The 72,089-nt window shown below is 44.5% G+C and overlaps 1 protein-coding gene across 1 annotated transcript; it reads left to right on the top strand.

The window, feature by feature from the left end:
• Nucleotides 1–44,106: 44,106 nt before the first annotated feature.
• LOC135055579 (keratin, type I cytoskeletal 47 kDa-like) lies at nt 44,107–50,081 on the top strand. The gene is made up of 8 exons (XM_063959811.1): nt 44,107–44,475; nt 45,143–45,225; nt 45,479–45,635; nt 47,644–47,805; nt 47,928–48,053; nt 48,886–49,103; nt 49,492–49,577; nt 49,981–50,081. Exons 1-8 carry the CDS (start codon nt 44,293–44,295, stop codon nt 50,079–50,081), a joined length of 1,116 nt encoding a protein of 371 aa, XP_063815881.1. The 5' UTR covers nt 44,107–44,292.
• Nucleotides 50,082–72,089: the final 22,008 nt, after the last annotated feature.

Here is a 72,089-nt window from a genome sequence, read left to right as displayed (position 1 = left end):
GGGAGCCAGACCAGGCTGAGGAGGAGTGCTGTAATTGAAGCGAGTGCCATCAGGGGTGTTTGTTTGGTGCACACCACAACATCTGACAATGCATCTGCATTATTAGGATTGGTAAATGGCGGATATTTTATATTGCGTTGACCGTCAATAGATGGTGCTAGACACACACAAAAGGCAGTGCTAGACACACCCATCCAACAGTGCACCCCCTAATAAAAATGTGCTACGCACGCCTATGCTCATGGCCCCTCAGAACTTTGCACCCCCATGTTGCCGGGTCTGCTGACACACACACACACTAACACACACTGTCAAATACTAGAGATGAGCGCCTGAAATTTTTTGGGTTTTGTGTTTTGGTTTTGGGTTCGGTTCCGCGGCCGTGTTTTGGGTTCGAACGCGTTTTGGCAAAACCTCACCGAATTTTTTTTGTCGGATTCGGGTGTGTTTTGGATTCGGGTGTTTTTTTCAAAAAACACTAAAAAACAGCTTAAATCATAGAATTTGGGGGTCATTTTGATCCCAAAGTATTATTAACCTCAAAAACCATAATTTACACTCATTTTCAGTCTATTCTGAATACCTCACACCTCACAATATTATTTTTAGTCCTAAAATTTGCACCGAGGTCGCTGTGTGAGTAAGATAAGCGACCCTAGTGGCCGACACAAACACCGGGCCCATCTAGGAGTGGCACTGCAGTGTCACGCAGGATGTCCCTTCCAAAAAACCCTCCCCAAACAGCACATGACGCAAAGAAAAAAAGAGGCGCAATGAGGTAGCTGTGTGAGTAAGATTAGCGACCCTAGTGGCCGACACAAACACCGGGCCCATCTAGGAGTGGCACTGCAGTGTCACGCAGGATGGCCCTTCCAAAAAACCTTCCCCAAACAGCACATGACGCAAAGAAAAAAAGAGGCGCAATGAGGTAGCTGTGTGAGTAAGATTAGCGACCCTAGTGGCCGACACAAACACCGGGCCCATCTAGGAGTGGCACTGCAGTGTCACGCAGGATGGCCCTTCCAAAAAACCCTCCCCAAACAGCACATGACGCAAAGAAAAAAAGAGGCGCAATGAGGTAGCTGTGTGAGTAAGATTAGCGACCCTAGTGGCCGACACAAACACCGGGCCCATCTAGGAGTGGCACTGCAGTGTCACGCAGGATGTCCCTTCCAAAAAACCCTCCCCAAACAGCACATGACGCAAAGAAAAAAAAGGCGCAATGAGGTAGCTGACTGTGTGAGTAAGATTAGCGACCCTAGTGGCCGACACAAACACCGGGCCCATCTAGGAGTGGCACTGCAGTGTCACGCAGGATGTCCCTTCCAAAAAACCCTCCCCAAACAGCACATGATGCAAAGAAAAAAAGAGGCGCAATGAGGTAGCTGACTGTGTGAGTAAGATTAGCGACCCTAGTGGCCGACACAAACACCGGGCCCATCTAGGAGTGGCACTGCAGTGTCACGCAGGATGTCCCTTCCAAAAAACCCTCCCCAAACAGCACATGACGCAAAGAAAAAAAGAGGCGCAATGAGGTAGCTGACTGTGTGAGTAAGATTAGCGACCCTAGTGGCCGACACAAACACCGGGCCCATCTAGGAGTGGCACTGCAGTGTCACGCAGGATGTCCCTTCCAAAAAACCCTCCCCAAACAGCACATGACGCAAAGAAAAAAAGAGGCGCAATGAGGTAGCTGACTGTGTGAGTAAGATTAGCGACCCTAGTGGCCGACACAAACACCGGGCCCATCTAGGAGTGGCACTGCAGTGTCACGCAGGATGTCCCTTCCAAAAAACCCTCCCCAAACAGCACATGACGCAAAGAAAAAAAGAGGCGCAATGAGGTTGCTGACTGTGTGAGTAAGATTAGCGACCCTAGTGGCCGACACAAACACCGGGCCCATCTAGGAGTGGCACTGCAGTGTCACGCAGGATGTCCCTTCCAAAAAACCCTCCCCAATCTGCACATGATGCAAAGAAAAAGAAAAGAAAAAAGAGGTGCAAGATGGAATTGTCCTTGGGCCCTCCCACCCACCCTTATGTTGTATAAACAAAACAGGACATGCACACTTTAACCAACCCATCATTTCAGTGACAGGGTCTGCCACACGACTGTGACTGATATGACGGGTTGGTTTGGACCCCCCCCAAAAAGAAGCAATTAATCTCTCCTTGCACAAACTGGCTCTACAGAGGCAAGATGTCCACCTCATCTTCACCCTCCGATATATCACCGTGTACATCCCCCTCCTCACAGATTATCAATTCGTCCCCACTGGAATCCACCATCTCAGCTCCCTGTGTACTTTGTGGAGGCAATTGCTGCTGGTCAATGTCTCCGCGGAGTAATTGATTATAATTCATTTTAATGAACATCATCTTCTCCACATTTTCTGGATGTAACCTCGTACGCCGATTGCTGACAAGGTGAGCGGCGGCACTAAACACTCTTTCGGAGTACACACTTGTGGGAGGGCAACTTAGGTAGAATAAAGCCAGTTTGTGCAAGGGCCTCCAAATTGCCTCTTTTTCCTGCCAGTATAAGTACGGACTGTGTGACGTGCCTACTTGGATGCGGTCACTCATATAATCCTCCACCATTCTATCAATGTTGAGAGAATCATATGCAGTGACAGTAGACGACATGTCCGTAATCGTTGTCAGGTCCTTCAGTCCGGACCAGATGTCAGCATCAGCAGTCGCTCCAGACTGCCCTGCATCACCGCCAGCGGGTGGGCTCGGAATTCTGAGCCTTTTCCTCGCACCCCCAGTTGCGGGAGAATGTGAAGGAGGAGATGTTGACAGGTCGCGTTCCGCTTGACTTGACAATTTTGTCACCAGCAGGTCTTTCAACCCCAGCAGACCTGTGTCTGCCGGAAAGAGAGATCCAAGGTAGGCTTTAAATCTAGGATCGAGCACGGTGGCCAAAATGTAGTGCTCTGATTTCAACAGATTGACCACCCGTGAATCCTTGTTAAGCGAATTAAGGGCTGCATCCACAAGTCCCACATGCCTAGCGGAATCGCTCCCTTTTAGCTCCTTCTTCAATGCCTCCAGCTTCTTCTGCAAAAGCCTGATGAGGGGAATGACCTGACTCAGGCTGGCAGTGTCTGAACTGACTTCACGTGTGGCAAGTTCAAAGGGCATCAGAACCTTGCACAACGTTGAAATCATTCTCCACTGCACTTGAGACAGGTGCATTCCACCTACTATATCGTGCTCAATTGTATAGGCTTGAATGGCCTTTTGCTGCTCCTCCAACCTCTGAAGCATATAGAGGGTTGAATTCCACCTCGTTACCACTTCTTGCTTCAGATGATGGCAGGGCAGGTTCAGTAGTTTTTGGTGGTGCTCCAGTCTTCTGTACGTGGTGCCTGTACGCCGAAAGTGTCCCGCAATTTTTCTTGCCACCGACAGCATCTCTTGCACGCCCCTGTCGTTTTTTAAAAAATTCTGCACCACCAAATTCAAGGTATGTGCAAAACATGGGACGTGCTGGAATTTGCCCATATTTAATGCACACACAATATTGCTGGCGTTGTCCGATGCCACAAATCCACAGGAGAGTCCAATTGGGGTAAGCCATTCCGCGATGATCTTCCTCAGTTGCCGTAAGAGGTTTTCAGCTGTGTGCGTATTCTGGAAAGCGGTGATACAAAGCGTAGCCTGCCTAGGAAAGAGTTGGCGTTTGCGAGATGCTGCTACTGGTGCCGCCGCTGCTGTTCTTGCGGCGGGAGTCCATACATCTACCCAGTGGGCTGTCACAGTCATATAGTCCTGACCCTGCCCTGCTCCACTTGTCCACATGTCCGTGGTTAAGTGGACATTGGGTACAACTGCATTTTTTAGGACACTGGTGAGTCTTTTTCTGACGTCCGTGTACATTCTCGGTATCGCCTGCCTAGAGAAGTGGAACCTAGATGGTATTTGGTAACGGGGGCACACTGCCTCAATAAATTGTCTAGTTCCCTGTGAACTAACGGCGGATACCGGACGCACGTCTAACACCAACATAGTTGTCAAGGACTCAGTTATCCGCTTTGCAGTAGGATGACTGCTGTGATATTTCATCTTCCTCGCAAAGGACTGTTGAACAGTCAATTGCTTACTGGAAGTAGTACAAGTGGGCTTACGACTTCCCCTCTGGGATGACCATCGACTCCCAGCGGCAACAACAGCAGCGCCAGCAGCAGTAGGCGTTACACGCAAGGATGCATCGGAGGAATCCCAGGCAGGAGAGGACTCGTCAGAATTGCCAGTGACATGGCCTGCAGGACTATTGGCATTCCTGGGGAAGGAGGAAATTGACACTGAGGGAGTTGGTGGGGTGGTTTGCGTGAGCTTGGTTACAAGAGGAAGGGATTTACTGGTCAGTGGACTGCTTCCGCTGTCACCCAAAGTTTTTGAACTTGTCACTGACTTATTATGAATGCGCTGCAGGTGACGTATAAGGGAGGATGTTCCGAGGTGGTTAACGTCCTTACCCCTACTTATTACAGCTTGACAAAGGGAACACACGGCTTGACACCTGTTGTCCGCATTTCTGGTGAAATACCTCCACACCGAAGAGCTGATTTTTTTGGTATTTTCACCTGGCATGTCAACGGCCATATTCCTCCCACGGACAACAGGTGTCTCCCCGGGTGCCTGACTTAAACAAACCACCTCACCATCAGAATCCTCCTGGTCAATTTCCTCCCCAGCGCCAGCAACACCCATATCCTCCTCATCCTGGTGTACTTCAACACTGACATCTTCAATCTGACTATCAGGAACTGGACTGCGGGTGCTCCTTCCAGCACTTGCAGGGGGCGTGCAAATGGTGGAAGGCGCATGCTCTTCACGTCCAGTGTTGGGAAGGTCAGGCATCGCAACCGACACAATTGGACTCTCCTTGTGGATTTGGGATTTCAAAGAACGCACAGTTCTTTGCGGTGCTTTTGCCAGCTTGAGTCTTTTCAGTTTTCTAGCGAGAGGCTGAGTGCTTCCATCCTCATGTGAAGCTGAACCACTAGCCATGAACATAGGCCAGGGCCTCAGCCGTTCCTTGCCACTCCGTGTGGTAAATGGCATATTGGCAAGTTTACGCTTCTCCTCCGACAATTTTATTTTAGGTTTTGGAGTCCTTTTTTTACTGATATTTGGTGTTTTGGTTTTGACATGCTCTGTACTATGCCATTGGGCATCGGCCTTGGCAGACGACGTTGCTGGCATTTCATCGTCTCGGCCATGACTAGTGGCAGCAGCTTCAGCACGAGGTGGAAGTGGATCTTGATCTTTCCCTAATTTTGGAACCTCAACATTTTTGTTCTCCATATTTTAATAGGCACAACTAAAAGGCACCTCAGGTAAACAATGGAGATGGATGGATTGGATACTAGTATACAATTATGGACGGGCTGCCGAGTGCCGACACAGAGGTAGCCACAGCCGTGAACTACCGCACTGTACTGTGTCTGCTGCTAATATATAGACTGGTTGATAAAGAGATAGTATACTCGTAACTAGTATGTATGTATAAAGAAAGAAAAAAAAACCACGGTTAGGTGGTATATACAATTATGGACGGGCTGCCGAGTGCCGACACAGAGGTAGCCACAGCCGTGAACTACCGCACTGTACTATGTCTGCTGCTAATATATAGACTGGTTGATAAAGAGATAGTATACTCGTAACTAGTATGTATGTATAAAGAAAGAAAAAAAAACCACGGTTAGGTGGTATATACAATTATGGACGGGCTGCCGAGTGCCGACACAGAGGTAGCCACAGCCGTGAACTACCGCACTGTACTGTGTCTGCTGCTAATATAGACTGGTTGATAAAGAGATAGTATACTACTAATATTATATATACTGGTGGTCAGGTCACTGGTCACTAGTCACACTGGCAGTGGCACTCCTGCAGCAAAAGTGTGCACTGTTTAATTTTAATATAATATTATGTACTCCTGGCTCCTGCTATAACCTATAACTGGCACTGCAGTAGTGCTCCCCAGTCTCCCCCACAATTATAAGCTGTGTGAGCTGAGCAGTCAGACAGATATATAATATATATAGATGATGCAGCACACTGGCCTGAGCCTGAGCAGTGCACACAGATATGGTATGTGACTGACTGAGTCACTGTGTGTATCGCTTTTTTCAGGCAGAGAACGGATATATTAAATAAACTGCACTGTGTGTCTGGTGGTCACTCACTATATAATATATTATGTACTCCTGGCTCCTGCTATAACCTATAACTGGCACTGCAGTAGTGCTCCCCAGTCTCCCCCACAATTATAAGCTGTGTGAGCTGAGCAGTCAGACAGATATATATAATATTATATATATAGATGATGCAGCACACTGGCCTGAGCCTGAGCAGTGCACACAGATATGGTATGTGACTGAGTCACTGTGTGCTGTGTATCGCTTTTTTCAGGCAGAGAACGGATTATAAATAAAACTGGTGGTCACTGGTCACTATCAGCAAAACTCTGCACTGTACTGAGTAGTGAGTACTCCTAATGCTCCCCAAAATTAGTAAATCAAGTGTCTCTCTAATCTATTCTAAACGGAGAGGACGCCAGCCACGTCCTCTCCCTATCAATCTCAATGCACGTGTGAAAATGGCGGCGACGCGCGGCTCCTTATATAGAATCCGAGTCTCGCGATAGAATCCGAGCCTCGCGAGAATCCGACAGCGTCATGATGACGTTCGGGCGCGCTCGGGTTAACCGAGCAAGGCGGGAAGATCCGAGTCGCTCGGACCCGTGAAAAAAAACATGAAGTTCTGGCGGGTTCGGATTCAGAGAAACCGAACCCGCTCATCTCTATCAAATACATTGACACACAAATTGACACAAACCTTACCTTCTCCTTCCTGGCTGGGCTCCATGGGATGGCTGCTGTTAGAGATCCACGTGCACCAGCAAGAGAACAAGAGAAGGCAGGGCTGCACACAGATCGCCGGGCCCAGGGAAAGGTGGGGGTGTTGCCTATTCGTGGACCTCCCTGGCCACGCCTACTTTTAGAAAAAAAACTCCAAATCAGCAGGAACTGTCCGGCCAGGAGAGGAGGCGCCTGGGAACTCAGTCAGTGCAGAAAACCGCCGTTGTCCCAACTAAGCTGAGCCACCCCAGGGGCATAGCCAGAACTTTGTAGGCCCCATAGCAACTTTTTGAAGGGGCCCCTGTCCCAATGCTTCTAGAAAGACACCTCTCCACATCAGTTGTTCATTTTATGCCCCATATAGTGCCCTAGTTAATAGTAGTGACTATGTTGATGTTATGCCCCATAGTAGTGCCCTAGTTCACATTATGTTACACTGTGAGGCTGCCAGTACACATTATGCAACACAGTATCCCCAATTCACATTATGACAGTGTCCCCAGTTCATATTATTCACACTATACTGCCAACACTTCATATTGTGCAACATTACAGTGCCCCAGTTCATATTATGTAACATTATAATGCCCTCCAGTTCATTTTATTCCATATTACAATGAGCAGGTCCAGGGTTGTACCTAAATATGTTGTAGGCAAAAGTTTGTGGGATACCCCATTAGTGTAATAATCTGTAATGATATATATGGGACATTACTGTGCATATATGAACATTTAAAAAACAAAACTGTTAGTACACTTAAGTTCCTGGATATGTACAGGTATCCCTCACAGAGGGGAGATTGAGGGGTGGAGTTATACAGTACAGGGTATGATCTGTCTCTGAGGAGAGGAGCGGAGTGATTTGGTTGGAGGGTGATTCATCCTGTCAGAACTCCTGAGGGAGCAGGCAAGTGTGGGAGCTGCGCTGGGAAGTACTGCAGCACTGACAGACTGCATCAGTGCTGTGAGGTGCATCTCTCCCTATGAAGGACAGTCCTGAGGCAGCTCCTAACTTCAAATAAGGCTAGTAGTGGGCAGCAGCTGAGGGAAAAGCCCATAAGAGAAGACATAGGATCCCACTTTGAGAGTAAATGACAGCCCAAAGATTCATACAGACTACCGGAAAGGTATCATATACTGTATGTACACCCTGACACCACATATCAGCTGCAGGTTATAACAGCAAATAGAGACTTGTCATATACAAGTGCAGACTATTCCCAAAAACTGTTTACAAGTGGATCTGTTTCACTGCAACACCCCCTTCTCATTTATTGACAGCCACAATTATAGGCCAGCTGGACTTATATCTGAGTCAGGTCTGGAATGAACCACCCAGCACAGCCCTGACTAAGCACTAGTACTCAGAGTGTATTAAAACTGTACAGACCCTAATGGTAGGGGGTCCTTATTGTCCTACTCACTGAAAGGAACATATATCCCAGAGTCAGCTGCAGCATCCGTTACATCAGCTACAACAGGGCTGGCCAAACCGGTCCTCGAGATCTACCAACAGTTCATGTTTTCCAAGCCTCCTGGAGATCTGTAGAATTGTCAGTTAGGAATGAATGCAGCAAATCTTAATTAGTAATGACTACAACTGTGCTCTTGCAAGGTGGTCTGGAAAATGTGAACCGTTGGTAGATCTCGAGGACTGGTTTGGCCAGCGCTGAGCAACAAGGATTGACAGCGGAGCAGATGTTGAGAGCTTAGCATTGCAGGAGAAAGCATTCCACTAGGATACAGACATAAAATGGATCTCTACTATAGCTTGAAGAAAAAAAAGTAATTTTGCAGGATGCAAGATAGTAAAAACATTCACCTTTTATTTCACCCGGTCAACCATTTACTTGAGAGGTCATATCAGCAAATTTCTTCCCGAGTTTCCAGTATAATAAAACTGTACTTTTTGTTTGGCATGTGCTACTGTTATAAGATTGGACAGTAATACAGTGTATTCATCGTAACATGGTTAGTTTGTAATCAAGCTCATTCTTCAAAGGACATCCAGTGATTTATCTCATTCAATAAACTGAATTTCATTTCAAATATCATGTTTTTCATTCCCTGATATTGGGCTCCTCCCTTTACCTCTCGAACTTCCTTCATGCAACCTAAGTCAGGACAGCAAGTTCTTCCAAGCCTGGTAAAAGGGAAAGGTATTCTGTTGTACATCTTTATACCTACCTGGGTGTCATATTTCTAAGGAGTAAAAAGTATGTAACACATGTACTGTAACTGGGCCCCATAGCAGCAACACTCCCTGCACCTATGGTAGCTACGCCTTTGGTCGGCCCAATGCTAGGAAATGGCATGCATGCCCCTAGGCATCCCAAATGCCCTAACGCTTAGCATACTGTATATTGTCCCGCCCTGGTTGCGGCCGCTGCAGTGAAGTGGGGAGTCACACAGCCAGGAATGAGCAGCAAGCTGGTCTCAGCAGTGGGCCACGGTGATCACCACTGTCCTGCAGCATGCACGGTGTGTGCTGGACATTAGGGGGTGCTTGTGCACACCAGGCACCCCCCCCATGCCCCCCCCGTGCGCACGCCTATGACCAGATGTGCTTAAAGCCTAGTAAGTGCCGCAGAGTACCCTGTTACTAGATGTATATACACCTGTTAGGGGCAGGCTGCACCATGCAGTGAGGGTACTTTTCTCCTCCAGTGAGTCAGTCTTACAGGTACCATGCAGGTTCTTTTCCCCGGGAGCCACAGTTGCCACCACTGCCCTCCGTCGGGAGCCGCGGCCTTCAGTCCCCTAGGACCCGCCGCCTCTGCCCTCCGCTGGAAGCCGCTGCATCTGTCCCCTGGGACCCACCACCTCTGCCGTCTGCTGGAAGCCGCTGCATCTGTCCCCTGGGACGCGCCGCCTATGCCCTCCGCCGGGAGCCGCAGCATCTGTGCCCTTGGATCCGCCGCCTCTGCCGGAAGCCGCTACATCTGTCCCTGGGACCCACTACCTCTGCCCTCCGCCGGGAGCCACAAACTTTGTACCCTGGGACCCGCCGCCTCTGCCCTCCACTGGAAGCTGCTGCATCTGTCCCCTGGGACCCGCCGCCTCTGCATAAGTGAATAATGAGAACAGATCAAGAAGGGGGACCCAGGTGAACAGCAGGCTACATGCGGAACAGGGGACAATGGAGGAAATGCCCCTTCAGGGCTGACGCCCGGCGGCGTACGACTCCATTGTCTCCGGCAGTTCCGCCTGTGCATGTAAGCCTTCAGGCATCTCCCCACTTGCTTTCTCTGCTCCTTACAGCACTGCACTACAGAAATAAAGATGTCACTCAGGGCGGCCTCATTAGCATGTTCTCCAGCTCTAAAAGTATTTTGCAGCTTTTCACTATAATATAACGCTATACCTACTGTACTATTATGCCTACAATGCACAGGTAACTGCAATAACCCCATCTGTATTAATCCTGAATGTACTAAATCTAAACTACCTGCAATGTAACTTATTATTCCTGCAATACTTCTATTCATTGTCCACTTACCAACTATTATATCCTTTACTAATGGCAATCTGAACCTTCCTGCAACCACTACTAATCCTTACTTTGCCAGAACTATATACTATACAGATTAACCCTAACTTTGCCTGAACTACTGTATGACCAATTATATATTAAATATAAGTACTTGCCTGGACTGAACAGGAACTCGTATACTGCATTCAATATTTACTCTGCAACAATACAATGTCAATCCTGACACTGTGTGTAATACAGCCCTATCCATCCTACAGGATGCAGACAATATCACAGTTACAGAGCTCCCACCCAACTTCCCCCCATCGCAGGACACTGGGGCCCATCGGTGGGACAGTCCCAAAAAATTGGGACTGTCCTGATAAAAGTGGGACAGTTGGGAGGTATGAAATTGGGATATCATATTTTTCTGTCATGGATCACTAACAGGTTGTATGTGTTATGGATTTCTATAATCCTGGACGCAGAGGAAGAACTACCATTGGTGCAGCAGGTGCATCACACTGGGACTCCAGAGGACTAAGGAGCGTACCGTTGTCCAGACCAGCATTAAGTTATCCACTTACTACCCCCCCAACAGACCTCTTGGAGCAATGTCAGATGAATGGCCCAGTTCAGAGTCCCAACTGGCTGAGGGATCTGTACCTTACCTTAGGGAGGAAAGGCTTGTGTGTGCCAGACTTATAAAGGATTCCTGCCACCTATCAGCACTGATGATCACAGCTATTTTCTGTCTCTTATTAATAGACAGCTGTACATTTTTTTCTGATTCACTGCGGTCTGAAATAAAAGCAGCCATGACTGGTGCAACTGGCACTGTCACAGTCTGCGTGACCGAGTGGCAAACGGAGGAAAGCACAAGGAGCAGGGGCAGGGCCATTTCTAGACAATTTGGCTTACAGTGCGAACAGTAAAATAAATGTGCCCTCCACCACCTGTAAACATTCTAACATGTAATCTTTTACATGTGCCTCCGGCGCACACGCCCTCAAAGAAGGGAGGTGGACTTGTAAAATGGGTATGTCCTTGCTAAAAAGAGGTGTGGACTCACAAAAAATGTGGCATTGCTTGAAAAGACTACCTTACACCCCTGGTTTTGATCCTACATCACCAGACCTCGAACACCACAGCTGGACCTCTTGCGTCTGTCTCCTCTAAGGTGGTGGCCATTTTTGGTGGGATATTTTAAGCAGTATTCTATGGGGGCTTCTAGACCGCATAGAATACTGCTGTAGACAATTGCATGGCTCACCCAGCCCTAGAAATGGCCCTGAGTGGGGGTCCCTGACACAGACAGAGCAGAGGCTACTTTATTCCTGCTCTACCAAGGTAAATGACCACTGTTCTCCACAACATGCAGTATATTGTGCTTGTACCCAGGGATTAAAGTGGTCCTCTAGAGGTGGTGGAACTCATTTCCCACACCACCTACCACCCCCTCCCTTTGAGTGGAGCCAGGGCTAGGGTTTTCGGCACCCTGTTGGCTGCAAAAAATGAGTGTGGTCTCACATGGAAGGGTGTGGTCACACAATAGTACACCCAGTTCAAATTATGTCACACAGTAGAACAATCTTATTCAAATTACACTGCATGTAATGCTCCTGATTCATATTATACCACATAGTAGGTGTACACTTATTCACGTTAAGACACACAATAGTGCCCCTTATTCACATTGCATCATTCAGTGGTGTTCCTTATATACAATGGCCACAGTAGTTACCTACACATAATGCTTACAATAGTAGTGCTCCTTACACATAATGCCCACAGAAGGGCAGCTTATGCACATAATGCCTGCGGTAGTGCCAGTTATACACATAATACCCACAGTAGTAGTGCCCCTTATACAAATAATAGACCAAAAAACAGAAGGGGGTTATCTTAGAGATGTGCGCAAGAAGAAAACAGCTTTAACGTATATAATCCCCCTCGAGGGTGTCACCACACCCAGACAGAACAAATACAACAATTTTAACGGGAGAAAATTCTCGTATAAGCGCTTAAGAATAGGAAAATTAATAATACATTCCTTGTAAATCCACAATGACGTTCCTTATTTCTCCGGCTTCAATATTGTGGTAACAATTGATTCCACTCCAGTCCCAATGTATAAAAAACAGAAAGAAAACACAAAATGTGTACAATTGCTTAAAGTCAATCCCAATGTATATAGCCTACTGGACCCACGGAGAGAGAAATTCTTAGAATCTGGAGTTCGTACCATGACTCACAATGGAGTATCATACACTGTACACGTAGCAGTTTCTTTATCCCAGACCTTGTATACCCTTCACAAAAGGATCCCAGACTCACAATAGTATCTCCCAAAATATATATTTGATGATAATCTCACATGGGACATCTACCCAACGTATTTATGAAAGAATGCGTACCCAACTCACTTAAGAGAGGGGTGGAGACAAGCCTCAAAAGGTTTCTTTGCTCGGGCCCAATGGTGGCTCCACCAGTACTTCCTGCTTTTCAATCACTCCTTTTATTCTTCCCAAAATTCTTAGTTCTCATAAGTATGTGGAAAAAGAATGACATACAATGTGTAGCGTTGTTTTATGGGCGTATATTAATCAGCCCTCAAAAAAATCCTTGTTTGGGAGAGTATAGGCCCTTTAAAAGACAAGTTGGGAGTCTTAAGCAAAAATGATAATGACATAGCGGACACACTAAATGAGTTTTTTTCAACAGTATTCACTAGAGAGGACCCAATTCAGGGACTGACACACAATCTCAATAATGAGAATATCACACTGATAGGTACTTATTAAAGCGAGGAAGTAGTCTGTGACCGATTAAAACATTTAAAGATAAATAAATCACCAGGGCCCGATGGTATATTCATCCAAGGGTTCTAATGGAGCTTCACTCTGAACTGGCAAAACCACTATCTTTGATCTTTAAGGATTCAGTTATATCAGGTATGGTTCCCAAAGACTGGCGTATAGCGGAAGTAGTGCCTATATTCAAAAAGGGAAGTAAAGCTGAACCAGGTAATTATAGACCAGTTAGTCTTACATCTATAGTGGGGAAAGTATTGGAAGGTATTCTAAGAGATATTATTCAGAAGTTCCTTGAAACCAATAAGGTCATTAAAAGGAATCAACATGGGTTTATGAAGGACAGATCCTGTCAAACCAACTTGCTTGGCTTTTATGAAACAGTAAGCTCAAACCTAGATCAGGGTAAAGACGTGGATGTCATCTTTTTAGACTTTGCCAAAGTGTTCGATACTGTACCACACATGAGACTTATCTACAAGCTACAAGAATCAGGGCTAGGAAGCACAATATGCACTTGGGTCAAAAACTGGTTAGATAATAGGGAGCAGCGCGTTGTGGTTAATGGATCTTTTTCAACTTGGACTGAAGTGCTAAGTGGTGTGCCGCAAGGCTCAGTATTAGGACCGCTATTGTTCAATATTTTCATTAACGACTTAACAGAAGGTCTAGAGAGCATGGTGTCAATTTTTGCAGATGATACCAAATTGTGTAAGGCTATAAATACAGAGGAGGATGCAGAGTCTCTGCAGAACGACTTAGTTAAATTAGAAGCATGGGCATCCAAATGGAGAATGCGCTTCAACACAGACAAATGTAAGGTAATGCCATACTTGCCTACCTGACCCTCTCCATGAGGGAGAAAATGCTCTGTTCCTGGACTTTCCTGGTAATGTATGATTGCCATCACCTGTGGTGAGCTAGGTAATTGATAAGAAAGGTGTTTCACCACAGGTGATGGCAATCATACATTACCAGGAAAGTCCAGGAACAGAGCATTTTCTCCCTCATGGAGAGGGTCAGGTAGGCAAGTATGGGTAATGCACTGTGGTAACAAGAACAAAAATTACACCTACCTACTAAATGGGGTAAAATTAGGGGATTCTGTACTGGAAAAGGACTTAGATGTCCTCATAGATAGCAAGCTAAGCAGTAGTACCCAAAGTAGGACTGCAGCAAAGAAGGCTAATAAGATATTAGCATACATAAAACGGGGTATTGATGCTAGGGACGAGAGTATTATACTCCCGTTATATAAATCACTAGCGAGGGCACACCTTGAATACTGCGTACAATTCTGGGCACCGTACTACAAAAAGGATATCCTGGAGCTTGAAAAGGTACAGAGGAGGGCGACCAAACTAATTAAGGGCATGGAGACGATGGAATACAAGGAAAGGCTTGAAAGACTAGGCATGTTTACATTGGAAAAGCGGAGACTAAGAGGGGATATGATCAACATCTACAAATATATAAGGGGACAATACACAGACCTTGCGCGGGACCTGTTTTTGGTTAGATCAACACAGATGACTCGTGGACACTCGCTCAGGTTAGAGGAGAGGAGATTCCGCACAATACAGCGTAAAGGCTTTTTCACGGTAAGGACAATACGAATGGGTTAGATAAATTCCTAATGGATAAGTATATCCAGGGGTATGGTGCATAGTCATGCATTATAGTTACTATAAATAGGGATAAAATGCAACGGCTGACAGCAGCATCAGTCAGAAATTTTAGTCAAATCATCATGCATAGGAGACCACAAATAGGTTGAACTCGATGGACAATTGTCTTTTTTCAACCTCAGATACTATGTTACAAGGAATGTATTATTCATTTTCCTATTCTTAAGCGCTTATACGAGTATTTTCTCCCGTTACTATTGTTGCCTTATACAAATAATGCCCACAGTAGGGCCCCTTATACACATCTCTGCCTCTATCACTCCAGTAGCTCACTGATCATGTCACTCCAGCAGCTCCATGCCCTGTGTTCCTCCAGGCAGATTCCCTGCCTCTCTGTGTCCCTCCAGCCCCCTTTCACCTTGTCTTCAGCATTCACAGAGCCTGCTCCTCTTTATGGTTTATTACACAAAATATGAGTGAAGTCACCAAATACATAGGATGGTTGATCGAAAGAACAATAAACACTTATTGTGCAAACTTCTTATAGTAAACATTATTTCTAACATTGCAAAACGTGGTATGAAATGAGTGGACAAGTTATTATCTTTCAGTAGTTTGTATCTACAAGCTTGTAAGGGGTAATGTACACTGACCATACTGTACACCAGGGGAGTGCAGTAAGCAACCCTCCAGTTGCTGCTGAAGAACACATCCCAGCATGCCCAGCTACAGTTTTAGTATGGTCAGCATGCTGGCCCACCCCTGCTATACAATGAACTCTAATCATTCCAGTCCTTCTGATGGACAATAGTTCTGAACAATTATTGCTCAGTCTTTATACATGAATAATAACTGTTCAACACATGAAGATGGCAGGAAAATAGATGGGACCATTTGATTATCAAAAATGTCTGATCTTCCCAGTCGTTGTTCTGCCGATTCCATGCTGTGAATTATACATCATGCCCAAAGATCATTAAAAGTATGGAAGCGCAGGGAAATCCTTAAATCGCTCAACCTCTCATTTTTTTGGCGTGCTTAATCTTGTAGTATATGGCTACTAATACTCAAGTACTTGATTTTATGTTGTCAAAACTGTAGATCCTTCTTTCAAAAGTCTACCTACTGTATGCTTCCTATTTAACTATTATAATTTTCCAAGTTATCTTCAAGCCTTTTACAAAAAGCTGTTTAAAAATGTGAAATTAATCCTATAACAATTCTATAACAATAGCTGAACCCTAGACACAAGCTATTGGCAGCAATGCTAACCATTATACCACTTTCTAACAAGTATTTTGCCTTAAGAGTGCCACATTTTTCTAATTCACTGCACAACATGCATTTTAAAAATGGCAATATATATGTATACTGTAATTTTCTTCCTGCTCCTTTTATATATTATAGTATAGAAATGTCAGCAGTTAAATGTATATTGTAAGTGAAAATATACCCACTGGCATTTTCATTAACCCTGCGCTTGAATGTGTGGCTAACCTATCTTGCAATGGGATGTGTGGTTAACTCAAGAACATATGATTGCTTTATATAATCATTGATGAAAAGGGTGTAGTATGGCTGACTGGCAGTCAGGAGACCGCCGGTCAGCTTACCGACGCCGGGATCCCGGCAGCATACTGACGCGGTCGCCACGGGTTCTATTCCCACTCTATGGGTGTCGTGGACAACCATGAGTGGAAATAGTCCCTGTTGGTCGGCATGCCGACCATCGGGATAGTGACCCGTCGGGCTGGTAGAGGAGGTCATGTTACTGTCGGTCAGCTGACCGGCGGTAACATGAATACCACCCGATGAAAAGCAGCAGTGAAATGGATTAATTGTATATGAATACTATTAAATAAGGAGCTTTTTAGCATTTGTTTATATTGTATGGTATATATAAGGTTTTTTATATTATATATTTGATTCTGGCCGGTATCTGTTGTGTATTAATGTAATTTTATAAAATCATAAATATAGAGATTAAATCCACAAACAGATTGAATAAGCGCTGTCTCGTTGTGTTTTTATGTGTTCGGTTATATACTTAAGGGGTTAGTACCAATTACCCTTGTACTTTCATCAGCAAATTAGTAGACTTAAAGATTTAATGGTGAGACCTCTTCACTGCAGGACTAAAATTTCCTAACGTAACAGCAGATTATAATTTGATACAAGGAAGCCAAGACAAGTTGAGAAAGCCTGTAAAGATTGAGAGAGTATGGGCAATGTCCTTAGGTGCGATTAACAATAAACTCGTATTAAAATGTAACTTTTATTAGTATATCATTAAGAGAATGGTTTAAAAAGTAAAAATAAGGTCACAATATTAAAGTAGGGATGAGCGGGTTTGGTAACCTGAGTACCAAACCCCCCCGAACATCACATCCTGAGCCCGAATCCGAGTCTGGCTCAGGACTTCCCGCCAGTCTCGGAAACCAGAACGAGGCAAAACGTCATCATCCCGCTGTCAGATTCTTGTGAGTTTTGGATTCTATATAAGGAGCCGTGCGTTGCCACCATTTTCACTCAAGTACTGGATAGTGTAGCAAGAGTACGTGTCTCCTCAGTGTCTGTGCGGGAAAGTGGTGTGACGTGTGGGGTGACGACCAGCTCTTTGTTGTAATTTCAGTGCTGGCTTGTGCTGCATCAGTCCAGTGGTGGTATCTTGTGCTGCATCAGTCCAGTCACAGTGGTGGTGTCCTGTGCTGCCATAAGTCCAGTGCTGCTGTATAAGTCCAGTCCATTGCAGTGGTGCTGTCTTGTGCTGCATCAGTCCAGTGGTGGTGTCCTGTGCTGCCATAAGTCCAGTGGTGGTGTCCTGTGCTGCCATAAGTCCAGTGGTGCTGCTGTATAAGTCATGGGGTACTGCCATATAAGTCCAGTCCAGTGGTACTGCTGTCAATAGCGGATCTTGCCACAGGCAAGCAGGACTTTTGCCCGGGGCGCCGCCTTCCGGAGGTCGCCGCACCACGGCAAGATCTGCTGCTGCTATGCCCCCCGTTGCCGCTGCCCGCTGTCCCCGCTACCCCCGCTGCCCTGCTGTGAAGGGAAACTAGACGCGTAGCATCTAGTTTCGCTTCGTGGAGAGGACCTTTTCTGTAATGATGTGCGGTGCGCGTTGACGTCATCGCGCACCGCACAGCAAAGGTCCTCTCCACGAAGGGAGCTAGACGCATAGCGTCTAGTTTTCCTTCGTGGAGAGGACCTTTGCTGTGCGGTGCGCGATGACGTCATCGCGCACCGCATATCATTTCACTGTACAGGGGGCGTAACTGACCACGCCCCCTGTATGAAGCCACACACCCTATGGCCGCCCGGGGCGCTCAAAGCCCCTGAGCCGGCCCTGACTGCCATATAAGTCCAGTCCAGTGGTGCAGCCATATAAGTTCAGGGGCACTGCAGTATAAGTCATGGGGTACTGCCATATAAGTCCAGGGGTACTGCCGTGTAAGTCCAGACAAGTGGTGCAGCTGTATAAGTCATGGGGCACTGCCGTATAAGTCCAGTCCAGTGGTGCAGCCATATACGTTCAGGTGTACTGCTGTATAATTCCAGGGGTACTGCCGTATAAGTCCAGGGGTACTTCCGTATAAGTCATGGGGTACTGCCATATAAGTCCAGTAGTGCAGCCATATAAGTCCAGGGTTCTGCCATATAAGTCCAGTCCAGTGGTGCAGCCATATAAGTTCAGGGGTACTGCCATATAAGTTCAGGGGTACTGCCACATAAGTCCAGTACAGTGGTGCAGCCATATAAGTACAGAGGTACTGCCGTATAAGTCCAGGGGTACTGCTGTATAAGTCCAGTCCAGTGGTGCAGCTATATAAGTTCAGGGGTACTGCCGTATAAGTCATGGGGTACTGCCATATAAGTCCACCAATATTGTGCGTGCATTACATCTGGGCAAATTCCAGGACGTCCCATGTTTTGCACATACAATTAATTTTGTGGTGCAGAATTTTTTTTCTAATTACAAGGGCATGCAGGACATGCTGTCGGTGGCCAAAAAAATTGTGGGCCACTTTCGACATTCAGCCACTGCAGTGCCACTCCTAGATGGGCCAGGTGTTTGTGCCGCACACTTGTGTCGCTTAGCTTTGACACCCAGCTACCTCATTGCACCTCTTTTTTTTCTTTGCATGATGAGCTGTTTGGGGCCTAGCTTTTAAAAGTACCATCCTGTCTGACACTGCAGTGCCACTCCTAGATGGGCCAGGTGTTTGTGCCGCCCGCTTAGTCATCCAGCGACCTCGGTGCAACCTTTTGGCCTAAAAACAATATTGTGAGGTGTGAGGTGTTCAGAATAGACTGGAAATAAGTGGAAATTAATGTTATTGAGGTCAATAATACCGTAGGATCAAAATTACCCCCAAATTCTGTGATTTTAGCTGTTTTTTTTTTTTTATAAATCATCCAGATCCAAAACCGAAACCAAAACCCGAAAGGGTGGTTTTGGCAAAACCAATCCAGATCCAAAACACGAGTGGGGATCCAGATCCAAAACCAAAACACAAAACATGAAAAGTGCCCACCGCACATCTCTAAATTAAAGTGAATAGAATATATAGGGAGTGAGTTAAAAAGAGAAGAGAAGTACTGGGGGCGTGGCCTAGCTGGCATCAGGAGAGGTCGGGTTCCTGCAGAGCTCCGGCCAGCAATACTTTAATATAAATCCCTGATCTGGATTTGAGGGCCCACCTGCAAGGATACAGTCCCCTCAGCCCTGCTACATCAACCTACACCCGGAGGTCGAAGCTGCGGAATCGGGGGTGCCCTGCGTTGCCCCCTGCGGATTGCGGCCTACCTCCGCCTCAGAAGCCGGGGCCTCGATTTTGAAGTGGATCAGTCGATCCATCGGACCCGGTGCGGCGACTCTGCGGACTCCCTCCTCCACCTGAACGGCACTCCCTGGCACCTGAAAGCTCACCCATCGGACGCTGGCCCTCGCGGGAGACCGGTGACCGAGCGGCCTGCGGGAGGTGGAGGCCGGGACGCGTGTAGCTGGTAGCCGGCGGCCATCTTGCGGTTGGCGCCGCCCGGACCTTGGATCCTACCTCACCGATCCCCGGCTTCACCGGACACCTGCCCTCTGACCCCCGCCTCACACACCCCCGCATGAAAGATCTTCCCCTCGCTGGCGGGGACTAACGGCCGGGAGACCTCCGGTGGGACCTTGTCTCACTAACAGGCGGCGGCCATCTTACGACTGGCACTTCATTTCACTTCATGGCTGGAGATGGCTGTAACTCGAGCTCCCTCTTGTGGCGACTTCTAGATTAGACAACTCACAGCCACTGCACAGCTAATCCCATAGTCCTACCTATTCTCATATCTCCTGTTCGGAGGCCGGTGGGGAACCATTATATTGCGCCTTGAAACAACAGGTAGGATACTTTAACAGCCCTACCGCCATCTGCCGTGCCCGGAAGTTGCAGACTCATCGCTGTGGATGCCTGGCTCCCGCTACCTCACCCCGAGCCTTTTGACATATACATCATGCTGCTGTGGTGTTCTGAGGTGTTACACTCTGACACCTCTAACACGTTGCTACTGGCAACCCTGATCCGCAACATCCTGACATGTCTACTATCTTCATAGCAATGTAACTTTCCAGTACCTTCCCAACGCTGATGTGACCCTCATTAAACTACTCACTGCGCCCTACATTGCTTCTACTCTACATATCTATTTCTAGCGACCTCATATGGAAAAGTTCCTGGTATCCACCCCAATGTCCTCGACTGGTCCTATTTCAGGCGCACGCGAAGACACGTCCCACAGAAATTCTTCTGACTCCGATTGCTCCACCACCCGATCTCGATCCCAAAGAAAACGTACTAACACTTCAACTACTAAACAGCCTAAAATGAAACCCACTGACATTGCTGCGGTTCTTGGACATCTCCTAGACGAAAAACTGGCGGGCATCAAAGAAGCCATTGATTCCACCTTACCCCAGCTGACTCAACACAGTAACCATTTAGATGAAGTCGAGCAGAGGGTCTCAACATTGGAAGATGATCTACAAGCTGCACAGTCTACCATAAAGACCCAATCCACAGAAATTAAAGGCCTCACTGAAAAACTCGATGACTTGGAGAATCGGAGCCGTCGAAACAACCTGAGGGTGGTGGGCATCCCGGAATCGGTGAGGGGCCACGCGCTGCTAGACCTTCTATCCAACTGGCTACCCGACAAATTAGGTATGGATCTTCAGGGCTCACCATTGGACATTGAAAGGGCACACAGGATTGGCCCTGAACGCAGAGAATCTGCGGGACGCCCTAGACCTGTTATCCTACGGATTCTAAACTACGTGGATAAAGCTAAGCTCTTAGACCACTACCGAAAGTCAGAGAATCTCCTCTATAAGGGAGAAAGGCTGCTTATCTTCCAGGACTTCTCCACTCATGTCGCCAACAAGCACAGAGAGTTCGCTCCGATATGCAAGCGACTGTTTGAAGACAACGTCAAGTTCTCACTGTTATACCCTGCCCGTCTTCGGGTCTTTGTCAATGGAAAACCATGCTTTTTTGACGATCCGATGGCGGTAAAGACCCATTTTGCACACCCTGACACTTGACTGTCCACCCTTACTTAAAGTTTGCCTATCTTTACAACTGCTTTAATCTGTAGGTCACACAGTGTTCGGGATATGATTTAGGCATGCTATTTACACATGCTGGAGGCTCTGCCTCCCATTGTTTCATGTCTGTTAGTTTGATATTTTTGTATGTCTGTTTGTTTTGCCTGCTGGGATAATGTGTCTCGATCCTCCATGGGTTGGCCCCTCCTTGCTCATTGGGACGGGGGGGGGGGGCACCGTTTCACCTATACGATTTTGATATTCTATTCTCCATCTACGGGGGTAGGATAGCATGGCTGACCATGCTGTTTCTCAGACCTCAACCCCGGTGACAACCCCACTTTTAGATTTTAATATAGTTTCTTGGAATGTGGAGGGTCTCAATAGCCCCATTAAACGCAAGAAGGTAGTTGCTCATCTCTCTCGCTTATCCCCTCAAGTAGTGTTCCTACAAGAAACGCACTGGGTGCATAACTCCCCTATGTCATTGAGAGCCCCTTGGATTGGGGAATGCGTATCTGCTTCTTACACCAATAAAACCAGAGGTGTGGCCATCCTCTTTAATAAGAATCTCCAATTCTCCATCCTTAAAAAATATATCGACCCCGAGGGCAGATTTATCTTTCTAGATGTCTCTATTGACAATGTGATATATACATTTCTAAACGTATATGCACCTACTGTATCTAACAATCTCTTTTTTGCAGATATTCTTCAGAGAGTTTTATCCTGGGGTGGCCAGAACTTAATCCTAGGGGGAGATTTCAAGACGGTCGTTGATCCATCCATGGATAGGTCGGGGGTAAGTACCAAAAGACCCGGGCCCTCCTCTACTCTGCTTTCCTCTCTTTGTTCTCAACTCACCCTATTAGACCCCTGGCGTATACATAACCCCCTTCAACGAGATTATTCTTTCTATTCACACCCACATTCTACTCACTCTCGCATTGACTATCTATTTTTATCCAAACACCTCTTTTCTAAAGTTACCCACACCTCAATTAAGGACATCATTATTTCGGACCACGCCCCCATTACCTTGTCCCTACATTTATCCCTGCCCCAGAACATATCTAAATGTTGGAGATTCCCAGCATATCTCACACACTCAGAGGATTTCTTATCACATCTTAAACACACCTGGCATAATTATACCACTGACAACCTGGATCAAGAATCTAACACTCCACTTTTTGGGGGGGCCTCTAAGGCAGTCCTTCGTGGCCATATCATCTCCTATGTCAATTCTAAGCGCAAGAAATTTAACATAAAATTACAGGAACTTAGTGCGGCTCTCCCACTTGCATATCGCACATACAAACAAAGCGATAGCCCTACTCATAAAGAGACGTACCTCATGGCAAAACAAATCTATGATACCTTTCTCACCAAACAGGCCCAGATCAGCTACGACTATGGCAGGAACAGGTTTCATAGGTGGGGGAATAAATCCGGTAAGCTCCTGGCCAACCTGGTTAGGGGGCCCCCGAAACAAAACATGGGTTGACTCGTTGCACAGCTCTGGAGGTGTTCTTTCTGATCCCACTGACATCTGCTCGGCTTTTATGCGTTTCTATAAGTCCCTATATACTGCCGACATTGATAACGCAACTGATGGTCAATTATTCCTAGATGAGGTGCAGTTACCGAAGCTGGAGTTAGAAGAGAGGGACTCGTTGGATGCTCCCATAACTGATGAGGAGGTGCGGGCCACCATTAAGTCCCTCCCCAATGGAAAGAGCCCTGGCCCTGACGGTTTCAGCGCTGAATTTTATAAGGTGCTAGATGCCGATATACTCCCCATATTAACACGATTATATAACCATATACTAACAACAGGGGAGACCCCCCTTCGTTTTAACGAAGCCAAGCTTATAGTGCTAGCAAAACCTGGTACAGATCCTACTCAGGTTGGGTCATACTGCCCCATTTCACTCCTCAATCAAGACTTTAAAATCTTGACTAAAATCATAGCTAACAGGTTGCAAGCATACTTACCCCATCTCATCTCACCCGCACAGATGGGATTCGTCAAGGGTAGACAATCCACACGGGGAGTGCGGGCGGCCCTAACTGCGATATCTTACACCCGCCTTAGCCAGGCCAAAAATAACATCATTATAAATTTAGACGCAGAGAAGGCATTTGATAAAATTGCCTGGCCTCACCTATCTCGAGTGCTCGCCCACCAGGGGTTTGGCACAGCGTTTTGCAACTTGGTGCAGACCTTATATACCAACCCAGTGGCGCAGGTCTTAGTCAATAATGTGACATCTTCATTCTTCACGTTGGAAAGAGGCACTAGGCAAGGATGCCCCTTATCTCCCCTCCTTTTTGATTTGGCACTGGAAACCCTTATACGCCATATTCTGTCACACAAGAACTATAAGGGCATTGCTGTGGGAACACAGGAATTAAAGGTGGTGGCATTCGCAGACGACCTCCTCCTTTTTATGTCAGATCCTCACCGTACAATCCCGCAGCTAATTGCCATGACTGATCGTTTCTCCTCTTTCGCAAGGTTTACCATTAATTATAGTAAGTCGGAGGCATTGGCCATATATGGACAGGCGAGACTGGGTTGGGGGACCACCTTTCCCTTTAAATGGGCGAATACACATATTACCTTTCTAGGCGTTGCACTCCCTGCTCATCCCTGCCACCTATATAGGCTTAACATCACTCCGGTCCTACATAAGATTAGAACCGAACTTGGCCTCTGGCAATCCCTCCCCCTTAATATGCTAGGGAGATGTAACCTATTTAAGATGGCCAGCTTCCCAAAGCTTCTCTATGTTTTACAGATGACCCCCCTATTATTATCTAAGTCGGACTTATCTTCTCTGAATACCTCTATCTCCAAATACATCTGGGCTGGTAAACGCTCAAGGATTAGCATGAAAAAATTATCCCAGACGGTACCTAGAGGTGGAATCAATCTACCTGATATTAAGCAATACAATCTTGCGTGCCTCTTACGCATTGCTATGGATTGGCTTGGAAACAATAATTATTACACAGATTCCAGCCTAGATTCTCAACTATAAGCTCCCTTATCCCTCAGTTATCTTCTCCATGCCAAGCCCTCCAAATTGGCCTTACATATTACCACTAATTTATTACTACTCCCCATAATACAGGTGTGGAAAATGGTGAGGAAATCTCTCAAACTTCAATATTTATACTCACTTTCACTGCCCCTTATCGGCAACCTAGAGTTTCAGGAGGGGGGGGCTCTACAGCCTTTCACTACCTGGCACTCTCTTGGCATCCGCAACCTTCGCAACCTGCTTAACTCCTCTTGCACCCCGCTGTCTTTCACGGAGGCGCGAGAGAAATACGGCCTGCCTCCTCACCACGAGTTTGCCTATTTCCAGGCAATACACTATCTTAAAACTGTACTATCTAAACTGACAGGGATCGACTTTCTTAACTCTCTAGACACACTACTCCAATCAACCTGCTACTCTATATCAACCATTTATACACGTATCCGTCTTGAACTTATCCCAGACACGGACCTTCCGGAGCTGTCCCAATGGTCCTCCCACATCCCAACAGTCACCCCTGAATCCCTCTTAAATCACTTTCAATTGACCTTAAAGCTTATTCCTGCAAGCTCCTACCAAGAAATGGCCTATAAAATGCTCCATAGGGCATACATCTCACCTAAACGCCGATCTTTGATGGGCATCTCAGAAGACAGTAAATGCACCAAATGCCTAATGGAGGGGGCCGACCTCTTCCATTGCTTCTGGGATTGCGCTCTGGTGTCACAGTTTTGGCATGAGGTACATCACTATGGAACTACGTCCTTAGGCATATCCTTTAGTTGCACTACCTCCTGGGCACTGTTCGGATGTTTGACTGACCAGCCTGACATCCCCAGGTCTAACAAAAAACTGCTTATGATACTATCAGCAGCTGGCAGGAAGGCAATCTTACAACAGTGGATCCACAACATACCTCCTAATATCTCGATGGTGACCTCTAGACTATTTTTTCTATTCACCATGGACTGGCTGGAGACCTCTATCCATAAGGAGAGGCTCACCCCTGCCTTGTTCCAATGTTGGAACACTTACATTTTGACACTCCCCTTACATACTAAACAGGCCATTGACAAATGCTTTCAATCTACCTCATGGTACCTCCTCCACGCTATAGACCACCCTAACCCCTTAAACATCTATCTTACCCTTTCTCTTCTTCTCTGGACCCCTCTCCACTCCCTTCTATATTCAATTGTATACCGGGTTGATTGGAAATATAGACCCCCGATTTGGGAAGATTGTGCTGTGGATGGATCGACGACCCGTGTCCCATAGTATGCATTACATGTTAGTTTATTTTCTTATGTTTTAGGTATTTTATATAAGTTTAGGGATTTTTTGGATAACTTGTCTTTACTAGTGGAGAATCGATATTTGATCCATCCCTTTTCATCTATAATCTGCTCCGCTTTGGTAATTAAAACACACTATAAATTCCCTGATATCACTAGTTATACACATGTTCCCTTTCTTGGAAGGGAATAAAAGTTATTATAAGAGGAAAAGTTTGAAAATATGTTTTGATCTCTACCTGGTATTTTATGAGACTGAATAATATGTGAATCCCTGTCTCCTGTTAGGAGGATTTTGTATAATATATATTATGTTGTACATTGTTAACTATATACTCTATTTCATGTCTCGAAATGCTGCTTACTTACTCTGTACGATGTGAGATTGTAATAAAAATAGTTTGAAAAAAAAAAAAGAGAAGTACTGTGTGTATTCTTGGTCCATATTCTTGACCCAGAATACTTTGTCAGGATCAATTTTGTTTGACTCACACGTACAGACATTTTAAACATACTCACCCCCCAATTTTCTCTTGCTATTAAATTATAAGGGATAATCACCAGCAGAAATATCCCAAGAGACAGCTCACCTCTTCAAACCACTTAACTGATGATTTCCCCCACCCAAAAAAATGCTCCAATATTGTCGAGCTTTTTATAAGTGAATTAGGTGAAGAACATAAATTTAACCCAATCCAAAATGATTTTAGGTTAAAAAAAAAAATGTTTGATTTTCCTGGTGGCGGGGGGGGGGGGGGGGGGGAATATTTTTTCAAGCACCAGAACATTGATAGGGAACATTATGACCATTGGAACACCGGTAACATCGCGACCATCGCAACTTCAGATTTTTAAAGCCCGGACAGCTGCCAGGTACACGGGGGGGGGGGGGGGGGACTTGGGGGTGCTCTTGGCGGCAATAATTTACACTTACTAGTGGCTGCTGATAAAGCTAAATATTTATCTTACTTAAAACCCTCTAAAAGGTGAAAGAACACAGTACGCTATTGGCGTATGGTATACCGTAAGGGTACGCACGTTGCGTAACAATCGCTTAGCCGTAGTCGAGACGCTCGAGCGTCACGTTCGCTCACGGCCAAGAGATCACAGGCAGGCACGCTATAGGCTGCCGACTAACGTAATGATATGCTACTAGCGTAGCGGACGCTCGGGACCACGAGGAGATCACAAGCGGCGCTGATGCTTACCGTGTTAAACCTTTATAACTATACCATAAAACAATGTATTTATGCATTAAACCTTGGTGCAGTGATAGGGTGTAAATGTAAAACAGTGTAACCTTATTAACTAGATAGCTGTGCGAGCGTCTCCGACGCTCTGAGAATACTTAGAAATATAAGAAATACACAGATACCGGTATTAGGTTCTAACACCTTATATGAACGTTCAATTTGCAAAAGAATAATACAATACAAGTCATACACTACCAAAATAACATTGACTACCTAACCAGATAACTACACATGAAATACAATAGCAGTACAATAACACTTAAGAGAAAGAGAGAGAAAGAGGAGAAGAGAGAGAGAGAGATATGGCTCACAATAACAATAAAGGCAATATGGTTGCGGAGAAACTTACGCTCAAGGGAAACAATCGCATGCGCCTCTGGATATCCAGCTCCCGATTATCAGTGGTGAGAACCGTTGAAGAGAATAGAGAGCTGGCCCAGATCGGCTTGTCCTTTTATACCCTACACATAATACAGTACAATGGTCCCTATATTCTTATTGTTCATTGGACACAGGAATTCGTCTTCGCATTATAACAAAAGGTCATAGGTTGATTCATACAGGTGGGCTGTGACTATTTCCAACTGCTCAGGTGGGTGGGAAACTAGGTTTCCCGCCGCATGGATAATAAAGTGCAAATAATAGCAAATGTCCATAAACTTCTTATGTCCATAACTATTCGCACGAGCGATTAATCCGCTCCAAACCAACACCGGAATATTGCTAATTAAATACTCTTCCGATGGATACTAAACACCACTGTATAACCCCTGTCTGACCCTTCGTATCAAACAAAGAGGGATCTCTTTGTCTATGAACATGCTACATTAACTAAACTTTCAGATTCTATCAAAGGGACCATAATCTACAAAATACATTATATGGTTAAAATATGTAACGGTTGAGTCGCCCGCTAGACGCACATAAACTTTACCGTAAATGCGCATACCGTGCGCCTGCGGGTGCACGCAACAGCGAGTATGCGCACGCACGGGAGAGCTCATGCACTCGCAGCAGGCACTCGCATGAGGTGCATATATGGCAGTGTGTAGCGTGATATTTTTCTGACTTTGACAGTCCACCCTTTGGCAGTCACCAATAACTGCCACTTTCTAAAACATTTCAAAAAGAGAAAAATATATGTCATGTGTAAATAAATTTCTATGATTGGGTAGGGGAGGAGAGGAGAAGGTAGGAAAGGGTATGACCTAGTGAGATAGCAGAAGCATGTGTGTATGAATCCATGTTTGGGGGGTCATGTATCTTTGTGCCGTACGTGTTTTAAATCAAGCTTCGAGGTATTGCGAAGTATACATTTGAATTCCTTCTTATCCCGTGGTACGGGTCTGTGGATGGGCTGTCAAACTTTACCGAGCTCTCTTCGGCTTTTGGTTTGCAACAAAATGGGGGAGCACATTTTAGTTGATGATACATGAATGGGGGAATATGTGAGTGCTGATATCTGTGCCTGTATTCCCTATCGACTATGTGTGTTATTACCTGAAGGTTGTAGTGATGAAGATAAGAAACAATTATGGTAAATGCAGTGATAAACTATGTGAGTTTAATATACATTTGCCGATTGAGGTCTTGTCTTGTCTTGTCTTGATGTACATGTTGACTGTAGTCTCTTTGTGCTTTTGCTAATAAACGTAAGCAAAGCTTTATCAATGTCCATAGACTTACAAAAAGTGTTGGGCTAGCGTTTTCATTAAAGTACTAGGGACATGGGGGGTCTATGGCATAGTCCATCAGTTGTCTGTGTAAGAGGTTGTCAAACTTCTTCTTTAGTCCATCTGTTGTCTGCATACAAGGTCGTCAAATTCCTCTTCCAAGTGGGTCTTTTTACCTTGGAGAAAAACGAGAAACAGGTGAAAGAAACGGACCGTGGAATCACATTTTCATCACAACATTGTCTCTATCGTTGGGTCATAAATCAAATCAGTCGTTGTTATTACAGTATCTTCACTCCTTAAACTCATCACTCGGGCGCTACGTTTACACTTTGTTAAAATCCGAACGCATCTAAATATCAGACCGACTAATATGATGACACCCAGAACACACAAAAGGAATTTCCCTACATCCATGATAATACCTTGGGTCCATTCTCCTAAACCAGAGAACCAATTTCACGGGTTCAACCATGACACCCAACTGGTCAGCTCATTACCCACAGCGGCAAAGGTGAGATTGTGTTTCCTTCGGAACTCCCATTTTAATTGGAGAATGTCGTCCATCTTTTTGTCTATGACCTCGACCGGGTCCTCGGTGCTGTTTGTGATATACGTGCAGCACTTTATTCCATACTGAGTTGCTAGGGTGACACAATATCCACCCGTTACAGCTGTGAGATAATTGAGAATCATCCTATGCTGAACCAGTTCTGTTTTATAAGCTTGGAGCTCCCTTCCAGTATACCTGAATGTGTCATCATACATTTCAGTGATATTGTCTAATAAATTTGCAAGCGCAGATATATATTTACAATTTATCACTCCTCTGGCGGTACGAGTGATATCTAACGCGATTAGGAATTGAATCCCGGTGGATTCACTGATCAGGTCAGAGGCCGGATGCTCTGTTCTCTCTATCAGGTGCCGTTTAACGATGTGCTCGTAATGAGTGTGAGTATAAGGAGCTTGGGCACTGCGGTGAATATCCTTCATTTTAGTGTGGGATACGGTCATTACCTCAGGCAGTACTTTTCCAATATAACACAATCCTTCTGAATTTGGGGCAAGCCACTTATACGCCTTCCTCCCGCATATGAAATATGCATCATCGGGGAGAACATATGGGACGGAGTAGGACATAACCATATTACACATTTTCCATATGAAATTTCCTAACCCTAATTTTCCCATCTGTTTACTACACATATCAGTTTGTATGATATGTGCACAGTATCCTGGTGATACCTCTCCAACTCTCATGGACCTACTTCCTAGGGTATACCTATATCGGAAATATTTTCCACTACCGGCTATGTGGCGTATAAGTTCTGTCTCTGTTGGCATTCTATCGGCTCTGTATGAAAAGGTCATGGTTTGGTTATTCCATGACACTTCCCAATTTCCCGGCTTTCGGGGATTGGAAATGTTAAAACATACTAGGGATCTATCCACATGATATTGGTGGAGCTTCAAACTAGGAGGACTGGAGATATTAAACCTCCTGTCCACCGGCCTCCCACCACTTAGCTCAAGTACCTCCCCTATAGTTAACGGGAAGGGCACTAATCCTGATTTGCTATGGCCTTGAGGTACTTGAGAGCATACCCAACAATCTGTCTGATTTAACACTTTACCCACTAAGGAGTGATAGTCACTCAATGGATGCCGGTCCATGTGGATATTAAAACTGGATTGGCATTTCTTGATGCACCCATCCTCAACTATCACAGTGTCTACAGATACAGTTCTCTTCAACTAACAGGTTTTCACAACGGTTACAAATAACATGGCTGCTAGATCGTTTCCGGTACTCGCCTTTTCTCGGTGGTTGTGTTGCTATTGGAAATTTACACCTCCATCTCAGTCATCAGAAATCCATTCTGGATCCTTTCTCGACCTCACTGGTACTCTCACCGAAACAGACTGCTCTGGTCAACATCAGGGTCAACATGAAAACACGGCTCACAGTCTCTCGAGGCGAGTCCATCTTACAGGAGGAGAAAGGAGAAATTTGTAATGGGGGTACAGGAAAACCGTTTGAGGGGGGAGAGAAACTTGTCACGATAATTAGTTCTCTAGTCTTGTTGTTCTTCTTGTTCTGCTGTCATCTCAAAGGTGCTGTCTCTCAGTCTTCCAACCGAACACTCCGGTGATACAATATTTCTTCCAAACCAGCGATCTTTCTGTAAGAGGCAAAAATCTTGCATTACCATTTGTCTAACTGATGTGTGACATACCATCTTTAAAACATGAAAACATGAATGAGAAGAGAGAAACAAAAACAAAAACAAAAAGAGAGAGAGAGAACAATTCATATACATATATATTATAGAAACCAACAATAAACAACAACAGGGAAAAACATTTTAAAACATTGTTCATCAGGCTGTCATATCTACATGTCCAATGGTATCCTTGCGCAGTCCCTCCCACCAGCACCTCCATACTCCACCCTTTGTATCTGGCCAGGATACATTGACGCGGGTAGGTCATGCTGGGGTTTGGTAGACTTCTGCAAGGACCAAGTAGCTATGCAATGTTTGAGTCCTGCCGATGACTGTCAGAGATGGGGAAAAATAAATCATTTCACAGATACATTACAAATTTTACCCGGTCATTCCTGTGTCCTCAAGGAATGACCTCCCAACTTGTTAACAATAACCTCAGGCTTACCATCTGTCCTAGTGATCACCTTTCCTGACTACATATCATGGGTGTGGGCCAAAATTTTTCCTATCTGATCCCTGATTGCAATTTGGTGTGTCTTAACTTTGCTCATTTCTTTGTCTAGGGGGTCTGACTTTATGTGGGCTGTTACAGTTGCTGGCATAATGCCCTTCTTTTTTACAACGATAACAAATCTTTGAGTTCCTCCATGTGCCAATGGCCTGGGGTTTTGGTTGATTTGATGTCTCCTCTAATGCTTGGATGCCCATCGCCATCAACTGCTCTTCCTGTGTTTCTCTGGTTCTTTGACTATTATGGTCATGTCGTTGTCTAGGGGGTGTATATACCTTGTGTGTGTTCTTAGACCTACAATCTCGTGCAACATGACCTTCTCTTAAGCAGTTGTAACAGCTTTTCACCTTTGACTTACCCTCCGGAATCTGGGGCTTCTTTGTTTCCCTGTGCTTGCTGATGCTTTTCTCATGCCCAACAGCAGAGTCCCTTAATGCAGCTACTGATTTATCTCTCCAGTATGGATTGGTGATCTGTATCCTTGCTCTCAACACTTCCTTTAAACCATCCATTAGCACAGATACTACCACTTCTCTGTGCGGTGCACTTGTTTCGATGTTTTCTATACCTGCATACCTAGTCATGTCGTGCAACGCCCGGTGGAAATAATTATAAGTACTTTCACCTTTGCTTTGTCTTATGGAGAAGATTTTGTTCCACTCGACAATGGCTGGGAAATATATTTCTAACTGTCGGTTGATCTGCTTAATAGATTCCTGATTGTGTTCTTCCGTACAAGGTACCTCTGTGTCTAATTTACCATCAGCAATAAATTTCGCAGATTCAACACTGAAGGGCAAACATGCCCTCAGCACTGTCCGCCAATCTTTGTTGGTGGGTTCTGTTGAGTTTCCTAGTTCTTTAATAAATCTCTGACATGCAACTAAATCTTCCCTGGGATCAGGGAATTCAGACATGATTGATCTTAATTCTGTCCGGGACCAGGGACGGCGCATTGCACTGTCCTTGACGGGAATGATTCCCTGATCGTCAGTCTTCCCATTGGGGACTGTGATCACCCTGACAGGGCTAAATTCAATTACATCACCTTGTGTTGGTCTTACAATATGAGGTACATTTGTTTGTGCGTGATATATAACACCGTACGTACCTGTGGACACGACCTCACCTGACCCTCCGTTAGGGGGTTTGATTACTGCCTTTAACGATTTGGTCGCGTCCACCTGGATGTCTTGTGTGATGGCTGCTGGAAAAGGTGCCGACATCGTGCTGGGCTCACGTTCTTGCTTGTAGTCCTGAGGGAAGTTTAACATGGGGTGCGACTTGCACAGGTTAACATTTGTAATTTTTACACTTTCATTTTCATAAACATTATTACATTTGTTACTTTCATTCTTAATACAGTTACTAAGTGCATTTTTATCGTACCCTATTGCGCCATTCTCTGCAACCATAATCCTCTCCATATGCAGGCTCCAAAAGGTGGTCAGAACCGCAGAGAAGATCATCGGGGCCGACCTTCCCTCAGTCCAGGACCTGTACTTGTCCAGAGCTAAAAAGCGGGCAATGAAGATAGTAAAAGACCAGCTACACCCCGGCCACAGCATGTTTAACTTGCTTCCTTCAGGCAGGCGTTACAGGGCTGTCCCCGCCAGATCCACCAGAAGCCTCAAAAGTTTCTTTCCCCAAGCTGTCCGCCTGCTGAACTCCTGAACATTGACTGACTGGACGTACATGTAACTCACTTGTGTCCCTACGGTATACCTATCTGTGTAACTTTACTTGCCCCCCCCCCCCCCCCACACACACACACACACACACACACACACACCTGCTTACCTGTTACCTACTTGGCTGTTGTATAGCAAACCGAAGACAAATTCCTAGTATACGTAAGTATACCTGGCCAATAAAGCTGATTCTGATTCTGATTCTGATATATATATTGCCATGTCTCTCTTCCCAAGATGAGAGTCAGATATGTAAGTTAAGTTTCGTTGTATTTCACTTTCCTTTTGCCATAACTTTAAACAATCATAATGTTCGATCCGTCTCTTTGCTGATTTAATGAGACATATCCTTGTCCTTAGATTTTGTAACACATCTGGGCTAAAGCTACCTACCCGGGGAAACTTCTCCCCGTCATGCACAGTCATTCTTTCCCATTCATCACATAAAACCTCTGTGTGTGAACCGTATTTTTCACACATTACATACCTTGCCGACCCGATTGGCCGGTTTACTGAATCAACCCGAACCGAGGTTGATCGCCCCCTACCTGAACAACTGGCCCCCATAACTTGCAGGTGTTGCTTTCACTACCTCTGACCTTCAATCAGGGTGTTCAGCGAACCCTTACAAAAACCAAGATGTTCAAGATAGGCCGACGGTGGCGGTTTACCGAGTACCCCACTCACTCGCCCACGCCGACCAATACGCCCACACACTGTCAGATTGTGTTTTGGCTGTGTCCCCGGAGGGGGCGCTAGTGGGTCAGTGGAGGTAGCAGGGAGAAAACGAGGAGGCTGGATAACGTTCCTGCGCATGAGCGCAATGATATTTATTAGCAGATGATATAAACAGAATGGCAGCAGAAATAATAATAACAAATGGAAATGTCAATCACACAGCGTAATAGCTGAAAGTCTATGGCAACAGGATGACAGATGACTGGAGAAATAATAACCGGTAATATGGTAAACAGAAGAACAGGTGCTTGTAAAGATGATTCTGGTTTGGAAACCAGTGCAGGTTTAAAACAGGAAACTTTGGCAGTAAGGTGTTGAATGGCAAACCTGGTAGCAGAGGCAGGAGTCTGACTATCCACAGTGCAGGTGGTGAAGCACTGACAGCAGCAAGCTGTATCACAGGTGGAGGAATGGAACACACCTGGAGTCAGTCTCAACTGCAAGGCTGAAGCACACAAGGTGGTGATGAGTGTGAAGCCTGTTTGAAGTTGCAGGTATTGCTGGGCCTTGAAGTTCCACGGAGCTGTGCAGAGTAACCAGGAGTACAAGTCTTTCAGTAGAGAGCCAGGAACACGGAAGGAACAGGTACAGATCCTTTCACATGGGTCGCAGGAGTGACACAAAGTCCAGGATGCCTGCAGACTGATCCTGCAGTCTCTTATGTACCCCTTGGTGCACAGGCATTGGATGAGTGAGGGAAAGTGGGTGCGGCCAAGCACCGGATTGGCCGCTGTATGCTGGTTGTTGTGAACTGTCATGGCGGCGCCCATGCCGCGGCCTAGCGGGAACGCGGCGTGCTACACGCCTGCTGTCTCAGGAGCGCTCCCAGGCCCGTGATGGCATCCAGAGGCAGGGACACGGACGACAGGTGACCGCAGGGAACCAGGTCGGAGTCCGCAACGGCGGACGGATGTCAGCTTGGTGAGTCGATTCCTGACAGTACCCCCCCTTTAAGGGTGGACACCGAACACCCACGTGGCTTGGATGGATGAGTGCTGTGGAAGACACGGACCAACCTTGGAGCATGGACATCCGATGAGTTTACCCAACTTCTTTCCTCTGGGCCATAACCGGACCAATCGACCAGGTACTGGAGACGTCCATACCGGCAACGAGAGTCCAGAATTTTGCCAATCTCGAATTCCACGCCCCGCTGAGTTCGAATTTTGGGGCCAACTGGAAGAGCACTCTGAAAACGGTTCAGGACTAGAGGTCTGAGGAGAGAAACATGAAAAGCGTTAGGTATTCGAAGAGAAGGTGGTAACTTCAGTTTATAGGCCACAGGGTTGATGACTCTTTCGATAGGGAAAGGACCAATGAAACGGGGTGCAAACTTCATGGATGGAACCCTAAGACGGAGGTTACGGGTTGACAGCCAAACCTTGTCCCCAGGTTTCAGGTTAGGAACCGCACGTCTCTTGCGGTCGGCAAAGTACTTGTACCGGCTGGAGGCCTTTTTGAGAGACACGTGAATCTTTCTCCAAATTAATGAGAACTGAGTCAGAGCAGTAGTGGCAGCAGGAACATCCATATGAGGGAGTTCTTGGAAGTCTGGAACACGGGGATGTTGCCCATATACTGCGAAGAATGGTGTTGTTTCAGTAGCAGTATGATAGCGGAAGTTGTGGGCAAACTCGGCCCATGGGAGCAGATCGAACCAGTCATCCTGGGAAGATGAAACATACAATCTTAAAAAAGTCTCAAGTTCTTGATTAACCCTCTCTGTCTGCCCATTCGTCTGAGGATGGTACGATGATGAAAACTTCAGCTTGACTTGCATGGCAGAACAGAGGGCCCTCCAAAACCTCGCTACAAACTGTACCCCCCGGTCGGATATTATTTCCGAGGGTAGACCATGTAAGCGGAAAATCTCCCGTAGGAAGATTTGGGCAAGTTTCGGGGCAGAAGGGAGACCCTGGAGAGGAACAAAATGAGCCATCTTGGTGAATCTGTCCACTACAACCCAGATGGTATTGTATCCCTGAGAAGGAGGAAGGTCGGTGATAAAATCCATGGACAGGTGTGACCAGGGACGACTAGGAACAGACAATGGTTGTAACTGACCTGCTGGAGACTGACGAGGAGTCTTATGCTGCACACACTTAGGACAGGATGCCACGAAATCCTTGATGTCAGCCTTCATCTTAGGCCACCAGTACGTCTCAGAGAGAAACTTGAAGGTCTTCAGGACACCAGGATGACCGGTGAACTTGGATTGATGAGCCCAAGATAGCAACTTGGGACGGAGTTCTGGGGAAACAAAAGTCTTACCAGGAGGAGGAGCTGGGGAGACTTGAGATGCAGCGAACACCACTGGACTCAGGATGGAATGAGGCACTGAGTCAGGCGTTTCCTCTTCGGATTCCATAGATCGGGATAAAGCGTCAGCTTTAACATTCTGCGAACCTGGGCGGAAATGAAGCTTAAAATTAAAACGTGAGAAAAACATAGCCCACCTGGACTGGCGAGGATTAAGGCACTGAGCTGCCTTTAAGTATAGCAGGTTTTTATGATCCGTGTAGATGTTGAACGGATGTTTGGCCCCTTCTAGGAGGTATCTCCAGTCCTCGAGAGCCAGCTTGATCGCCAATAGTTCTTGATCTCCAACGGAGTAGTTAGCTTCTGCAGGAAGGAATTTGCGAGAATAAAATCCACAAGGGTGGACTTTCCCATCGGCTCCCTTCTGGGAGAGAACAGCTCCAACCCCAACTGTAGAGGCGTCCACCTCCAACTCGAACGGTCTGTTTACATCTGGCTGAGACAGAACTGGGGCAGACATAAAGGCCAGTTTGATCTTCTGGAAGGCTGCTAAGGCTTCTTCTGACCAGTTGGAATGGTTTGCCCCTTTCCGAGTCAGGTTGGTAATAGGAGCGATGAGAGTGGAGAATCCCCGAATAAATTTCCTATAATAGTTGGCAAAACCCAGGAACCGCTGGATAGACTTGAGAGAATTTGGAATGGACCAATTGGCAATAGCTTCCAATTTTGTCGGGTCCATCTGAAGATCTGATCCGGAAATTATATAACCCAGGAAGGGTATAGAGGGAACTTCAAAGGTGCATTTAGAAAGTTTACCGTAGAGCCGGTTCTCACGAAGACGTCGGAGGACTTCACGGACTTGTAGACGATGAGATGGAAGGTCTTGGGAGAAGATGAGGATATCATCCAAGTAAACAACGAGGTACTTATACAGGACATCACGAAAGATTTCGTTCACAAAGTGTTGGAACACTGCTGGAGCATTACTCAACCCAAATGGCATTACCAGGTATTCGTAATGGCCATCTCGAGTGTTAAAAGCTGTCTTCCACTCGTCACCACTCCGGATTCTGATGAGATTGTAGGCACCGCGGAGATCTAACTTGGTGAAGATGCGGGCTCCTTTAACTCTGTCAAATAATTCGGTAATGAGTGGTAATGGATAACTATTTTTAATGGTAATGTCATTGAGACCCCGGTAGTCAATGCATGGACGCAGTCCTCCATCCTTCTTTTTAACAAAGAAGAAACCTGCACCAGCGGGTGATGATGAAGGGCGGATGAATCCCTTTTGTAGATTCTCCCTGATATATTCACTCATCGCCTCGGTTTCAGGAACAGACAACGGGTAGGTGCGCCCCCTAGGTGGCTTCTTGCCAGGAAGGAGATCGATGGGACAATCCCATTCCCTATGGGGCGGTAGGACATCAGCGGCCTTCTCACTGAAGACATCTGAGAAATCTTGATAAACTGCTGGGAGACTTGACTGTGTCTTAACTTCGGTAGACTTTATGGGACACACTTGGGCTAAACAGGACTGATGGCAATGTGAACCCCATGAGGTAAGCTGCAACGTTGACCAGTCAAACTGTGGATTATGTAGCTGGAGCCAGGGCATGCCCAAGACGATCTCCTGGGTGGCTTGAGGGATGACTAAGAACTTAATCAGTTCAGAGTGTAGGAATCCAACTCCCAGAACCACTGGGGCAGTTTGATGAGAAATATTCCCCTTGGAGATTCGACTACCATCCACAGCGGTAATATAAACTGGACAGGAAAGTTCACATATAGGTAAGAAAAATTTATTTACCGCAGCTTGGGTGATGAAGTTACCTGCAGCTCCACAGTCCACTAATGCTGATGCGGACTGGAGCCCAACTGAAGTCTCTAACGTCACAGGAAGGATAAGGTCTTGATTAGAAGGAGCTTGACTAAAAGATCCCAACTTGACTCCTCCTTTACAAGTCAGGATCTGGCGTTTCCCGAACGCACTGTGCAGGAGTTAATCTGATGGCCCGCAGCCGCACAGTACAGACAGAGTCTCTCACGCATTCTTCTTGCCCGCTCTTCAGGAGTTAGGCGGGACCTATTTACCTGCATAGGCTCGTCAGAAGAAGGAGACTGGAACTGTACTGAAGGTATCATCCTTGATCTGCGTGGCTCACTCCGAGCGCGTTCATTATTGCGTTCGCGGATGCGAGAGTCCAACTTAATGCACAAGGAAATCAATTCAGACAATTGTACAGGAAGGTCGCGGGTCGCCAGTTCATCTTTGATCCGGTCAGAAAGTCCATGCCAGAAAGCTGCTACCAGGGCCTGATTATTCCACTGAATCTCTGCGGCCAACGTCTGGAACAGAATGACATATTGTCCCATGCTACGGGTACCTTGACGAAGTTGAATCAGGTCAGCGGAAGCTGATGTTGCACGACCAGGCTCGTCAAAGATCCGTCTGAAGGTTGACACGAAGTCTGTGTAGTTGTTAATCAGAGGGTCAGCACGTTCCCACAGAGGAGACACCCAGCTCAGAGCAGATCCAGAAAGTAAGGAGATGATGTAGGCAACCTTGGATCTTGGCGTGGGGAAATTATGTGGCAACAACTCAAACTGGATTTCACATTGGTTGAGAAACCCGCGACATAACTTTGGACTGCCATCATACTTGCTTGGCACGGGCAGGTGCAGACGTGACACTGGAGCTGATGCAGCCGGCATAGAGGAACTCACAGCACTGGCAGGTGCTGGAGTAACAGGAACAGTAGGAGTGAGTACACTAGGCAGGGATTGCTGTAGTGTATCTATCCGGGAGGACATCCCTTGCAGGAATTGAAACATCTGCTGCTGCGCAGCCTCTTGACCATCCAGACGGGAGACCAGATTTTGCAAGGCCTCTGACCCCACACTCCGTCCACCATCCGAGTCCATCGATCCTGGACTTACTGTCAGATTGTGTTTTGGCTGTGTCCCCGGAGGGGGCGCTAGTGGGTCAGTGGAGGTAGCTGGGAGAAAACGAGGAGGCTGGATAACGTTCCTGCGCATGAGCGCAATGATATTTATTAGCAGATGATATAAACAGAATGGCAGCAGAAATAATAATAACAAATGGAAATGTCAATCACACAGCGTAATAGCTGAAAGTCTATGGCAACAGGATGACAGATGACTGGAGAAATAATAACCGGTAATATGGTAAACAGAAGAACAGGTGCTTGTAAAGATGATTCTGGTTTGGAAACCAGTGCAGGTTTAAAACAGGAAACTTTGGCAGTAAGGTGTTGAATGGCAAACCTGGTAGCAGAGGCAGGAGTCTGACTATCCACAGTGCAGGTGGTGAAGCACTGACAGCAGCAAGCTGTATCACAGGTGGAGGAATGGAACACACCTGGAGTCAGTCTCAACTGCAAGGCTGAAGCACACAAGGTGGTGATGAGTGTGAAGCCTGTTTGAAGTTGCAGGTATTGCTGGGCCTTGAAGTTCCACGGAGCTGTGCAGAGTAACCAGGAGTACAAGTCTTTCAGTAGAGAGCCAGGAACACGGAAGGAACAGGTACAGATCCTTTCACATGGGTCGCAGGAGTGACACAAAGTCCAGGATGCCTGCAGACTGATCCTGCAGTCTCTTATGTACCCCTTGGTGCACAGGCATTGGATGAGTGAGGGAAAGTGGGTGCGGCCAAGCACCGGATTGGCCGCTGTATGCTGGTTGTTGTGAACTGTCATGGCGGCGCCCATGCCGCGGCCTAGCGGGAACGCGGCGTGCTACACGCCTGCTGTCTCAGGAGCGCTCCCAGGCCCGTGATGGCGTCCAGAGGCAGGGACACGGACGACAGGTGACCGCAGGGAACCAGGTCGGAGTCCGCAACGGCGGACGGATGTCAGCTTGGTGAGTCGATTCCTGACACACACTGCCTTACGCTGGCGTACTCGACCCAGGGCCCCTGCGACCTGAACCGCTATTTACTGGAACATGCGAGGGTGATCCGAAGAGCACTTACTCTTTCCAATAACTATTGGTTGCTGGATAGTTCCTGAGTGACCAGCGAACCTCCCTTAAAATAAAAAAATTTACACAAATCACGTTAGAATGTACAAATAGCGTTTATGACCCCTTTTGTACGCAAATGGCACTGGGTCAGATAATGCACACAATTACGTGCGGTACAATCGTTCGGCACATAAGCAACTAATCTTATGTGCGGAGCGACCAGTGGAATCGAAAATTATGGCTGCGAATTCCTTCAGCCTGAGCTTCAATGGCCTATATGGGTTTTGCGCCAACCCCCTGGGTTGTGCTCTTTTCTATCTATAGCAGACTTCTTAGTCTGCTGTACCTAGACCTCCTGGTCTGTATGACCTCCTGGTCTGTTCTACAGTAGACCTTCTGGTCTGCTATACTCTAATGCTCTTTTTTTAATGTTTAACAAGGGATGCCTCCCTAGCCACCATGCACGTCACTTACATGTATGTACCTCACGAGAACTCGACTTCTTGTGGTTCAACCCAAAAATTGTAAAAACATATATATGCAAACACTCACTCACCACATGTACACTTTACTTTTGTTTCTATTTCTGCGCAGAAATTTCTTTCCTTTAGACCAGATGAGTCGTAAATTGGAGAAGGATCTATTAGCTTAAATTTCGGACACTAAAATCGATTTGCGCTATTTATCGCGTTGCCACCTTTTTGCCTGTTTAAAATAACACTATCGTGTGATTTGAGTTACGTGGGCGTACCCAGACGCTCCGTTGCGTAATATACGCTGCGTGCGTCGGCCTTTGGGTTGCGCACGCGGGTCTCAGCCTTTTGTTAGAGACACGTGTACGCAAGGCAGATATCCACCGTAACACAATTAACACGTTTATCAATGTAGGTGATCCTCGATCATCTACCGAGCACCACACAGATCTCTCCTTGTATCCTTAGGCAGAGCTGTGTGCATGCTTTACAATTTACCCCTTAATGTATTACTTTTACTCTTTAACTACTGATAGCAACAAATCTTTCTTAGCCCGTTTATCAATTATAAAATGGCAAACAGGAGAGTGATATGAAAATACACGAATGAAAAGAACTGCAGATATATGCGTGCGTGCGTACGCAAGACAGAAATAAACAGTTTTAAAAGACACTAGCGTATTGTTCTTACCTCCGGTTCCGGATTCCTTCAGCACCCTTTACTAAGCGAAGCAGACGCTTATCCAGTCAGCACTACGAGGAATATGACCTCCCGCCCTTTGCTGATGGATAATGTCTGCTGAAATTACCTAGTGCAGATATGTGAAGGACGGACGAGCCGCCAATTGATAAAGCTAAATATTTATCTTACTTAAAACCCTCTAAAAGGTGAAAGAACACAGTACGCTATTGGCGTATGGTATACCGTAAGGGTACGCACGTTGCGTAACAATCGCTTAGCCGTAGTCGAGACGCTCGAGCGTCACGTTCGCTCACGGCCAAGAGATCACAGGCAGGCACGCTATAGGCTGCCGACTAACGTAATGATATGCTACTAGCGTAGCGGACGCTCGGGACCACGAGGAGATCACAAGCGGCGCTGATGCTTACCGTGTTAAACCTTTATAACTATACCATAAAACAATGTATTTATGCAGTAAACCTTGGTGCAGTGATAGGGTGTAAATGTAAAACAGTGTAACCTTATTAACTAGATAGCTGTGCGAGCGTCTCCGACGCTCTGAGAATACTTAGAAATATAAGAAATACACAGATACCGGTATTAGGTTCTAACACCTTATATGAACGTTCTATTTGCAAAAGAATAATACAATACAAGTCATACACTACCAAAATAACATTGACTACCTAACCAGATAACTACACATGAAATACAATAGCAGTACAATAACACTTAAGAGAAAGAGAGAGAAAGAGGAGAAGAGAGAGAGAGAGATATGGCTCACAATAACAATAAAGGCAATATGGTTGCGGAGAAACTTACGCTCAAGGGAAACAATCGCATGCGCCTCTGGATATCCAGCTCCCGATTATCAGTGGTGAGAACCGTTGAAGAGAATAGAGAGCTGGCCAGATTGGCTTGTCCTTTTATACCCTACACATAATACAGTACAATGGACCCTATATTCTTATTGTTCATTGGACACAGGAATTCGTCTTCGCATTATAACAAAAGGTCATAGGTTGATTCATACAGGTGGGCTGTGACTATTTCCAACTGCTCAGGTTGGTGGGAAACTAGGTTTCCCTCCGCATGGATAATAAAGTTCAAATAATAGCAAATGTCCATAAACTTCTTATGTCCATAACTATTCGCACAAGCGATTAATCCGCTCCAAACCAACACCGGAATATTGCTAATTAAATACTCTTCCGATGGATACTAAACACCACTGTATAACCCCTGTCTGACCCTTCGTATCAAACAAAGAGGGATCTCTTTGTCTATGAACATGCTACATTAACTAAACTTTCAGATTCTATCAAAGGGACCATAATCTACAAAATACATTATATGGTTAAAATATGTAACGGTTGAGTCGCCCGCTAGACGCACATAAACTTTACCATAAATGCGCATACCATGCGCCTGCGGGTGCACGCAACAGCGAGTATGCGCACGCACGGGAGAGCTCATGCACTCGCAGCAGGCACTCGCATGAGGTGCATATATGGCAGTGTGTAGCGTGATATTTTTCTGACTTTGACACTGCTATTGTCTGCAGCCACTAGGGGTTGAGGGATCCTGCCTTGCTGACTGATCAGCAATGATCGGCAACACTGGGGGCTGGCTGCTGGAAGGCAGTGGGACCTTCCGGTCCCTCTGACAGCAGCAGCAGAGCTGCTGACTGATTGCATCCTGTGCGACCAGGTCAGATAAAGCACTTGCAGGCATGGTCGGCCAGTCAAGTGGTTAATAGGGGAACAATATTTTACAAACAGTCTCTCTGAACCATATAACACCGCTATAACAGTGACCTCATATGTCAGTAGGCCACTGGTAACTGGTAAAACAGATTTAAGTAAATAAAGACTGACCAACTCATATTATTATTGGAGAGAAATCTGCAATAGTAATAAGAATAACAATGTAGTAATATTACCATTTAAATGAAGGCTATATTATCCAATTTAATTACAATGTACAGTATCTGGAGTCAATTTTAATTAAAGAATAATCCTCATTACTCCACAGTGAGACAATTAGAGGAACATCTTACCAGCAACGCATAGAGGTTACTTAGTGATCTCTGTTTCATGACGTATGTGGTGTATAATGTTCCCAATTTAAAGGGATACAGTGAAATACTATTAAACATATTATATCCATTTGATCAAAGACTATATATTAAATAATATTTCCCCTCAACATCCTTACTAACTATACCTTAGAGCCAGAATACACACAGTACTTCTCTTTTTTAACTCACTCCCTACTTATTATATTCACTTTCCTCTCTTAACCTTATTTTCACCTTTTCAACCACTCTCTTAATGATGTACTAATAAAAGTTACATTTCAATATGAGTTTTTTGTTATGTGCACCACCTAAGGACATTTCCCCTCATCTCTCAATCTTTAATGTGGATATTGCATGTCTGTGGAAGCACCCCCCACTAGTAACCAATGACCAGTCCTTAAATATCATTTGGGGATCAATCCTGTAAGAATCAACAACTAATACTATTGACTAGCCTGTGCGACCTATTTGTACCTCATTTAACGAGAAAGACTGTAAATAAGCTTTCACAGAAAAAAATGTGCCTCTCCCAGTTTCTAGCCAACATTTATCAAACAGCCCGAGAGCTACATAACTTCTGTAATGATGGACTGAATCTGTTGTCGTGAGAGCTGTTAAACAGGCATTGTCCAGGAAGATATTTTTTTTTTCTGTAGGAGGATGTTCACTTTAACACTGAAACACCCACTACAACCCATATAAATAGAACCTAAAGACCATTCTGTGTATCCACACTTGTCTGGGTCAGAGGCACTCCACCAAAATATCACCATGACTAATCGCTCTCTGAGAGGCTCATCCTATCAAATATCAGGTTCAGGCGGGTATGGGGGTAGCAGCTATGGAGGTAGCTCAGGTGGTGGCTTTGGAAGTGGTTTTGCTGCCAGCAGCTATGGTGGAGGATCCAGTGGTGGGTATTCCTTATTCTCTACAGCTGTTATTGGTAGAGGTGGTTTTAGTGGCTTTGATGGCTCTGCTGGAAATGAGAAGCAGACAATGCAAAACCTCAATGAACGTCTAGCCTCTTACCTGGAAAAAGTGAGAGAACTGGAGGCTTCAAATACTGACCTGGAGATTAAGATCAAAGAATGGTATGAAAAAAAAACTAGGGATGAAGAATTTACAATAGCCAAAGATTACAGCAAATACTATGAGATCATCAATGACTTCAGACACAAGGTACAGTTATGTCCATTAAGGTTTTTTTTTAAATGTTTTTCAAATAACAAAATTAAATGAGTATTTGCTATACAAATCAACTGTGATAAAGATGAAAACTATAGAAATCAATATACAGATGTGTTCATGTTGATCTTAACTTCTATTTGACCAACATGACTCTATTGGAATGTATGGTGAATACACACTAGTTGTGACAGGGTGTCGATTGCCACTGCCACAATGCGTACGCACATGGCAGGCAGAAAAAAAAGAAGATAAGCTTTGTCACATCTGTATGATAACTACACATTGATATGTGATAAATTTGAAAGCTGGATATAAAATGTCAGGTTTTAGTTGTATATGTTCTCTGTGCTCTGGGCTCACTACTTTGTACTCATATAAAAAGTTACATAAGAATTTAGAATACATTAGGACTAGAAACAAGCTCTATCCATCTGTATTTACATTTAATCTGTAGGAGCAGGGGGTGGGGCACAATATATGCTATAGAAATTATTTTAAATTATACTATGAACAAACAGTTATTCAAGGTTAAATGTTATGTATTTCTGATAAAACTATTCATATTGTTTTAAAGCTAATTAATGAATACAAATCTGAGAAGTTCTCAAAACATTAAGATTACTGAAACCCAGGATTTCTAAATTTTCCTACTCTACAGATCCTGACTGCCACTATTGAAAACTCTGGAGTTGTTCTGCAAATTGACAATGCCAGACTGGCTGCTGATGACTTCCGACTGAAGTAAGTTATGGATTTATTATCCAAGCTACTTAATAATTGTATTACTTTTAGATAGGCTTCTAATCTGGAAGGCCATGCTGTATATTGAAATGTGACATAAATAGATTAATTCTAATGCTGAGATAATGATATATGAATGAAAGGCATCCTCTGAATTTTACTGAGATACACTATTGCAGCATTAAATATGTCCTGCTGTGTTTTATTGTCTTATTTTGTATTAGAATATTATTTTCTGTGATTTCACTCTAAGGTATGAGAATGAGCTGGCTCTCCGCCAGAGCGTGGAGTCTGACAGCAATGGCCTCCGCAGAGTCCTTGATGAACTGACCCTGTCTAGAGCAGACCTGGAGCTCCAGATTGAGAGCTTGTCTGAAGAGCTAGTCTACATGAAGAAGAACCACAAGGAGGTAAGGACTAACTTATGTGTTTCAAATAAATAACATTGATGAAAGCAGAAGAGAATAACAGAATTGGTACAAGATGATCATCCCTTCTAGTACAGTGTAAAACGTTAAGGCAAACCTTAGATTGCTGGAAGTTATAGAAAAAAGAACAAGTTACTAAGAAATATGTGTAAACAGAAGACAGCAAATCTCTGTGCTATACTGTGGATTACAGCAGAAGCAACCGGTATCTGGTCTCTAGGTCGACCACACTTAGGTCAACAATTTAGGTCAACCACTATTGGTTGACAGTAAGTAGGTCGACATGGTTTCTAGGTTGACATGGTCTCTAGGTCAACATGTTCTAGGTCGACATGACAGAAGGTCTACATGAGTTTTCACATTTTTTATTTTTTTTATTTTTTTACTTTTTCATACTTTACAATCCACGTGGACTACAATTGGGAATGGTAACCTGCCCAAAGCATGGCGAGTGAAGCAAGCCATGCGAGGGGATACAGCACACTAATTGGGGTTCCCAGTCACTCTACGGAGAAAACAACACCATTTTTTTTTTTTTAACTCATGTCACCTTTTGTCATGTTGACCTTGTACATGTCGACCTAATGCTTGTGTCAACCTATTTTGGGTGTTGACCTACTGACTGTCAACCAATAGTGGTCGACCTACGCACTGTTGACCTAAGTGTGCTCGACCCTATATTCCACACTCAAGCACACACATACTGAGTGCTATTATATGGTAATCTACAAGTCCCACAGATTACTACTACTAATACTACTGCTAATATTAATAGTATTATTATTATTATTATTATTATTATTAATTTCTGTAGTCAGTAGCGGATCTTGCCACGGGCAAGCAGGACTTTTGCCCGGGGCGCCGCCTTCCAGAGGGCGCCGCCGCCATCTGGAGGGTGCCACCGCCATCCGGAGGGCGCCGCACCATGGCAAGATCCGCACCATGGCAAGATCCGCTGCTGCTGTGCCCCTCGCTGCCCACTCTGTCCCACTGCCCGCTGTCTCCCGCTGTGAAGGGAACTAGACGCTACGCGTCTAGTTTCCCTTCGTGGAGAGGACCTTTGCTGTGCGGTGCGCAATGACGTCATTGCGCACTGCACATCATTTCAGCGGCGCTACTACTGTACAGGGGGGCGTAACTGACCACGCCCCCTGTATGAAGCCATGCCCCTATTGCCCGCCCGTGGCGCAAAAAGCCCTAGAACCGGCCCTGTCTGTAATGTGGACATCTCCCACACAGCTGTGCAAAGTAAGCAATACATGTAACTCATAATACTGCCTATGATAATAACTACAAATCATAGTATTAGAATTCTATTATTTGTAATTATTATAATGACGCACTACAGTGCCTCATCAGAATAATTACAAATATTAGAAAATATATGATCAAGTATACTGCTTGAAAGGGCTTACAGTCTAAAACAATTACAGTATCTTTCAAGAATTCATGCAGCTGTATAATCTTCACATGGAAGTATACTGTACTTATAATTTACAATAGATTGTAATAAAATGCACATTTACACCAGTCTCTTGGACATGAGGAAGGCTTTGATGATCTTTTTTTTAACACACAAACTTATATTTGTCCTCTATGTTTATAACTAAAATGTCTAAACCCTTATCCCAAACTCTTTTGCTCATCATACATCCATGACTCATTAAGGCTCCAACATCTCAAGATGTTGTTGAGAAACCATAGTTTCAATTTCTAAAATATAAATGTGAAGGCCTTCTACTTATGCACAGATATTTGACATGTATATTTCAGAAAGTCTTAATGTTCTGTCACATGTATTTACAATAAGGAATATCTTCTATATAAATGATCAGGAAATGCAAATTAGAAAGATCAGCACTGTCAGACATGTGACGTCAATATAAAACTAGTCTACTGCAGTTTATATTGAATGGAGTACCAGTCAGTTTCTATGGAAATGATTTCTATTGGTTTAACATTGAACAGCTTTATCTGTGTCTTTCTATAGGAGGTAGACAGTGCAAAGAAAAGTGCTGGTGGCAAAATTGATGTAGGTTTGGAAGCTCCCCCAGGTGTCGATCTCACAAAGCTTCTGAATGACATGAGAGCAGATTATGAAGCATTGGCTGAGAAGAACCGTAGAGAAGCAGAGGCATGGTTCGCCAAAGTAGTAAGTTGACTTTTCATGACATATTTATCTGTGTTCTTATTATAATACGATTGTAGTATTGCTAATATCATGAAGGAACATCAGAAGAAACAAATACAAATATCTTTTTTTTACCACTTCAGAGTGCTGAGATACAGAATCAGCTCAAGGTGTATGAGATAGAAAAGGATAAATACAGCAACGAAATCTCTGACCTCAGACGCACCCTCCAAAGTTTAGAGATTGATCTCCAATCACAACTAGCAATGGTAAGCCAAATAATCTTCAGTAAATAGAAAATAAACATGAATTCTGTAATCTCTGCATTAAGACAATCACAACATTTTAACTTATGGTCCATTAAGTCAACTTACCATAAATACTTAATATTTACATTAAATGTTGAATGCATAGCTAGAGAAAGAAACCATAGTGATCACAATACTATGCCAATGTGTTGCGAGACTCTACCATAAAAACATGATAGTTATGGTTAATGGGGGTCATTCCGAGTTGATCGCTAGCTGCATTTGTTCAAGTGCAGCGATCAGGCTAAAAAATGGCAGTTCTGCGCATGCGTATGTGGCGCAATGCGCACGCGCGACGTACTGGTACAACAAATTATGTATTTTCACACAAGGTCTAGCGAAGCATTTCAGTCGCACTGGCTGCCCCAGAGTGATTGACATGAAGTGGACATTTCTGGGTGTCAACCAACCGTTTTCAGGGAGTGTTAAAAAAAAACGCAGGCATGCCAAGGAAAACGCAGGGCGGGTTTGTGACGTCAAATCCGGAACTGAATGGTCTGAAGTGATCGCAAGCACTGAGTAGGTTTTGAGCTACTCTGAAACTGCACAAAAATTTTTTGCTGGCGCTCTGCGATCCATTTGTTCGCACTTCTGTTAAGCTAAAATACACTCCCAGTGGGCGGAGGCATAGCGTTTGCATGGCTGCTAAAAACTGTTAGCGAGCGATCAACTCGGAATGACCCCCAATGTTTCTACTATAAAATAATGTATTATCCAGTAATAATATGTTGTGTGTTGGCTAGAGGAATTAGAAAATCTTTATGTTTCACAATGTCCTCTTGACACAATTTAGAAAAAATCCCTTGAAGAAACACTGGGTGAGACAGAAGGCCGCTATGGACAACAACTTCAGCAGTTACAGAATCACATCAGCGGGCTAGAGGAACAGCTCATACAGATCAGATCAGATACAGAACGCCAGAGCCAGGAATACAGAGAGCTTCTTGATATCAAGACCAGACTAGAGCAGGAGATTGAAACATATCGTATCCTGTTGGAGGGTTATTTAAAGTGAGCAAAAATGAATCTGTAAACAGGAAGATGCTGGGCTCTTCTGCATAATACAGGCAACAGTGGGATCATGCGAAAGTCTGTTTATGTAATATGTTGGTGGAGTGTTTATAACAAACATTATATTTTGGCTACTAGAATATTAGTAAACTATGTACAGTAATGAAATATTCTACCTTCTCATTTTACCCTCAGCCACCCATTAAATTGCCTGCTTTTTTGTGCTGCTCCTAAATACACATCCACTATGTATTCTTCAGGAGCTCATTCCTCACACTACCTAACTTTAAAAATGTCTTAAAAACTTGAGAAACATGATAGAACATTTTAATGATATTAAACTTTCTTCCTGCAGTCTATTAGAGTCCAAAACAAGTTTAAATTCAAGTACAAGTGTAGCCGTCGAGACATCTTCATCTTCATCATCCACACAGATAACCCAATCACAGATATCTTCTGCAGACTCTAAAAAAGGTAACATGATTTAGAAGATATTAGTTAACTATAAACTAAATGAATGTAAATACTTTACGAGTATTCTATTTCTTTTAAGACATTTCCATGTGTATTGAATATAATGAGTAGTTTCTAAAAAAAAAAAAGAATACAATTTAATTATTTTATAAATGTAAATATTTCAAATGCAAAGAAAATCCCTCTGTGCAATATATCAGTCTCCAGATCCGAAATGCAGTCTCACATATTACTTGACATTGGATGTTCCGGTCACGCTTCTTCATATTCTTTGGCAGAAGAGCATATAATCACAGAGGGAATAAATCTATCAGCTTCTTAAAATTAGCATAGATACAGAAGAATAAGAAAGAGAAAATAGTGTGATTATTGAAATCTAATTTCATCTGTGTTTTACTTTCAGATCCAAACAGAACCAGAAAAGTTAAGACCATTGTTGAAGAAGTTGTGGATGGAAAGGTTGTCTCATCAAGGGTTGAAGAGACTGAAGAAAAGGTCAACTAAACAGAGAGAGGAAGCTGTGGCCGGGAGGCAGTGGTGTTGACTTATGGGGCACTTCTATTCTAATCCTTTAATTGAAAGTGATGTGACGTTTATCATTTTGATTCAATAAAACCTTTTCTGCATTTTACCTTCTAGTAATGCATTTTCTCCCAAGGATTATCAGTGAAATATTGTTATAATAAAACCTTCAAATGCCCAAGCAAATTTAAATCAGAGATATTAACTTAACTACAGAAAAAGAAAAACCGAAGAACAATGGGGCAGATGTATTAACCTGGAGAAGTCATAAGGAAGTGATAAAACAGTGATAAATGTAAGGTGACAAATACACCAGCCATTCAGCTGTCATATGTAAATTAACAGTTAGGATTTGATTGGCTGGTGCATTATCACCTTGCACTTAACACTGCTTTATCACCGGTTTATCACTTCCTTATGCCTTCTCCAGGTTAATACATCTACCCTAATGAGTGATGAGTGATGAACCCAAAATTCACTATAAAAATTAACATATTTAGAGGCAAAAGTAACAGAACCATTTTTATCTAAGGAATTTATATTTACAATATTCATTAACACCTATGTGACATCATACAGACATTGTATCTGTTATACAGGAACTATAAGCTGAACATATAATTGTCATAACAGTTCTACCAATAACGTAGAACTCAGGATCCCCAACCCAGGGAGTATGGAAGAAAAGCAGTGCTTTGTTGCAGGTGCTTGTTGTCCATGGTAGGTCTGTGTCTTCCAGGCTGGATGCATATTCATTTTATTAGAGGGAAAACACTAATATCAGGTTAACCTGCCACTTCTAGCTATCTAGCTACAATAGTTCAGCTGCTGGTTTTGGAAAGCAAAACAAAATTCTCTTTTTTTTTGTTAAAAAGAAAACAAAGAAAAGACTATTATAGCAGAACCAGCATACTAATACATATTTGTTTAAATATATAGTTGTTGGTGATACAGATGTGTCCTCCTACATTGAGTCTGCAAAGCATATGCATCGCAGCTTACAACTCCAGGCACACCAAGTTGTACGCTAAGCAATGGCGGCTTTAACATGGGATCTAGCAGTCACATGCTTATGCACGCTCCTGCCGCCCATTCATTCTAATGGAGTTGGCTAGCAATGTGTATGCAGCAACATGCTGTGACCCATACACACCACAGTCCTGCTACAGAACACTGCTATATGCAGCATAGCTGTAGAGAGATACATCTGTATATCAGTGTTTTGGTATGAGACCAAAAAGGATGAAGGCTCTGTATAACAAACACCTGCTTACTGGCCATTCTTTGCCTTAGTTCCTTGTACTCTTGGCTATGTAGGCCACTATATCCCACTTATAGGCAAGTACAGTTCCCCTGAAATTGCAAATGTTTGCTGTTAAAATACTTAAGTGCATAGATGTTATGTATATAAGTAAATTTCTAATATTTTTTTTAATTGACAAATTGGTTTTCACACACAACAGTCAACAGAAATTGGACATCCAAAGGCAGCTAATGACAATGAGAGGCAAATCTAAAGGGAATTGCTTGATACTAAGGGGTTAATGTACTAAGATAAATATGAAGGACAGAGCAGGTAATTTCTACTCTCCCCTCCCAATTAGCCTCCTTTTGGCTTCTTTATACAGCCTTCCATCATGGGGCATACAGGTTAATCATTATCACACAGTATAATTACAGATCTCTCCCTTTTTCAGAGCTCTGAAATTCTCCATCACCTCTGAGGAGACAGATTTCGTTATCATGTAGACATTACATATGTCTCCACTCTATTACAAGAACAGGACACTATTACTCTATGTACAGTACACTTCTTCTCTTGGACAGTCATATAGCAAGAATTAATGTATGCTAAAAAGTACTATTCAAAATATTTTATTTACTAAATGGCTACATTGAGGTGGAAATATGAAGCACTGGGCAAAATGTCAAAGTAAATAGTTCTCTCAATGGAATATACTGCATAGTTGTATAATGAGGTCAAACAGTACATGGGTGCATTATACTTTTTGACCTTCAAATATATCCTACTGAGGGTGAGATATATCAAGCAGTGTAAAGAATGGAGACGGTACATAGCATAGTACAAAAATATTTACTGGTTCTATAGGACAAAATATATTAAACTAAGATTGCGTTTATCTGTCATCCTTAGGCTCAACCATATTGTTTCTGATTGTCAGCTGCATGACTCTTGTGATGTCACCAGATGAGTGTAACTGGAAACTGGAGAGTGGTAGCAAAAGGGTTGGCAGAGGAAGACGAAGGGCAAGAGAAATAAAATGTTTTGTGCGGGAAACAGGGGAAAGTGTTTGATGGATAATGAAGTGATATAAAAATATTGGTAAGGGGAGGTGCAAAGAAGACGGAGAAAATACAGGCAGAAATAAATAGAGTACAGAGGCATACAGGGGCATGAGAACAGCCACAGCATACACACACTGGAGGAGGGGGTTATGTACTCACAGCAGGGATGTCTTAATAGCACTGTAGGCCCTGGGCAAAGCAATGTAGTGGGGTCCCTACCCCCATTCACTGGACCCCCCCCACAAAAAAAAAACAATTAAAACATACCCCTCCTGCAGTCTCTCCACATGCTTTCATAAAGTGAATGTCTGTCATCACTCTGGTGCATAGCTCAACCATCCACCAATCGGCATGTTGACAGCTATTCACTGGCTGCGGCTGGGAGGCAGGTAATGAATGCTGATTCATAACTATGATTGTGTGACCACCATAAACTATTGCTTGAGGGCTCCTAGAATTGTGGGTCCCTGGTCAGCTGCCCAGTGTGCTTATACATTATGATTCCCCTGACTCACAGTTAAAAAAGAGGGGAGTGGGGAGGGCAGAGATTCCCTAAAATGAAACACTGAATGAGGAATATGCAGCAGGAATTATCCACCTGCTTGGTGAAGAGGAGCAGAGGTCAGGGGACTATAGCACAGGAACTAGAGCTGTGTTCCCTATGGATACCGAAAAGCCCTTCCCGATGCCCCCATTTAGAGTTCACAGTAAATTTGTATATTATTGTCATATAGAGGCAGCATAAAGCCAAATATACTCTGCACTACTAATATGTTGATCAGCAAGGGAAAGGTCCCTGGCAGTCTTATTACAGGGCCGTGACTAAATGTGTGCCAGCAGTGCCTGGCACACAGCGCAGTCGCCCTAAGGGCGTAACTTCCTGCATCCCCATTCCTAGGTCCCCAAAGTCTGCAGCATTGTAATGAGTCAAACTGTCTCATTACAAGCCACCTGTTGCCGTCGGAGTGAGGATAGGAGCAGCTCCAGGGGCAGGGGAGGAGGAGGAGGGAGGGGGACTCGAGAGCCACAGCAGCGCACTGCAATTGGACTCTGCCTGTCGTAATGTGTAAGAGGAGGCTCTACCTGCTGTTATGTAAACAGGGACTGCCGGCCGTAATGTGTAAAAGGAGATTCTGCCTTCCGTAATGTGTAAAAAGGGGACTCTACTGTACCTGCTGTAATGTGTAAAAGGAAGCTTTACCTGCCATAATGTGTAAAAGAAGACTCTACCTGGTGTAGTGGTGCTACTGCAGCGTAGTTTGAATAATGGAGACTACTGTACAGTGTAATATGAATTGGTTTTATTTTGTGACCACACCCCTTCCCCATGAAGCCATGCCACTCTATTTTTAGTATAAACGGCGCACACTGGGCATATTTTTAATAAGAAGGGGGTGCCAATACGGGCCCTCATTCCGAGTTGATCGGTCGCAAGGCGAATTTAGCAGAGTTACACACGCTAAGCCGCCGCCTACTGGGAGTGAATCTTAGCTTCTTAAAATTGCGACCGATGTATTCGCAATATTGCGATTACTAACTACTTAGCAGTTTCAGAGTAGCTCCAGACTTACTCTGCCTGTGCGATCAGTTCAGTGCTTGTCGTTCCTGGTTGACGTCACAAACACACCCAGCGTTCGCCCAGGCACTCCCACCGTTTCTCCGGCCACTCCTGCGTTTTTTCCGGAAACGGTAGCGTTTTCAGCCACACGCCCCTGAAACGCCGTGTTTCCGCCCAGTAACACCCATTTCCTGTCAATCACATTACGATCGCCGGAGCGATGAAAAAGCCGTGAGTAAAATTACTTTCTACATAGCAAAGTTACTTGGCGCAGTCGCAGTGCGAACATTGCGCATGCGTACTAAGCGGATTTTCATTGCGATGCGATGAAAAATACCGAGCGAACAACTCGGAATGAGGGCCACTGTTTCTGGCACACAGCACTAAAATGTCTAGTTACAGCATTGTCTTATTATTAGCAGCTGTTGAAGAGGGAAGGATTTCTAATATGCAGCCCAGCTGATGCTCTTCCCATGCTACTTTCCTGCTTGTGAGAGGTATTTAGTTCATTTGTGCTGTTTTCCTGTGCGTTCTATTATATATAAACTAGCTGTTCTACCGATTCTTCGCATGGGGGTTTCTGAGTTTCACGGGTGTAAATATAAATGAGTGTTAAAAATGTGGTAAATCTATAGAGATGTAAATCTAAGATGTCTTAATGTAAGTAAATATCAATCAACGGTTCTTGGCGTTACCCGAGGAGCACCCATAGCAGATACGATAAAAAGTGAGAGGACCATTATTGTAGTTTATTAAATTGTACACACTGGAGGTACAATCCAAATTGTGATCCGTTTTCCCATTTGGGCATTATTGTTCACCCAACGCAAGCCACGCATCGATAATAACGTCATTATGTCAACCCTTCTTTTTTTTCCCTTAGGGGAGATTTATTCAAATTCTAATTATGTAATTTGTCTATTTCCCACCTGAAGAATACCTACGTCCAGAAACTGATAACTCAATAGCAACCCTAAATGGCTATCTAGCTGAGCTCCAGGAGTGGATGAGTGCCAGTTGGCTGTGACTGAACCCAGATAAAACAGAGGTCCTTATGATAGGACCGCAACATTAAAGGACAAGACTGCAGCATAGCCAACCAACTGGACTTACACTTGGGGATACAGAATTACAAACCACTGATCGTGTGTGGAATCTTGGCATTGTCCTAGCTTGACACTTAAACATCAGATATCAGCCACAATCAAATACTCATTCTTTCACCTGAGGAACATAGCCAGAATCAAGCACTTTATTCCTTCAGATGATCTGCCAAAAGTCATATATGCATGTATATCATCTCAATTAGACTACTGTAATGCCCTCTACCTTGGTCTCCCAGCAAAAGAATTGCACCTCTTACAGCTGGTGCAAAACACAGCTGCCAGGCTGTTAACCAACCAGCCCCGTTCTAGCCACATAACACCCATCCTCTACTCCCTTCACTGGCTGCCTGTAAGATGGCGAATCATCTTCAAGATTGACTTACTGAGTTTCAAAGCACTACATGATCAAGAGCCCAAGTTACCTGAAGCAGCTTGTGATTCCATACTGCCCCGCTCGATTACTGCGATCTGTAGATGAAGGACTTTTAGCAGTACCTAGAATCTTCCATAAATTATCTGGGGGTCGAGTTTCTAGTCATGTAGCTGCGACTCTATGGAACTCACTTCCCTGCACAGTGCAAGAGGCCCACACTATAGAATCCTTCAAAAATAGACTAAAGACTTTCCTGTTTACTCAAGCATTTCCATAATGTCCCTTTAATATCTACATGCTTCTGTATTTTATGAAAAGCTGCTCTGTACATTATTGTTTCTGTACTATATTATGCTATGTATCTGTTAAGCGCCTTGAGTCCTATTGGAGAAAGTGCGCTACATAAATAAAATTATTATTTTTATTATTATTATTATTATTATTATTATTATTATTATTATTATTACTACATAAAATGTCATCTTCCTAACTTATTTGGAAGTGAGAGAATTAGTGATGAGTCAGTGAGTGAGTGAGTGAGTGAGTGAGTAAGTGAGAGTGAGATACAGTAAAAATGACAGAACATTTTTGTGGTTAATGAAATTCTTTACACTGGAGGTGCAATCCAATTTTTTTTTCCAATTGTCCGTTTGGGCGTAATTGTTCATGCAACACAAGCCAACGATGCAACGCAAGTCAATTATTTTAAATTACCTGCCCATAGCCAGGGGTTTCATGCTCTTGGTTCCATGCACGCTGCCAGGGATTTTCATGCTCAGGGTGTCATGCTCATTGCCAGGGGTTTCATGCAGTAGGTGCTATGCTTGTTGCCAGGGGTATCATGTGCTGAGTGTCAAGCTCGTTGCCAGGGGGTAACATTCATTACCAGTGGTTTCATGCACTGTGTGTCATGCTTGTTGCTAGGGGGTAATGCTTGTTGCTAGGAATTTCATGAGCTGGGTGTCGTGCTTGTTACCAGGTGGTAATGCTTGTTGCTTGGGCTGTGCCCCCAGTGCCACATATGTCCCCAGTGCCAGATATTCCCTCACAGTGCCAGATAAAAATATGCCCCATAGTGCCATTAACACATATGCCCCTAGTGACACAAATGCCACCACAGTACCAGATAAAAATATGCCCCCCCATTGCCAGATACACATATGCGCCCAGTGCCTCACATGCTCCCCAGTGCCAGCTACACATATACCCCCAGAACCAAATATGCCCCCCCCCCACCCAGTGCCAGCTACACATCAACCCCCGCTGCTGTGCTGTCCGGGAAGGAGCCGGGGGGCACAGTGCGTGCCTCTCCTGTGTATGTCCTGTGTCTCCGGCAGCGTGTCTGTCAAATGAAGTGTCGGTTAGTGAGCCAATCAGAGCTCACAGACCAGCAGCTGCGGCTCCTGATTGGCTGCCAGTCTATGAGCTCTAATTGGCTCACGAACCGGCACTTGATTTAACAGACACGCTGCCTCCAGAGACCCAGGAGGGACACAGGAGAGGCGTGCGCTCCGCACTCCGGCTCCTTCCCAAACTCACACACAGCAGCAATCAGTGGCGGCGCCCCCGCAGCTTTGCGCCTCCAAGTCTCCGCACCTGAGTGACAATGCATATTATATATAGGTTGCTGGGCAGTCAGAGCAAGCTGTTCTCCATAATAAAGTCCTGAGGGGATAGTTATATATTGAGAAGTCAGACGGCGAGCGAAGCAAGCCATGTGAGGGGACACGGCGCACTAATTGGGGTTCCCGGTCACTCTACAAAGAAAACGACACTTAAAAAACAAAAACCTTATGTCGACCTTTTGTCATTTCGACCTTGCTCATGCCGACCTAATGCTTGTGTCGACCTATTTTGGGTGTCGACTTAGTCACTGTCAACCAATAGTGGTCGACCTAGACAGTGGCGGATTTTGCGAGGGGCGATTAGGGCGAACGCCCCCCCTACATATACCGGCAGCGGGATGGAGACCGGGTCCCGCCGCGGTATTGGGAACGGGTTGGAGTCTGACGAGCGGTGCAGCGCAGCGGCGGAGGAGGAGAGAGAGGAGCGTCCTGACACGCATACAGGGGCCTCTGTTCTGAGCACGCCCCCTCCTCCCTGTACGTGCGTCAGGACGCTCTCTCTCTGTCTTCGTTCCCTTCCGCGCTGCACCACTGTTCTCCACCCGTTCCCAATACCGCGGCGGGACCCGGCCAGGCCTCTACCTATGAGGAGGTGTGTAGAGGTGTGTGTGTGTGTGTGTGTGTGTGTGTGTGTGTGTGTGTGTGTGTGTGTAGAGGTGTGTGTGTGTGTGTGTGTGTGTGTAGAGGTGTGTGTGTGTGTGTGTGTGTGTGTGTGTTTCTCTCTTCTCCCTGCATTATTTTGCCTCATTCAGTGTGTATTTTGCATCATTCGTCTCATACAGTGTGCTATAACGTTAATTTTGCCACATACAGTGTGCTATAACGTTAATTTTGCCTCATTCAGTGTGCTATAATGTGAATTTTGCCTCAGTCAGTGTGCTACAAGGTGAATTTCGGATCATTCAGTGGGCTACAATTTGATTTTTGCCTCATTCAGTGTGTGCTACAGTGTGAGTTTCGGATCATTCACGTGCTATAATGTGAATTTTGGCTCATTCAGCTTGCTATAATGTGAATTTTGGCTCATTCCACGTGCTATAATGTGAATTTCGGCTCATTCTGCGTGCTATAAGGTGTATTTCGGATCATTCACTGTGCTACAATGTGAATTTCGGCTCATTCAGCGTGCTATAAGGTGAATTTCGGATCATTCAGTGTACTACAATGTGAATTTCGGCTCATTCAGTGTGCTATAATGTGAATTTCGGCTCATTCTGCGTGCTATAAGGTGAATTTCGGATCATTCACTGTGCTACAATGTGAATTTCGGCTCATTCAGCGTGCTATAAGGTGAATTTCGGATCATTCAGTGTGCTACAATGTGAATTTCGGCTCATTCAGTGTGCTATAATGTGAATTTCGGCTCATTCAGTGTGCTACAATGTGAATTTTGGGTCATTCAGTGTGCTACAATGTGAATTTCGGCTCATTCAGTGTGCTACAATGTGAATTTTGGCTCATTCAGTGTGCTACAAGGTGAATTTCGGCTCATTCAGTGTGCTACAAGGTGAATTTCGGCTCATTCAGTGTGCTACAATGTGAGTTTTGGCTCATTCTGTGTGCTACAATGTGAATTTCGGCTCATTCTGTGTGCTATAATGTGAATTTCGGCTCATTCTGTGTGCTATAATGTGAATTTCGGCTCATTCTGTGTGCTGTAGAAACAGAATTTGTCGGCAGATAAGAACCACTTGGCCCATCTAGTCTGCCCCTTTTTTTTTTTTTTACATTATTTTTATCTCTAACCTTATCTGATCCTTATTTCTTTGTAAGGATATCCTTATGTCTATCCCATGCATGTTTAAATTGCCCTACTGTCTTAGCCTCTACCACCTCTGATGGAAGGAATGGCGATTCGCCAGTCTGTATCACCAGTGCGCAGGGTTCTCTCCACTAACTGGCAACATTTTATTAGTAATGGCAACAATAGGAAATTTTAGAAGCGAACGGGAAGGGCATTACTAAGTGGGAGGGGCTATGATTAGGGGGAGGAGTCATACTTCTTAAACCGCCCCCCCTAAAAGTTAAGTCTAGATCCGCCACTGGACCTAGACACTGTCGATCTAAGTGTGGTCGACCCTATGAACCACACCCGGGGTCCTGAGGACCGAATTTGAGAACCTATGCTATATACTGTATAGAGGGCAGTGATGTGATCTCCCACGACAGAAATAACACAACCTAATTTATAAATATCTATTAGGTCATCTAAACACTTTTTATCCTATAAAGCAATTACTCTTTAGTCAAGGGCGTTCTGTAATGTGCTCATGGGGTGCTATTTAATAGCATACCTCCCAACATGACCCATTCCAGGAGGGAGACAATACTCTGTTCCTTCCTAATTTATGCCATCGAATGTTTGTGGACTTCCCTCTTAATTTATGATTGTCATTTCCTGTGTTAAAACACCTTTCTTATCACATAACTAGTTTAACATAGGATTACAGCAATAATAAAGTAAGACGGAAGTTCAGGAACAGAGCATTTTGTCCATCCTGGAATGGGTCATGCTGAGCGATATGCAATAGCTGAAGAATCATTCACCAAAAAAAAAAACACCAGTGAAAGCAAAGGGAGGTGCACAGTGATTAGTAATAACATTTTATTGATCTATATTAAAAAATGCAAAGACAACTAATATTGGTTTTCAAAATAAATAGAGAATTATAGAAGGAGGATAAGTGTATTATTAGGTACCCTTGAAGACCTCTGTCACGAATAAATATTCACTATTTCTTAATGTATCTCCTATATGGACTTGGAGATAGGGCCTGATTCAGAGATACTGTAGATGCACTTTGTACAGCAGCTGCTTGGAAGCAGCTGCTCTGTGGAGCTATACAAGAGCAGCAGGAGGCGTCTTCAGTAATTAAACGTCTCCTGCAGGCTTGTGTTATCTGATGCTGCATCATAACATACAGCATCGGATCACTTGCATGAAGATCGGCCTTCTGAAAAGACCCTGCCTCGCCACTCCAATAAAACAGGGGTTCAAAGCTGCCCAGTTCTGCCCACCCCCTGCCCCCAAATGCCCGCAGCCTGTCAATCAGGCTAAAGCTCAGGGGGCACAGCATGACAGAATGCAGGACGACCACCATCGGAGATGCACGTAAACCATTAGGTTTATGTACATCTCCGAATCAGGCCCTTGGTGCAATCTACCATTTTATAGGTTTCATACATATAGAAGTGCTACATTTAAGTATTGATGTACAGCGGTATATTATTGATTTTTAAGCTACTTTTGTATTTTATTACCAATCTTTCACTATATTCACTATGCCGATTGGCCATAGGGTTCACCATGAAGATTCCTGGTAGTCTGACTGACGTGTCTGTGGGGCTTGTTTTGTGTATTGTCATATGGTCCCCACCCCCCCATGTGACAAGCAGCCCACTGCACTCAGTACACTGCATTGTCCCCGTGGGATGTAGTTATGTGACGGGCGGTCAGGAGACTGCCGGTCACAATCACTCTCTCTACATCCTGCCCACTTACAATCCCGACAGTCGGCATGCTGACTAGCAGGGACTATTTTCCACTAATGGGTGTTCACAACACCCATGGAGTGGAAATAGAACCTGTGTACGCACTGATAGTCGGATGGGCCCCTACACCCCTATCTATGGAGCCTGGAGATGTGAGAGGAGCTCTGAGCCAGACTGAAATGCTGAGGGACACATAAATGTAGGTGTGGACTCGGAAGGCACGTACATTAAAAAATTTATATTAGTTTATTAACATTATGTACTTTTCCCAGATATTACTCGTATACTCTCATATACTCTCTTTCTTAACATTATTAACATTATGTACTTTTCCCAGATATTCCTCATACACTCTCATTCTTCACTAATCTTCTGATAAACTGCAGGCATCCAACCACACACTCTACCTGCCTATGGCGCACACTGGCCCAGTTTTATATATGGGTGGGCCGCCAATGGTGTATCTTGCTCAGAGCACTAAAATGTCTAGTTACGACACTGGCTAAATGTTATGTTATACCTCTTATGATGCCCATGTCGGGCCACTCCTACAAAATATTATAGGGCCATTATTAGTTCCCAATCCGTCTCAGACACAACTGCAGCAAAATACACAAGGAAGGCTGCAATTGTGTACAGTGCATCCCAAGGAGGGATCCCACCCCCTCATCAGACCACATCCCCATTAGGGCTACTTCCATAAATTTCCCAGGCTGGTTTTCCATCCCAATCCGCCCCTGCCTCAGCCATTTGCTCTCCCCTTCAGGCCATCAATGGTACTCCAACCAACGGTCCTGAAACCCAGGTCAGATGCTGACTATGAAGGCTGAAAGTCCTTCTTGCTGACCCTGCAAGGAAAACACATGCTGCCTGAGCAAAGATGACCTCCACTGGCCTCAGGCTGATTTCACAGATGGGTTTGGTATGATTTACCTACGAACACAATACTGACAGTCATAATCCTGACAGCCATTGACCGACATTCAAAATACAGACTCAGTCAAAATACCGACATTCATTATGCCAACATGTTCAAAATGCCGACATGAGTTTTTCAGTTTTTGTATGGGTTCACCATGCTTCGGGTACACTATTATACTCCCCTTCCAGGTCCACTAGGATGGTAAAGCATGTACATACGTCATATGTCGGCTTTTTTAATGTCGGTATTCTGACTATGTTGGCATTTTACACATGTCGGTATAATGAATGTCGGTATTTTGACTGTGTCAATATTTTGACTGTCGGTCAATGGCTGTAGGGATTGTGTCCGTCTGTAAATCAACTGCTACCCACACAGACATGCCAAGCACAAGGGTATAACCCAAACAAAAATGCACCAAGGGAATGTGGAATGGATTATTCACGATACAGACTACATATACAACACAAATGAATTTCACCAGAGGTACTCTTGTCCCCTTGATGGCCGAGTGGTCCCAATATCACACCTGCAAATACAGTAAACACAACAAACACAGCCCCCCCCCCACCACAGCTATGATAATCTCTTCCCTAGAGTGTGCCACCCACCATAACCTGACTACTTGTGCATAAATCAGAGCCCTAACTGTCACTAATTTGGTAAACAACAACCACAGGCTGGTTGTAGTGCACTCCTAACACATGCTTCAAACTGTTGCCAAAAGCATTTACATAACAATAGTTACAGAACATTGCAATATTCACAATACAATAACTAGAGCTGTGCACCAGACCAGTTTGCTGGTTTAGGTTTCTGATCCAGTTTTGGTTTTGCCTAAATATCATGACTGGTTTTGGTTTTGTATTTTTTTAACAAAATGTCAAACAAGCTAAAATCACACAATGGGGGACATTTACTAAAGTGGGAGATTTTTAGAACTAGTGATGTTGCCCATAGCAACCAATCAGATTATATCTATTATCTGCCAGAATCAGCTAGATAAATGGTAAGTAGAATCTGATTGGTTGCCATGGGCAACATCACCAGTTCTAAAAATCTCCCACCTTAGTAAATTTCCCCCAATGTGTGCATTTTTTTGTTCCTACAGTATTATTATCCTCAATAACATTAATTTCCAGTCATTTCTGGTATATTTGGACCACCTCACAGCTCATAATATTATTTTGATCCAGTTTAGGCCAAAAGCTACAGCAAGCTGGCTGGTTACTAAGCTACAGAGCAGTGACAGAAACACACGGCAATTTATAGCACATCTATGAAACATTGCAACACAGCAGTGGCACAACTGAATAATGGTGCAAAATGGAATTGTCCTTGGGCTCTCTTATCACCCTTATATTGGATATTAAAAAGATCACTCACAGTTTAACAAACCAAGCACTTCAGCAACAGGGACTGCCACTATTGTAGCTGAAGTGCTTGGTTTGTTTGGGCCCCCACAAAACAAACGACAGTACTAATGGGCTTAAGGTAGCTAAGCTAAAATCTCTGCAGTGGCAAGATGTCATCGTCACTACCATCCTTATCCCTTGACAATATTAGTTTGACTCTTTCTGGGTATACACTGGAGGATGGATTGCATAAGTAATGCAAAACCAGTTTGTACAAGGGCCTTAAAGTTGCCTTTTTTTCATTCCACTAGTCAAAGGGACTCTGTGACTTGACTATTTGTACAGTGTCATGAAAAGCATCCTCCACTATTCTTTGGATGGTGATCGTATCAGATGGAGTTACAGTAGAAGTTTTACTAATAGTAGGCAATGCTTTGAGACCGGACCAGATGTCAAAATTATACTGTACAACAATATATTTGGATTTTTTTTTTTTTTTACTGGCAGTTCAGATCATTGTGTGTGGAATCACAGGGATTACATGAAGTGAACAAAGCACATTGGGGTACAAAGCATACTGGAGTGCACAGAACAGTACAGAAAAAATTATACATCATATTTTTTTTTTAAACTTTTTCAACTGACAGCTTGACTCACACTGTGTGAAGTCACAGGGCGTATGTGAATCAAACAAAGTGCACTACTGTGGTAAAGCATACTAGGTTGCAGTGCACAGAATAGTACAAACGAATTATATATATTTTTTCCACTTTTTTAAACTTTGTAAAAAATAATACAGAGTCACACTGCTTATGTGAATGTAGTGGGCGTGGCCTGCAGAGTCAGTGCAGCACTACTGGGTGATGGAATTAGACTAAGGGGATTGAACACAGCTTGTGGATGGACACAGCACAGCCACTTACAGCCACTTGTGGATGGACACAGCACAGCCACTTGTGGTTGATGGACACAGCACAGTCACTTCGATGGACACAGCAAAGCCACTTAGATGGACATCGCACAGCCACTTAGATGGACACTGCACAGCCACTTAGATGAAACCTGTATGGCCACTTAAATGAACACCTCAAAGCCACTTAGATGAACTCCGCACAGCCTTTAGATGGATGGACACAGCAGAGTGCAGTACACAGCAGTGTGACTGGAGTGAAATGGAGCCAATTCACTGCCACCAGGTCCTTATATAGAATCCAAAACCCTACGAGAATCGCACACTGCTCCCACATGATGTCTGGGCTCTTTGCGAACCCCACTTTCGGCACAGGCTTCCAGGACTTTTAGTGCGTGCACGCTGCCAATAAATCTCTTAGCTGCAGTAATATCAATTCTGTATCCATCTCTGAATTAGGTCTTTGAGAGTAGAAGTGCCCCGAAGGCCCTTCTTACCCCCATCTAATGGCTGATACCATGGTTGAAAGATATAAGGGTATCATGGCTGGTCCATTTTACTAGTATGGTTATAATTAAATATATTCATTAAACAAATATACATGTGTGTCTAATGGTAGGTTTTCTTCAGAACCACATACATACAGTCCATCTGAAAGTATTCACAGCGCTTCACTTTTTCCACATTTTGTTATGTTATAGTCTTATTCCAAACTGGAATAAATTCACTTTTCCCCAAAAATTCTACACACAATACCCCATATTGACAACGTGAAAAAAACAAAACTAAGAAATCACATATACGTAAGTATTCATAGCCTTTGTTCAATACTTTGTTGATGCACCTTTGGCAGAAATTACAGCCTCAAGTATTTTGAATATGATGCCACAAGCTTAGCACACCTATCTTTGGGCAGTTTCGCCCATTCCTCTTTGCAGCACCTCTCAAGTTCCATCAGCTTGCATGCGAAGCGTCGCTGCACAGCCATTTTCATATCTCTCCAGAGATGTTCAATCGGATTTAAGTCTGTGCTCTGGCTGGGCCACTCAAGGACATTCACAGAGTTGTCCTGAGGCCAATGCTTTGATATCTTGGCTGTGTGCTTAGGGTCGTTGTCCTGCTGAAAGATGAACCGTCACCGGAGTCTGAGCGCTCTTGAGCAGGTTTTCATCCAGGATGTCTCTGTACATTGCTGCATTCATCTTTCCCTTTATCCTGACTATCCTCCCAGTTCATGCCACTGAAAAACATCCCCACAGCATGATGCCACCACCACCCTGCTTCTCTATAGTGATGATATTGACCTGGTGATGAGCGGTGCCTGGTTTCCTCCAAACATCACGCCTGGCATTCACGCCAAAGAGTTTAATCTTTGTCTCATCAGACCAGATAATTTTGTTTCTCATGGTCTGAGAGTCCAACAGATTCTTTTTTTTGCAAACTCCAGGCGGGCTGCCATGTTCTTTTCACTAAGAAAAGGCTTCTGTCTGGCCAGTCTACCATACAGGCCTGATTGGTGGATTGCTGCAGAGATGGTTGTCCTTCTGGAAGGTTCTCTTCTCTCCATAGAGGAATTCTGTAGCTCTGACAGAGTGTCCATCGGGTTCTTGGTCATCTCCCTGACTAGGGCCCTTCTCCCCTGATTGCTCAGATTAGACGGCCAGCCAGCTCTAGAAAGAGTCCAGGTGGTTTTGAACTTCTTCCATTTACGGATGATGGAGGCAACTGTGCTCATTGGGATCTTCAAAGCAGCAGATTTTTTTCTGTACCCTTCCCCAGATTTGTGCCTCAAGACAATCCTGTCGCGGAGGTCTACAGACAATTCCTTTGACTTCATGATTGGTTTGTGCTCAGAAATGCACTGTCAAGTGTGGCACCTTTTATAGACAGGTGTGTGCCTTTACAAATCATGTTCAATCAACTGAGTTTGCCACAGGTGGACTCCAATTAAGCTGTAGGAACATCTCAAGGATTATCAGTGGAAACAGGATGCACCTGAGCTCAATTTTGAGCTTCATGGCAAGGCTGTGAATACTTGTGTACATGTGATTTCTTAGTTTTCATTTTTAATAAATTAGCAAAAATCGGAAAAAACCCTTTTGTCATTATGGGGTATTGGGGGTCATTCCGAGTAGATCGCTCACTGACGATTTTCGCAGCACAGCGATCAGGTGAAAATATGGCATTTAAGAGCATGCATATGGGCCCCAATGCGCACGCGCATCGTACGGGTACAAAGACCGTTGTGGTTGTGCACAGGTTCCTGCTAAGTTTTTCTTCGCACTGACGGCTGCAAGAAGAAAGGGGGCATTTCTGGGTGTCAACTGACCGTTTTCAGGGAGTGTTTGCAAAAACGCAGGCGAGTCTGAAAAAATGCAGGCATGGCTGGGCGCTCGCTGGGCAGGTGTCTGACGTCAAATCCGGACACGAATAGTGATTACAAGTGCTGAGTAGGTTCAGAGCTACTCTGAAACTGCACAAACTGTTTTTACAGAGCTCTGCTGCACAAGCGTTCGCACTTCTGCTAAGCTAAAATACACTCCCCAGTGGGCGGCGGCATAGCATTTGCACGACTGCTAAAACTAGCTAGCGAGCGATCAACTCGGAATGACCCCCATTGTCATTAAGGGGTATTGGGCATCATTCCGAGTTGATCGTAGCTGTGCTAAATTTAGCACAGCTACGATCATGTTCCCTGACATGTGGGGGGACGCCCAGCACAGGGACCCCACATGTCAGTGCCGCGCCCCACCCCCCTGCAGAAGTGCATTGCACGGCGGCGATGCCTTTGCACTTCTAGATCAGCTCCCGACCAGCGCAGCTTTAACGTGCTGGCCGGGAGCTACTCGTCGCTCCCCGGCCCGCAGCAACTGCGTGTGACGTCATGCAGCCACTGCGGCCCGCCCCCCATTCAGTCCGGACACGCCTGTGTTGGCCGGACTGCACCCACGAAACGGCGGCCAAACGCCGCCGTTCCGCCCCCTCCCACCCAGAGACCACCTCTGCCTGGCAATCAGGCAGAGGCAATCGCAGCCCTACTACGGCCTTCGACTGTCTGGCATGCGCAGTAGGAACCCGTTTTATTGCTCGGCTGCGATAAAAAGCAGCGAGCGAACGGGTCAGAATGACCCCATTGTGTGTAGAATTTTGAGGGTAAAATGTATTTATTCCATTTTGGAATATGGCTGTAACATAACAAAATGTGGAAAAAGTGAAGCACTGTGAATACTTTCCAGATGCACTGTACAGTATATGGAAATCCACTTTAAGAAATCCTGAGCCTTTACTGCTGACAAATAGAATGTTTTCATTTAGCAGATGGAGAACAGTAATAATGGAATTAATTCTCATTTTGGATTTCTGGCGCTATTATTCAAATGGTTTGCAAATCCTCATAACTGGAATATGTAAAGCCTATTTCTGAAAATTCTACTGCTGTATTCAAAACCATTCCTGTTTGTAGTAGGGTAGAACAAGCTCTGGAATGATATTATGGACATATATTCACAACATTTTACTGTGTTTCAATACCTAATAAAAAAAATAAAGACTTCATCAACAAGAGCTCTGCTTTTTATAGACAGATTTTTCTTGTTTTACGGCACCAGTAGTAATCTTAAGGTGTAGCTGAATATACTGAACCAAACTGTAATTTGGCAGCATTTATTATTACTATTAATATGAAGAAAGTGGTGCCAGATAATCATTAAACATCTAATTATTCAAGTGCTGACATATAATTTAAGGTATTTAGAAATATTTAATAAGAGTAATTTCAGATGATTATGTCATTAACCACATGCAATGTAGGTTTACATAGAGCAATCATTATTATAAGGCACAGATTAGATACTGTATGTGGAAACTAGCATTTACTGTATATTGATCTTTTTGTAGCATAGTTGAATACATACATACTTAGTTTATGGGTGTTTGAAATTCCAATGCCTAGTAAAAAATGTATTTTAAAATTACTTCAATCCCAAATCCCCAACATTTCCATATATTTTTTATTTTTTTATTTCTACATTGTGGATGGACATCAAGTATGTACATTAGTCATTGGTTTCTCTTATTTTTTTAATTTAACTTTTTTACTCAGAACTGAAAAAAAGGTCATGCTGACAGGTTTATTAGTTACAGGTTAAATGTGTATTTGTGCAGTCAACAGTGGCAGATTTTACCTAGGGCTGCAAAGCTGCAGCCCCCCAGTAAAATCTGCCTCCTGCAGGGACTGCCTAGCAGCGGCAGTGACCTCCAGGCCCATAACTAGGTGTGTGCGGACGTGGCACCGCACATAGCGCTGCAGGGTATGGGGCGCTGTTGATGGCACTTGTAAATTATCTGTTTTAATTACTCTCACTTGCAGCTTTCCCTATTTTTGAAGTCCAGCACCTCCTGACTACCCCTGTCTCCTACCCTGATCCTTCTGTTGCTAATACAGGTTGAGTATCCCTTATCCAAAATGCTTGGGACCAGAGGTATTTTGGATATAAGATTTTTCCGTATTTTGGAATAATTGCATGCCATAATTAGATATCATGGCGATGGGACCTAAGTCTAAGCACAGAATGCATTTATTATTATTATTATTAGCCTTTATTTATATGGCGCCACAAGGGTTCCGCAGCGCCCAATTACAGAGTACATATGCACATAATCAAAACAGGAAAACAGTGACTTACAGTTGAAAACAATGTAGGCCAAGTACAGGGTAACTAAGCATAACTACACCAGTAAATGACAGAGATTAGTTCCAGGTTGCCAAAAAACTGCGTGATTTGGGCAGTTGAGAATGATTGAAGTAAGAAAAGGGTGAGCACATGAGGGAAGAGGTCCCTACTCGTGAGAGCTTACATTCTAAGGGGAGGGGTAGACAGACAGGGGTGACACAGATGGGGTACATAGAGAGCGTGGAACAGAGGGTTAGGATGAGATGTGGCTGGGTTTGGTAAAGAAATGGGTCTTAAGAGCCAGTTTGAAGTTTTGTAGAGAGGTGGAGAGTCTGAGGGGGAGAGGTAAAGAATTCCAGAGGAAGGGAGCAGCACGTGAAAAATCTTGGAGATAGGAGTGGGAGGAAGTAATCAGGAGACATGAGAGTCGGCGTGCATTAGTAGAGCAAAGAGGACGGGTGGGAGAGTAAAGGGAGATAAGGTCAGAGATGTAAATAGGAGAGGAGTGGGTGAGAGCTTTGTAAGTGAGAGTGAGAAGTTTGAATTGGATTCTGAAAGGGAAGAGAAGCCAGTGAAGGGCTTGTAGGAGAGGGGAGGTGGACGTAGTGCGTTTGGTGAGGAAGATGAGCCGGGCAGCAGCATTGAGGATAGACTGGAGTGGAGAGAGGTAATTGTCAGGGAGGCCAGTTAGGAGGAGATTACAGTAGTCCAGTCTGGAAATAATCAGTGAGTGAATAATGATCTTAGTGGCATCCTGGGTGAGAAAAGGTCTGATCCTGGAAATGTTTTTGAGATGAAAATGACAGGTTTGTGAGAGGTGCTGAATGTGTGGTTTGAAGGAGAGGGAGGAGTCAAGGATTACGCCAAGACAGCGTACTTGGGGGCTAGGGGAGATAGTCATGCCATCAATGGATAATGAGATTGTGGAAGGTGAGGTTGTGCGGGAGGGTGGGAAGATGATCAGCTCAGTCTTAGACATGTTGAGTTTAAGAAAGCGCTGGGACATCCAGGAAGAGATAGCAGAAAGACAGTTAGAGGCACGAGTGAGGAGAGCCGGGGAGAGATCAGGGAAGGAGAGGTAGATTTGAGTGTCATCAGCATAGAGGTGATACTGGAAGTTAAAAGAACTAATGAGTTCACCTAAAGAGGACGTATAGAGAGAGAAAAGGAGAGGACCAAGAACAGAACCTTGGGGGACACCATGTTACATATACACCTTATACACACAGCCTGAAGGTAATTTTAGACAATATTTTTTATAACTTTGTGCATTAAACAAAGTGTGTGTACATTCACACAATTCATTAATGTTTCATATACACCCTATACACACAGCCTGAAGGTCATTTAATACAATATTTTTAATGACTTTGTGTATTAAACAAAGTTTGTGTACATTGAGCCATCAAAAAACAAAGGTTACACTATCTCACTCTCACTCAAATAAGTCTGTATTTCGGAATATTCCGTATTTCGGAATATTTGAATATGGGTTACTCAACCTGTACCTATACCAAATTCATGAGCTCAGCTTGAGATTCTTTATTACATTTCAAGATACTGACATACCCAGGATTCAAATCCATTGCCTGTGGCATTGCAGTCAGATTATCTATTCATTGAGCTATCTGCCCTTGTATAGATAGGTAGATAATTCTAAGCTAGCGAAACCTAACTATTTGAAGCTTACTTTGTACTTTGTGAAGGGGTGATGAGCATTGCAACTAAGCAGATCTATGTAGTGTGTGGCTGCAAGAGATTGGATGTGTGGCTGTACACTGCATAGATCTGCTCAATTGCAACCCTGAAGTAACAGTGGCTTCATATAGTGTTCATAGTTTTTATGCAGAATCAAATAGATAATTGAGTAGGGTGTTTGATTAGAATTCAACAGGTTATAGGTTTGAATCCTGGGTATGGCAATATATTGAAATGTTTTATTTACTAAAGGGAATTGTAACTGAATAACAGCAAGCTCTCAAGTTAAGTGCATGAATGTGGTATAAAGAGGATTTGTGTCCAAATCCATTTTCTTGCAGTGGTCTATACATGTATGTGTATTTTTTATATATATTCTAATATATTTTATGGGGTATATTCAATTGAAGTCAGATCCATTCCGAATCCATTTTCTTGCAGTGGTCTATACATGTATGTGTATTATTTATATATATTCTAATATATTATGGGGTATATTCAATTGAAGTCGGAATGGATCCGACAAGGGCTATTCAATGGTACCTGGGGTCCTGCCGGGTGTGCTGACAGCTGCGGCGTGGGGAGGTGATGGCTGCGGGCGGTGAGTGGAGCTGACCGTGTCTGCGGTGGTAATATCTGCAGGGGGAGCGGAGCTGGACGGCAGCGGGGAAGCTGCCAGTGTCTGCGGGGGGAGCTGGATGGCGACGGGCGGTGGGGGGAGCTGCCAGCATCTCCTCCTGCCAGTGGGTGATCTGAGCCAGAGAGAGCTACATGGATGCAGCTCCTCCTTCACCTGCAGGCTGTTGATCCCAGCTGAGGAGGGCCGCGTGTCACAGTAGCAGGTCAGTGTTCTGGCTGGGGCAGCGAGGTAAGAGACGGGTGGCGGTGGGAGCTGACAGCATCTGCAGTGGTGATGTCTGCGGTGGAGGGGGGGGGGCTGCAGGGAGAGAGGTGCCTGGCTGGGGGATGGCAGGCAAGGTACCTCTCATACCCATCGCCCCCGTCTCCTCACCTCAATCCGACTTGTTTTCAAGTCGGATTGAGTTTGTTGGAAAGGGGGCCAAACCCTGTCGGATTTGGCCCCGTTTCCGATGAAACCACTCGGATCTGCAGCTATTCTGCCGATCCACGTGCTTTACAACAAGTCGAATTCCCCGTCTTGTCGGATAATTTTTGGTTATATTGAATAGGTCGGAACTCCTTCCGACCTAACAAAGACGAAAACTGACATCTTTCCTTCAGCCGACAGTTTTCGACTTCAATTGAAAATACCCCTAAATATTAAAATATATATAAAATGTGGAAAGGACATCATAGCATGGGCTTTCTCTGGGATCAATCTTGTCATGCCCCTTCCCCACAAGAAATGTGCCTTATATCCCTATTTGAAAATGGGGGGGGGACCAATTCTCTCCCTGGCACAGGGCACCAAAAAGTCTAGGCACGGCTCTGATGACTTCCCATGGGAAACCTATCCCTTCCTATTATGGCAGCCCTGTCTGTCTTCTATGGCAATGGTTCCTGAAATTTTTTGAATCACGGCGCCTTAGATTATCAGAATTTCTATCACCACACCCCTAGGCCAAAAGTTTCTTATGGAGAAATTCAGAAATAATATTACATTAATTATAGTGTGTTTATTTGTCATCCTTAGGTTCAGTTATGTGGTGAGGGACATGATTCACTTCTGTTTGTCCACATATTTTATGATTGGCAGCCACAAGCACTGGTTTTGTCTATTACCCAGAGGCATTCCAGGGTGCCTAGGCACACAGTTTGAGAACCACTGTTCTAGGGCCTGCAGCTGATGTAGTCACTATCATGTAGTACCTGGCAGTGCCAGACTTAAAACCCGTCCCCAAACTTAAGCCCCACCTTCTGGTGGCAGCAGCTATCATTCACCAGGAGGGCAGGGAGGAGAGGGCTGCTGACCATTGTGACAGAGTCTACTGTGCATGCACAGGTATCCTG

The sequence above is a fragment of the Pseudophryne corroboree genome, chromosome 3 (assembly GCF_028390025.1).
Source record: "Pseudophryne corroboree isolate aPseCor3 chromosome 3, aPseCor3.hap2, whole genome shotgun sequence".
In the NCBI taxonomy this organism is placed as follows: domain Eukaryota; kingdom Metazoa; phylum Chordata; class Amphibia; order Anura; family Myobatrachidae; genus Pseudophryne; species Pseudophryne corroboree.
This window is presented reverse-complemented; position numbering and strand designations above follow the sequence as displayed.

Bases quoted from the DNA above. Each gene is read 5' to 3' on its own strand.
- LOC135055579 (XM_063959811.1), top strand. From the start codon at position 44,293: ATGCAAAACCTCAATGAACGTCTAGCCTCTTACCTGGAAAAAGTGAGA. The intron at 45,636-47,643 runs GTAAGGACTAAC...GTCTTTCTATAG, and splicing joins TGAAGAAGAACCACAAGGAG to GAGGTAGACAGTGCAAAGAA. The intron at 49,104-49,491 runs GTGAGCAAAAAT...TTTAAATTCAAG, and splicing joins CTGTTGGAGGGTTATTTAAA to TACAAGTGTAGCCGTCGAGA.